The 72,089-nt window shown below is 43.8% G+C and overlaps 2 long non-coding RNA genes across 3 annotated transcripts; both read right to left on the minus strand.

The window, feature by feature from the left end:
* Positions 14,905-36,427, minus strand: LOC110404997. Of its 2 annotated transcripts, XR_002442633.1 has the most exons (5): positions 29,026-29,092; positions 26,327-26,444; positions 19,394-19,534; positions 18,136-18,283; positions 14,905-17,734 (listed from the first exon to the last, which is right to left on the minus strand). It is a non-coding gene; the product is annotated as an uncharacterized LOC110404997 (long non-coding RNA). The 2 variants fall into 2 exon arrangements; XR_002442634.1 differs by lacking the exons at positions 26,327-26,444; positions 29,026-29,092 and adding an exon at positions 36,349-36,427.
* Positions 65,729-69,331, minus strand: LOC110405046. Its single transcript, XR_002442651.1, has 3 exons — positions 69,115-69,331; positions 68,157-68,297; positions 65,729-67,814 (listed from the first exon to the last, which is right to left on the minus strand). It is a non-coding gene; the product is annotated as an uncharacterized LOC110405046 (long non-coding RNA).

A 72,089-nucleotide genomic window follows, 5' to 3' on the forward strand; every position in this document is an offset into this window, starting at 1 on the left:
GCATTTTTCAGTGACACAGCCTGCAAAGACCCTTTCTTGTAGCTTTCCATTAAATGAAAACTTTCATTACTATAACACTTCGATACCACCTATCAAAGAAGTCAAATGTGAATTTAGACCATGGCAAAAGTTTATTCAAGCGAATTTCTACCTGAGGCCACTCAAAGCCCAAAGTTACAACATTGTTGAAGGAAAGACAACAGAGGATGTTTATGTAGCCAGTGGCATTTTTTTGGCAGCGGATTCTAAAAAAGTTACTCAACTTTCATAGCAAAATGTCCAGGTGTATAGGTAGGAGAGGCTTGAGGTATTTCTGCACAAGTACTTTGACCTGGGAGAGATCTTTTGGGAAAAACACTATTGGAAATGAATTCTTTTGAAATTCATATCTATGCCTGTGTAAGCCCCAGTGATGGGAGAGAGAATGATGGCTCCTCTCTAGAGAACTCGAGAGCAGCACATCATGTTCAACATTATGTTCCTCAAAGAACTGTAGAAAATTGGTATTGTAATCTAATGAATTTTAGAGGATGTCTCCTGAAGGGGTAGATTATCATACAGAATGTGTTCTTATACTATAAAGCTGTAATTTTATTTTACTGTTCTACTAATGATGTACAGTGAACCATGACTGGGGGAGCCCCAAGAAACATAATGATGGTTGTTTATTACAACAATGTTAAATATATTGCATTATGCAGAAATGTTTTCAGTGAGGACAGTGGAAATTCTACTGTAGGGCAGGAGAAAAGGAGCCATATCTATGCCATGTGCTATGCTAAAAGAGACACCATTAATTTCTTCTTGCTTTTTCAAAACCAGCCTCAATTCAGATAGTTGGATATCTCCTCAACAGTCAAAAAAACCCAACAAGACTCTGTAATGTCCTCTCAGGGATTTGACTAGAATACAACTTACTAAAGCACAAGTGGAAGTGAGACATTCTTTTTGAAAGACTGCTGGCAAGGAGACTTTCAGTGAGGCTAGTGGTCCATTGGAGAGGTTTTGATGCTGGAGGACTAGGATATCTTTTAGAGTTTCCTGGTGGCAGTGACCCACAGTACTGTACAGTCCTTCCAATCTTACTAGATGAATTGCTCCCAGGAAAGCTCACTCTGTGCCATGATCTGCAGAAATGAGGACATTCTTGAATGATGGCTCTCTCCAGCATTCTTTAAATGGTTTGATAAAGCTCTGCTCAGACTGAAATTCCCAAGGCCAATCTCACTTGCTGGCAGTTGGGGGCGAGAAGTGAAATCTGTGATGAAAAAGCTGAAGAGAGGGCCAGCTTGGCCAGGTCATCAACACTGCGGGTCTGCTCTTCCTTCCATCACCTCCAGCTCAGCTCCAGCAGCTGTGCCATAGCGGATCTCCTGCTGTTACAGCTCTCCTGTGGATGAGGCACTGCCATTGTCAGCCCTTCCAGCCCTCTCCATCTGTCCACCTGCTCTTCCCCTTCCCTATGGACAGCAAAGAGTTTGGAATAAGAATTGCTGAACTGAAAGAGTATTCAGCTTGCAGGAAGGAGGATCTAGGTGGGCTGGTGGCAGCCTTTTGAAGGAATGGCAGGACTGTGGCAGAAGGGGTGGTGTTAGAAGAATAGCACTGGCACGTTGAAGGAGGTAGTGGTGCTGGAGCACAGTTAGTTAGCAAGCGCTGTTAATAATGACAGCCACCTGTTTCATTAGCCATGGTTTCAAACAGAAAGGATGTGGTATGCAAATTACCATGCAAAGCAGGCTGGCAAAGACCAGATAGGAGCAGGGATTTGCCAAAGGCTCTGATAGCAGCTGAAGCAACAGATGTGTTGCACCAAAGAGTGCCAGGAAGGGAACAGACAAGTGGCCATGGCTGCACGTTCCCCCAAGCAAAGATGAACTGAAATTTCTATTTGGCAATATTTTGGTCAGGTCTTTATATGGGTAGTTGACCTTGATCTGCAAGGCTGATTCATTAGGTGTCCTCCAACTGGCACTTACCTTGTTAGCCAACACTTAAATGCATGCCAGCATGAAAACCAGACACAAAAAATTATCTCAGACTAACTCATCAAAGGGGCAGGAACTTGTGGAGCACTACTAACATGTTACTTGCAAAAATCGCATCTCATTGCTTTTTATAGCTTACATACACACTGTGAATTATTTAAGAAGAGAGAGAAAGGGAACTAAAGAAGACTGAATAAATGCAGACAGAGAAGTTCCTTTTCCTTCTAGCAGTACCAGAAGAGCAATTGCTTCCCTTTGTCTAGAGGTGTGAGAAGTAAGGATGAGCAGTGGATGAATTTCAAAAATTTCAAAGCTTTGGCTCGATTCAGATATGGCACCCCTCAGCCGTATTGGCCAAGAAAGCACGCAGAAGCCAGCCTGGCTGAATATCGTATGCCCCTGGAGCTCAGCTCTTAGTGAATGTGAACTGAATGTTGAAGGAATTTAGGATGAGACTTGACTGAACCTCTGCCAAGATTTGTCAGAGGCTGAGGTTTGAAGAAAGATAGCCTTTTGAGATTAAGAATAGCTAGGTTGTGTTTCTGGCTCTGCCTCATACTCCTGGGGTGACCCTGGGCAAAGCATTTCATCATGCAAAAAGGAATACCAGCTTTATCCTTACTTTACAGGGCTGCAGGGGTGTTGAAAGGATAGATTAATTAAAGTTTAGGAGCAGAGACTTAAGCAGAACAATGACAAGCCTTACATAAATACCGTGTTGGTAGAGCTAATGGGAAGTGCAAGTTGCAACCCTGTGTGAAGTTCTGACATTAGAACATTTGTTTATAGGCAGGTTGGTGCAAAATAGAAAATTTTGGCAAAATGAAACCTTTAATCATTTCTAACATGAAGTATCAGCATGGTTCATTTTGGTTTATTTCAAGTACTGAGTGGCTTTTGAACTCAATTTCCCAAGATACTCTACCACTCCATATCTCTTGGGATGTATTTTGGCTCTGTAGTTAGAGAAAAAATGCTAGCACATCCTGACAGAGGTAATTTGGCCACATATCCCTGTGGCAATATGCAAAGCTCCAGAACATTACTTTATTCAAATCACCATAAAAGTTCAGGCAAAAATCTGCTGCTTGTGAGATTAATCTAAAATTTAGATTCAGTTCAGCAAATCATAATATTTGATTTGAGGTCCACCAGCCTATCTCCTCCAGATTGTTTCATTCCAAGTTTCCTTTCTCAGTAAAATCAATGTATTTTTAAGGATGGATTTTTTTGGAAACCATATGTTGCTGGTACAAGAACACATTGGTGTCATATTGGCAGCTGGCAATATGTGGTATACAGTGACTGCTTCCATTTTCCAATTCATAGTAAAGACCTTCATACTGATGTATCAGTATATTATAGTAGAAACCCGGTGAGTTCCTTATGAACCTAAGATTATTTATAATATCACATAAAAGGTGAAATAGGAGGCTTTTGCTGCTTTCACTATAAACAAGACTAAAATTGTTAATTCAGCCAAGTTTTCCACCAACGCTGTAAATAAATACAAATCCCTCAATATAAAATGAAACAGATAGGTTGTTAATCTATTAGAAATAAAATAATTGTCTTTTTTTTTTTTATCCCTGACAGAAGCCTGAGGTTTCATAGATGCAGACAGAAGCTGTTTTGCTAATATGCATATAAGTTTGTTCAGGAAGAGTGCAGTTTAAAAGGAGAAAAGTAAAAGAGATTTGTGGGAAGATCAAGAAAACAATTTTTTTTAAAAAAGAACATCAGGTGTTGCTCTTCATTTGACAGTGAGTTCCAAATTACTTCCAGCTTCACCATGATAAAATTACTCAATTTTCCCCCAAAATAAAAATTCAAATCCTTTTTGAATGTAATTTACTATGTTGTAAAAATAGAAAACAAAACAAAACCCTACTAACAAAACCAAATTGTTAAGACTTTCTTGGGAAAAAAATGATTTTTTTAATGTACTGTCATCAAAATGCATCATTTCAGGGGAAATGTGAAGAGGAGAATTAAAAGAACTGAATGTCTTGAGGGAAGTAAGAGAAAATGTATGAGAATTTTCTGAGATTTTCTCTGAATCCCCATGATCTACCCATTTGTTTCTCCATCCATCCTGAGCTTCTCATAATAAAGCATCAGGTTTGGGAATGGACTTGTGTATTAAGCTAATCTCCACCATGCAGGAACGATGCACTAAATTTTGTGTGAAACAACTGCATCACCACCACTTCTGCTCTTGAAAAGGGCCAGAAGTTCCCAGAGCAAGAGCAAATCTTTATTAGATTTCACATTGATTATTTTACTGTGCCCACATGCACATTAAAGGCAGACTCCAATGGTCACTTTTTCTTGATTCTTCTCTGAGATCCACTGCGATAATCACTGCCAGGCATGCCAAGGCAGATTTTGGTCTTCTTGAATCATTTTTTCCCTGGGGATGGACTGAAGCCTCTTTCTCCTGCTGTATAGGGATGCAAGGATCCCTTCCACAATGCTGGCAGGCAGAAACAAGGTGAGAGCTTGTCCTGCAGCAAGTGCCTGTGCAGGGTGATTTTACTGCTGCCAATTGCTCCCGCATTTGCATCTCCTGCAGCTGACGCCACAACATTTCCACTTCCACCTGGCTCCCCCCTTTCCCACTCAGGCTTGTCAGGAGAGAAGAGAAAAGGTGCTTGGAAATTCCCTTTGAAATCTTGCCTGTGAGGCACAGATTTATCAAAGCAATGACTGTGCGTGCGTGCACGCATTTGTACCAACCCTGCCATCACATCAAAGAGAAGAACGAGAAGGAGTTTCAAAGGGGTGCCCTTATTCACCCCTTCCTTATTTCTCTGTGCACACATGCGTGCATGCACATGCACACACGCATTTGCCTTTCCTTAGAAATTAATGGGCTTCTGTTGAGGCTGCTCGTTAGAAGCAATGCTGCTGGGAAGACATGCACGATCCCTCACTGCGCTCAGAGGTTAACCACAGAAAGTGCCACACCAATTTCTGCCATCAGCCTGGAGAATAATGAGACAGCCACACAGGGGCTCTGAAATGGCCCTGTAAAAGGCCAGGATTCCCTGCCACAGCATGGAGCTTCTTGGCCGAAGGATGAGAGGGTGTTGTCTTTAATACACATGACAGCTGATAAATCAGCCTTTCCCATGTGTTCAATAACAGCAACAGGCTCAGAGCCCCTTTCAACACCTTTATCCTGGCTGTCAGTTATGAAGCCTCCTGACACCGATAAGACATCAGTGAGGACAAATGTTGCCCTGTTTTTTTGAGGGGTGACATAGCAGTGTATGCAGTGAATTGACTCGAAACTGAAGTGACAAGACAAGCTCACCACACAACTCCAGTGGGTACTGGGAGAGGTAACCTGAGTTTCAGGCTGCAGGGAGGGATGGAGAGGCTCTGCCTTAATTTGGGAGCTTTAAGTTAATCTGTGACTGGGATGAGCTTCTCCTGATATCCAGCCTGTTCCTCCACAACCCTCCATGCCATTCCCTCAGGTTCTGTCTCTGTCACCAGAGTGCAGAGATCAGTGCCCACCCCTCCGCTCCGCCATGAGGTGACTGACTATAGGCCGCCACGAGGCCTCCCCTCAGCCTCCTCTTCTCAGGGCACAGCAAAGCAAAGGACCTCAGCTGCTCCTCACACCTCTTGCCCTACAGACCCTCCACCATCTTTATAAGCCCGCCTTTGGACACTCTCTAACAGTCTTATGTCCTTTTTGTGGTGCTCCCTGTGTGGAATTTTCACCACGGCTCTCTGGGAAAGCATTGATTCAAACTAACTGTACCCTGAGAGTGATGCTTGGCTCAGCCTGAGCAGGTTCAGAGACACTGAGGAGAAACTGCTGCATCGCTTTGTCCCAGAGGCCCCCCAGTGTGAGACGTAGAGGGGACAGCAGCTGCCTTCTAGCCAAAATATCTCCTGCTGAGGACACTGGGAGGAGTAAATGGGAACCACATGTCCCTGTGTTCTGACTCTGAAGACTTCTCCCTGTGCACAGCAAGTTTTAGCACTTTCCTGGGCCAATGCATAATGCCTAGAGTGAATCAGATGTTTGTATATCCCTTTTCCCAGCTTTATCTGATAACTGCTTTGCTGCAACTCTGAAAGACCAAACTAAAGAAGTTATAAGTCGAATTTCAGTGAGTGGCAAAATCTGGAGAGCCATAGAACAAGGCCTACCAGAATTGTAGCTGGTGATGGTTTTTTTCCTGGTAGGGTACCAAACTGTTTCTTGTCTGATGGCTGATGTGCCTGCAGGTGTCTAGACACAGCAAGGCTGAAAAGCAGCAGCCAGCGGGGCCTCTCACTACTGGGTGATAGCAGGAAAAGCTTCTTCAGCTCTGCCCTGGAGCCTGTGTTTGAGGTTGAATCTGCTTGCTGCATTCTCCAGCCTATTCCAAGTTTTTCACCCAGCTTATTAACTGGGCTTAGTGAAGGGGGTATAGAACTGTTTTAACAGAGAAAAGTAATGTATCTGCAAGAGGGTAAATCAGTAACAAGTATTTGAGGCAGCACTGGGCTTCAGTTTATAGACGTAGTTTTCTCTCAACTGTACCTTTCACAGAAGTTTATTGATAAGAGAATCCAAGCATCTCATAGGAATCAAAGGCTTCTTTTAGAAATGTACTTCATTTTTATTTTTACCTGTGTTCATGAATTTTCAGTTCATAAAAGTGAAAGGCCTTCTCTCCAAACCTCACACACACACTTGCTAGAGCACAAAACTAGTTTCATTCCCCTCTGAAGGCTCAAACTGCAGCCTTTTCCATTCTTCCTCATTCAACGTCATCTCTGAATTTTTGCTGATGAACATTGTTCCAGCTAATGTCTTTCTGGGACTGTCCCCACTGCTGTGCTTGGCTCTGACTCTGCTGTGAGTCAGGCAGATTGAGCTAGATATGTTCCCAAACTGGGTCCAGTTCAGAGCCATCCCTTTGTACACAGAAAAGATTTTTAACTAGGAATAAGTGAAAGATCTGGCTCAGCATGTGTAGGGACTGAGGAAGTCTTCCCAGACTGGGAATAAGTAGAGGGTCAGGATGAGAATTTTGGGTAGCAATTCAGCAACAATCTGCGGATGTTTCTCTTTAGGACCCAATGGTTTCAGACTCTCCAAGGTTCATCGTTGCATCTTACTCTCTTTCTGCCATGCTCATTATCTTCAAAAGACACATCTATATGAGAATGCTGCTCTTCTCCTCAATCCTCATTTGTCTTCCTGGGCGTGGGCATCTTCCCTTAAATTTCAGGTACCTCTCCACAGACTTCGGTTTCCTAACTAAGATTATTTATTGATAGCCTCTTTTTTTCTTTTCTTTTTTTCCCCTTTTGGCTCCATGGACCATCAATTAACTGGAGAGGGTATTGATCGGTAATTGTGTCAGGTTTCCCAAAGCTTTCTGGGAAATGCAGCTGCTGCTGCTGCTGCTGCTGCTGCTGCTTCAGATGATTGCATATGCTCTGTCTTTGATTCACAGAGCACAGCTAGGGAGTATTCTCACTCAATGTGACTTAAACGAGCAATGAGCTCACAATTTACCCTTAGGAGGGTATTATTTGCAGCTCTCACTGGATGGGTGTTTGACATTAACAAGAAAACAGAAGAAGCCAGAACCTAACAATTAATTCCCACTGAGCCAAATGGAAACTTTAAATTGGGGGTCTATGGCAGTCTGACATATGTTAGCTTACAGCAATAGGCTACCTGGCTGGAAGGATCTTTGTGTCTGGCAAACTAAACTTACAACAGTAACATGATTTGTACCACAGTCTGATTTCACCCTTCTCTTCCTAAAAGCTCGGTAAATCAAGCTCATGTTGGTGGCTCTCTGTGCTGAAAAAGTGCTGCTGTAAGCCCTACTGGGCCTCCCAGTGCTAGCACAGCTCCTAAATTTGGAGATGATTTGCTTAAATGGATCAGCTATTGATTAATAAGGGATTCTTTTCAGAATCTTCAGATGATTATCTAGCAAGCCATAATTCCAGTTCTGTAGGGTTAGGAAGATGATGTTGGCCTGTTATAAGTGTACATGTGCCAGATGCTCATCTCCTTTTCCATGCTGAATACCTATTGATTACAGTTAAGTATAAAACATTACATTGTCTTTGCTTTTAGGATGGCTTATGTGGCCTCACAACCTACAAGACACCTCTGACCTGAAAGACACAATATCCATCTCACTAAGAAATGCCAGTGTGTGCTTCAAGTCACTTAAGAGTGAATGGGAAACCGAGACAGCACCATTGACCTTTCAGCAAACACTAGTCTCTCCATGTTAGCCCGAGGAAGAGTTGCTTTAAATACCTGAACAAGGTAGATATTTTCTAGGTGGCTCACCTATATCATATGGTGATCATCTCCCTCTTGCTCGCTGTGTTAGGAAGTTCAGCTGCTGGACTGGATGCTACAGTAAACTCCTCAGCAGTGCTCCAGGAAGGGATGGGCTACCTGAACACTGATGGAAAGTCTAGGGCATCCAGTGATCACAATGATCAGTTGATAACAGACGTTTGTTCTCCCAGCTGGAATAGAGATTCTGCTTTCTTTGGCTGGTAGGTGATGAGATGCTTCAGAACTGGCTAAGAAGATGCAGTTTGTGAGGGTGCCAGAGAAGTGACAAAAGCTTTTCTCAGTGCATTCCTATCCAGCCTGCCTTTTTCCAGTTGTAGAGCTTCTTCAAGCGTCTCCTGACCCATATTTCCTTCTAAATGTAATCCCAGTTTCCCCAAAGTTGATCAGAAATTGGTGAGAGATTAATTGTTCCTACTGACTTAAAATGAGACTGCCATGTAGCTACTCAGACTTGGATCATTAGCACTTTACAAAAAACTTCAGAGATCTTTTTTTTTTTTTTTTTAAATAAGTGGCCATCACCACTTCTGTGAAGTTTCCACCCTGAAGGGTAAGAAAGAGGAAAGTAAAAGGAATGGAGGAGGGGTTTTCAACATTCACTGTGAAAACAGAGAGGTAGATATGGAACATAGATATTTTGCTTGCAGTATACCAAACCTGTTCTCCACTCCCATGTGTTTCTGATGTTGCCTTCTAAAGCTGTTGAAGAAAAGTTGATCTCTTTGCTCACGTCCAAGCTTTATTTCTTACTTCAATAGGAGAAATAAAAAGATTGTCAGATGAAGCTTGTTTTCATAACACCCCCTGCAAGCATTTGTCCAGCACACATGCAGACATGCACAAAAACACAAAGGCTTTCTCGTTATCCGTGGCTTTCTACTACCCAGCTTCCACAATTGTTATTTTTCTATTTGTACATTGAACTGTATTCAGTGCAGCACCCCTGAATGTGTTGTGTTTCTCACAGTAACCGTTGTACCCATGTACCCATGTGGATTAAGAATTCACCAGATCTTCACAATTCTCTTGTTGTGCTTGGCACAAGTTCAAATGAGTTGAATTGGAAAGTGATGGCTTTTTCTTCTCTCATCACTGCATGTAAATCTTCATCAGGTTGGTGACTTTCCAGCATATCACATCCACTGTTGTGTTTTGTGCTTTGTTTTGTTAATCTATTAGCTCAGCAGATGATAAATCATTCTTAGAAAGAATTAGCACTTTGAGATGCAACTCTGCCTCACAGAGTATGTTTATTTTATTAGGATTACTAGTATTTCTTCCCATGAAAAGAGTCAGAATGCAATTTCTAGCCACCAGCAGGGCATCTTCTGTACTACCACACACTGAGCATCTCCACCACATCAACAGTTTCTGCTTCTCTTGTGCTACGGACTTTCACACTGCTCTAGGAATGCTTCTCGTTCCAAAGCTGCCACCTGCTTCCTTGTGAACTGCTTCAAAATCAGCCCACCCGATAGGATGAGTGGTTGTTGTGGGAGATGAACCAACATGCAGAGTTAGAGAAGTTAAGGATGCCAACTGAATGTGGAGTCTCCTGAGGAGGTGGGTTTGCTTTGGGCTGCTCTAACTGTGAAGTTAACCCTTGGTTTTCACACCTGATACCAGATTCACCGTTATTTCCCAAAGGTCAGAGCTTCTGTCTGTGGGCTGAACAGTGGTTTGAAAAAAAGGCTAAGTTGCAATAAATTATTTTTAGAAGGTTCATAATGAGCCCACTTAAAAATGTGGACCCTAATTTTAAGACAGAAGCAGAATCACATTAGGAAGCTAATCTAAAGAAGTAGCTTTATTTCCTCCAAGCATCCTTGCATATATGCATTCCTTCCCCATCAAGCATAGTAAAGAGCATATTTGCTTGAAGTAGTTGTGAATGAAAGAGATGTGATGAAATCACCCTCAATGGTCAGGCTGGGAATTCATCAAGATATCTACTGATCCTCTTAAAAACGTATCATTGCCTGTTGAATTGTGGAGCTTAATGGAAGGAAAATTAGTCGACAAAATCAGTTTTATTTTCCCATAGCTATAGGCTTCATCGTATTTCCAATTCACTGCTAAACAAAACTGTGAGCCCACCTTTTGCTCAATTCAAAGCATTTAATGACTACATTAAAAAAAAAAAAAAAGGCTGTTGAAATTTATCTCCATAAGTTGCCATCTTTGCCTTATTTTCAGTTTTCCTGTGAAGTTATTAAAACATTATGTGATCATAATATATTTACGGGGAGGGAGAAATGAGGTGTGACTCTGACTGAGGCACAGTGATTTGTTAAAAAACTGTAAAGCATCAAGTGCCACTAAATTGGATGGGGGAAAATGTGTGATGCTGTATACTGTCATTTTGAATATATATATTTTGTACTTGTTGCATGGAGTTTCTGCTTTCCAACCTACATAAATATTAAAGAGAATCAAAGGTATCAAACTCTGCTCAACAAGTTGAACTTAGGCTCCCTTCTGCTTTTGAACTCCTTTGCCTTTTCCTTTTGGATACTGCACAACAGAGCAAACTTGATGGTAATGTTTGCTGCTAGCAATCACAGAGCCCCTTATTATTCCTTAGGCCACTGTTCATGAAGGGGGGGGTGGTTAGGGTGAGAGGGAAGAAGACTATTAACAGACATAAGTAGCTTTCCAAGTCTCTGTTCTGCTCCATCATCTGTTCGTTTATACAGCACCTTACTGTGGTATCTGAACTTCTGACCTGTTTTGTCAGCTGGATGCAAAGCCAAGCTTACCACTGTAAGTAGGATGCTGAGCACATAGCTCTGGATGTGAATTTTTGTTCTGCTCTGTATCTATACAGGGCTTTGTACAGGACTCCTTGTCTCAGTCTCCTGTGGATGTGTTAAAAGCCCCTCATATGCATTTTACAGACCAGACCCTAGGTTTTCTATCTATAGAAAGAAGTCATTGCAATACCTGAGCTGAACACTGACAGTAGCCAGATCTGAAAGATGTCTGCATTGAAGGAAAAAGGGACCTCTGATATTCTGACGAGAAATACAACCCTGTTTTCACACCAGTGCAATGCTACTTTGGATGTATTAATCATTTTAAGAAAAAGTCAACTCAGATAAAAATCAGAATAACCCATTGTCTTGAGCAGTGATGCTCCAGATTCCAGCGGTCGAGAAAGGGTCCAATCAAACCGATGGCATGTCAATATGAGTGATAGGAGGCGTATGTTTCTGTGTGCTAAAAGCAGCACAACACATTGCAAGGGATAAGGAACTGGAGCGGTTCTGACAGAGTCACATATGGCTTCACATATATAATGTGCAAATTCATCAGTCAAAAATATTGAAACACTTCATAAATGTAAGGCTCTGCTCCTTCTAGGGCTGTGATCCCATAGACTTAAGAGGAGCAGAGTGGAGTCAGTGCCAAGTGTTTGCAAAATCCTCCCACTAAAGTGTTCTCCAGGGTGGTCGTGTGAGCAACTTTCATCTTGGGAGACCAGAGTTCATATCTGGCTTCAGTCAGTCCTGATTGATTTAACCCACTTTCCTTTTTCCTATGCGTACTGTCTTCAGCCATCCTGGATGAGGAGAAGCTGTCCATGCTCATGCAGATGTGTGATAGCAAAGGAGGTTAGATGAGGAGTTCTTGTATCTGTCAGAAGATAAGGAACTGAAGCTTCATCAGAGCTCTATGACTTGGCGGGTATACCATCCTGCCAAGCAGGAGCAAGGACTTTTGACGGGGTGCTCCAGAGCTGGTGTAAAGGATGCCAAAGACTGCTGAAGGTGAGCACAGAGTACAGGCAGAGTTATGTCTTTGTGCCAGGAAAGGGCCATTTCAGGTCAGGAACAAAGAGCCTTGGCAGAACTGTGTGGGGAATCCTGCTAGGCATCTGCCCTCAGGATTCCCATCTCCAATCTGTGCTAATATTTGGCTCTTTCAGGGCTGCTACATCCACTCATTAAAAAAGAAGATGCAAAGAAAGCATGTACAGGAATTTTTCCCTGCTATATTCATCCCAGCACCATTAGGTTTTGGGTCTGCACATCCAAACAGCTCCCCAACAGAAAAAAAATCATGCCTGAACTCACCACAAGTGTATATTCCTCTTTCTGTGATCAGCTCATACCCTGTGCTTTGCAGGGTTTATTTCGATTGCTAATTTTGGTTTGACAAGATGCATGGGGCTTCAGAGTGCAGCTTACTGCACAGACTGCACTGAGCTGACAGGACAGACACATAGAGCCATTTGCTGGCACATGGAAGAAACAACGAAAAACATTAGCTACATTAGAACTATTTAAGATAACCCTGAGAGCTCTCCTTGCAGACAGCTCTGCTCCTGCTGGCTCTAACTGTATAATGTTAGAGCAGAAAGCCAGGCCCAGCATGGCTGGTGGAAGAGAGGTTTAATTATTTTCATTCTTGATTTTCATTTCAGCCTTCCCAGTAATTTGTGTTGCCTTTGTTACCAGAACAGGGGAGACAAAAGATTTGCCTTGTAGATTCCTTCAAAAAGCAGCTCTTGTGCTTAGTGACAGCAGCCTGCCTGACAAGCAGCTGAAAACAAATCCCACAAATCCACATAGGTCCAACGTGGACCACAAATCCTGTGTGACTCTTCTGTACCATGATCTTCTAAGGGCAGGAAAGGACAGCAGTCCTCTGCACTAGTCCTCGTGCTTTTGATGGGCTTGCTAACAGCAGGAGCTCATCTGGACCACTGACCTCTCTCCTCACTGAGATGGTTTTGGATGAAGTTAGCTTATGGAGGTGACCACACTGGTTTGGAGGCAGGAATTGCAAAATGAATATCTCCACTCAGTTACCAAGCCTCAGTGCTTGATAAAACTACATCTCTGGGTCACAAAAGAAAGCAAATCACCACAACTAAGGGAGGGGTGGGTTATTTCAAGACAATTCCAGACACCCAGGAGACCATCATATTTTTCTGTTGTAGTTAAACTGATGGGTGTTGTCCTAGATTACACACATGGGAATGCTTCTCATTTTCACTTCCAGCCCAGAAAGCTTGTTCCCACCATTTTCTTATACGGAAATCACACTGTTTTCTGTACCTGCTCATTATAAAATAAGAGCCTGATTGCACAGCATACTTTTAATTCCAAACTGCTTGTGAAGTTAGAGTAGCAACTGCACCATCACCTGCAAAATGCTATGGTATATCTACATCCACAACCAGATAGCCATACGTCCTTTCTGCTTGTCCTTTGAGCTGGCCATAAACAAGTAGGCTACTTTCCAGAAAATCCTATTAACAAGGAATTCTTCCTTCAAAGATAATGAGTCCTGCAGCCACCAGGCCTTTCTTTCCACCTCTATATGGGCAGGGAAATCAATGGGTCTTTGCCATTAGGTGCCAAGATAGGGACAGAAGGAGTGAGAGGACATATAAGAATCCATGTACATGTAGGCAAACTTACCAGTACCAGAAAATCAAACAAGAGGAGCTCCATCAGAAATATTTAAAGATAAATCTGTTTTGTTAGCAAATACTAGGGTTTTAATGCAGAGATTATAGCATGAGTCTGTTGCTGGAGACAAAATATGGCTGTATACATTAAATATATTGGATACGGCTGGCTACTGCAGGGATACACACAGCTGATGTAGTCAGTATACATTCATTATTCTGGAAATACAGGCAGATTTTGTGCTTTGCTGCAATTTGCGGATGTTCTGCTTTTCATTCCATGTGAACCTGTTTCCCTTCATGTTAAATATCTTTTGAGTAGAGTTGGCTCTGGTGTTTTTAATGCCCTTAGCAGAGTCTGGAGGTCATTGCAGCAGAGCAACTGGTGGAGACAGCAGAATTCCAGCAGCAATTGAACTGATTCCACGAACTGCTCTTCATTGTGTCCTCTGGACATCTGTTGTGCTTCCTTAATGGGGACTGTTGGCTTTGCTCTTCAAGAACTGAACAAAATATTCTCGAGTTCAAAAATACTCTGAAGCAGTGGTTAAGTCAGATCTAAACACAGCTAACAACAGAAGCAACAAAATTGTTTGTAATCATTTGCAGCTCTTAACATTAGCGTATACCTACAGCAGTGAAGAGGAAAGTCTACTGATCATCGACTGAAATTCCTTTGCACTTCTTAAACAGACTGAGGTTCACGTAACCTTAAATCTTGATACACGGGAAACGTAGAAAGAACACAGCGCAGTAATTTTGCCCAGCTTCTCCCGTACATACCCTGAGCCAGGCAGAAGGTGGTTTCTAGGGAAAGGACATTATTAGCAAGGCTTTCCAGAAGTTTCCAGCAGATCTCTGAGTGAGTGAATCAGTCTTTCACAAGAATTTTCTGCTTGAAAATGCTAGGGTTTTTTTCCTACCCGGTGCCGCAGGCTCCTGCATGTTATGTTGTCATACTTGGCAGGAGGATGAGGGGTAAGGAAGTGTTAAGTTATAATGTAAATTGAGTTTATTGCTGTCTGGCAGAATATTTTGGCAGTCTTTTGTGACGAAGCCTCTGCCACAAACACTTTCTTGTGTTTGGATCCAGGTCAAACCATTAATCTGGGTGTCTGCAGGGACATACACAATACTACAGCAGCTCCTACTGACAGAAGATGGATGCATCTCTGGCTTCCCACTGAATGTGCTCACTTCCGACAACGTTACAGTCAATAGATTATGCTAGCAAGAAAGGTTATAGTAGCAGGAGGAAATGAGCAATTCAAAAGTGTCCATATTAAACAGCTGTTCAAACCATGATGTTTCCAGTTTCTCAGGACAAGCACCACATCTTTCTTGAGGCTATCAGAACAGTAGCACAGTTAATCACAAGTTTGCCAAACTGATAACTTCAGAGTTAGGGAGGAAATCTATTCTGTCCTGGCCCTGAATAATACACATTCAGGATTCTTGCCCCATAAGTTGCTTCTGTGTCACAGAACATCACAGAAAGTCCTAATAATGTGATAACTGCAGGGCACAAGGGAAGGTTGGTCAGAAGGTCTGACAAGAGGAAGGACTCATCCCTTGTGTCCTTCTAGAAGGCCTCCCAATTCAGCGTGCCTTTGTAGCATCACCTGAAAATGTCCATTAGGTTATAATGAGCATTTCTGTCATGAACTATTCTGTCATTTCAGCTGAGGAAGGGAGATGTTAGTGAACTGCACTTCTTCTCTTTCCTTGGTCCCATGATAGCACCAGTTAAAATTAATAGGGCTATTTAGTGTGTGTAAGTGTAGGAAAGGATTTTTTTTTTTTTGACAGAATTGCAGATGGAAGGGTTAACTAGATGATTAAAATGGCTTCACAACTCAAATATTTTCTTGGAAAGCTTCGGAATGCAAAGCCTTTGTAGTTTTTTTTAATTAACATTGATCATTGGCTGTACCAATTAATTCAATTACTTGGTGCAAAATAAAGCATCCTATCTGATCTGTATCATACGCTAGACCTCTCAGAAAAACAATTCAGGCAGTGCAGGCTGAAGAAGTGGATTAGCCAAAGAAAATATTTTTGTTGAAAGAGATTATCATTTGTTGTGGTAGGATTTCTTGTGTTTTTTTTTTTAAAGAAGAAATGATACATTGCCTGCATGCAGAGCCATAACCCATTTCCTTTTCAATGGGAACTAAATATGTTTAATCACTAGGCCATCATATTAACTATCTTTGATTTTTATTTAAAAAACACAAGGGAAATAAATGCTAAGATCTAGGAAATTGTCTCAATACTGACATTCTCTCACAGGATACAAGGAGGACTTAAAGTTTCAGTGGTTTTGGATGATAGGGTTCCACTGTGCATTTATGTCTGATTTTTCCAGTTAAATTCAGTGATCAGAAAAGTTTACAGGCACTGAGTTAGTTTTCCAGTTCTGCATCCAAAGGATACATTGGAAAAAAGATGCAGTCTGAGCACAAGCTGCCTCTGATCTATAAGCTATATTAACATGGCAGTGGGTGGTGGAGATTTGTAAACTTGGATCCATTTTTTCCTCAAAAGCATTAATCTTTTACTTGGAAGTTACATATTAAAAGACTTGGATTTTCTGAACCAGATGATATGCTTTCGAGGCTAGTGGATACCTAAGCAGACCTGCTGGTGGGAATTTGTTACCAAACCTTAAACAAGAGTTTAGTTCTGGATTTGCCTCAGGCCAAACATTTTTTGCAGTTCCGATCTGCATCTAAATACCACCACTTTCTTCTTTGCCTCTCCATTTGTTCTACTATTTTATCCTCAAAAGAAGTTCAGAGAGATTTGCAATAGATATTACATCTCACTTATTTGTATCTCTACTTGCATGAGCATCAAAACCCAACATCTACCACATGTTCCTTCTTTGTGGATGATGAGGACCATCCCAGGAATGCGTTCCTTCCTATTCCATTCACCAATGCTTCTGTGAGAAGGACGAAGATTGGGATGAATCACCTAGACCTGTTTTATAGTTTCTTTACAATTGCTACTGAGTTGAAAAAATCATATTTTGCCATTGAACTTTACATTAGTAGTCCATATCCTGAGCTTTGGCACAACGCATAAAAAGGTCTGAGGAACGGTCCTTTTTCCAGGTCATTTCTCTTGGGAATGAGGCACAGAGGAGCTTGACTTCTTTCACACATGCATTTGCTTCCAACAGGAGAGACAGCAGAAGGAGCACAGAACAGAGGCGGTCTTTGTGCTCTGGGCCATTTGTAGGCAGATTAATGGTGTCAGACCCAGAGGACAGAAAATTAGGGCATGTGCATGGCAAAGTGACCGTAGCACAGCAAGCAAATGGCATTGGTTAAGCTGGAAATCTTTTGGACTATGGAGAGACTGTGATTCCTCCAGCAGCCACTAACTCCAGGGCTGGAAAACGTGGTCTTCAAAAAAGATTGACAGGAATTCAATGTGAATCAGACCCCTCTGGAGCTTCCCGTAGGCTACATGAGATCTGGATTAAACAGGTAGGAGCATCCCAGAGTGCCAACCAGGCTGTTGCTATGTTTGAGACTTGCTCTCCCATGGGCATAAGCTGCAGAAGTGCAGGTCAACAGGTGGGTATGAATGCCATGCTCAACAGCAGCATCACACCATAAGAGTTAAGAGGAGGTCTCAGCTCACAGTACTCTTTCTTCTCAGATGCATCAAGGTTCTCTTTCATGTGTTACCAAGGCAAGAGCAGCAATTCCTGAGCACACTGAGCATCTGTGGTCCATCTCCCACACTACAAGGTCTGAGTACTCCAAAGAGCCATGGGCTGCTGCTTAAACTGCATGCCACAGATATGCTTTCAGGTCTTAAGATGCCTCTTCATGCTTCCTAGCATGGCCAGTGCTGCTACACAGTGACCTGCAGCTCATAAGAAATTGTGTGCTGCCTTATTCCATGTCCTGGCTGCTCTTTTATCTCTCTGCCCTCATCAGATGCTTCCTGGCTCAAGCACATGCATTCCTATGGGAAAATGTACGTTTTTGTAGCTACAAAAGCAAAACCTGAGAAACCCTCTCAGTACATCAAGATTATCAGGGAGTTGAGAGAAAATAAATGTGTAGTCATCACCTAATATCAGAAGCTTCAAACAGATAGGAAGCTGAAAGCTCACTTTGCCATTTTTCTAGGAGAGGCAAAAAAGGCAGAAAATATTAGAATTGTCCATTGCTTGAGGAGATTAGCTCTTCCTCTCAGCCCTTCATATCTGCAGCTGGTGGCTGATAAAATCAGGAGCTTCCCCTCCATCTCTAGCTTGAAACCTCAGCAACTTGCTTTGAATGTCACCAGGGCCACTGCTCTTGATGGTTCCCAAATTTCTGGCATGAGATTTGGGAAATTTGATCATTACTTACATTTCTTACCTGTACATATACAGCCAAGGGCTGAAACAAGCAGACCACGCATGAGATGGAATAATGAATGCTACCCAGAAGAGGGGGAAAATTTCCCCATTCTCAACATGATGGAAGAATAGAACCAGTGTGAACCTCTTCCATTGAAACCGTCATTCTGCAACAAATAGTTAGCACATAAATCATTCTATTCACAGGAAATATATGCTTCTCATGAAAAATGTCAGTTTTCCACATAGAAAAATACATAAAAATGTCATATGTCAAAATACATCAAAGTTATTTTGGCTGAACTAAAGCTGACATGGGGCTGTTTGCAAAAATTTGAGCAGCAAGAAGTTAGATATCTCTGACTCCATTAAAGAATAATGCCTAGCTCTCCTGAAACAGGCTTCGTGCACGGTGTGTTTGCAGCTGCATCCTTTCCTTCTTATATACAGATAAAATAAGTGAGCTGAGTGCTGAAATCAAGGTAGAAACAAGGACCTGAGGATCCTGGATAAAGTCATTATCATTCTGATTCTGAGGAGCCTTGGCGCCCTGTGAGGCAACCTCAGAGATGGACATCAATGAGAAGGATGCAGGATTTCTCCAGGAAAGCTGCCAAATTGCACAAGAGATTTTTACAGATTGCATTCATCCTGATTGTGACGCACTCGCACAGCCGGAAGGATGGAGCTGCTATTTCAGGTAGGCCTTCCTGGAAATGTAAAGGGCATCTTGAAAATGCATTTCACATTCAGAAATCAAGGGCTCAGTTCTGGCTCATTTTCAGCCACAGTGGATCACCTCTTAAGTGGCTTCAACATGCCAGATACCAGCTGGAACTTTAGCCTGTGCCCATGGCTCCTGCCATTGCAGACACCATTCAACCACACTGTGGTTAACAGGACTGCTTCGCATACCTGGTTCATGACCCAATCCTCACCAGTACCAAAACTGCCCTAGATATTACTGTGCAAGGGATTCTCAGTTTGAGACAGGGTAAAAGATGACACAGCGGATTCAGAGCATAGAAATCCTCCATAATGCAAGTGAGAGTTGGACTAGATGACCTTTTGTGGCTCCTTCCAACTCAAACAATTCTGTGATTCGATCTTTCAAACACAAAGTAGGTGAACTGACACTAAAGCCCCAGTAGTTTGTCTAGAGTTCCCTTCTTACTATCTCTGCCATATAACACCTGGAAAGACCTTCCCAAGTGGCAGCCTACCCAAGAAGAGAGGAAACAGCAGCAAGGACACACCGACAGCTTCACAGATCATACCTGGATGCAGCTCTAAGGATTCGAGTAATGGCATCATTCGTAGTTGATGAGAATTTCCTTTTTTACAGGCAATAAATATTGGATTATTTATTTTGCATTATGAGTGCCATCTCCTTTCCTCTCCTCTCCTTTTTTCACTCTCTGTATGGTAAAGAAAGAACATATGATGAGTTGTGGTATATTATAACTGAATATTAATCTCCTCTATTCAGTCAGTGCATGCATTCATTTATACGCATGATTTGCTAGTTTTGTTTGAATACACAGACACATTTAACAGCGAGGTTTATTATGAAAAATTCCATCAAATTAACTCTTTTAAAAGATGCCAGTATTATTGGCAAAAATTGGATTTCATTTTTTCTTTGTATACATGCTGCTTCCTTAGACTTTCTTTTCTCAGGAAACCCAGTACTTTTCGAAATGCAAAGACACTGGTGATGAGCAACTGTCATTCCCACATTAAAAAGCAAAACCAAGCCTTGATCTTTCTACAGCAGATTAGGGAGTGAGATAAAAATGAGATGAAAGCCTCAAATGTCTGTTCCACTAGGTTCGAGGCATTCTTTTTGTTTTAGTTCCGCACTCTGCCTCTTTAATTCCCGCTGGCTCAAATGCCAATTTTCTGCTATGTTGGCATGACTGCCGAAGAATTGCTTCTGTTAATAAACTGCACAAAATAGCTGAGCAATTAGGCAATTAAACTGTTTTAAATTTAATTTAAAACCCTGGCATTTTGCTAGAAGTACTTTTTTTTCCCCTTTTTATCTCATCTTTTTCTTCTGGTGGGAGGTAAAGGGTAAGTCAGAAGGGTGGGAAGGCAGTGTGGTGAGGGGAAGGGTCTGCTGGGATCAGAACACATTCAGGTCCCACTGTAGATGTGCATGAAGGCTGTCTGCTTTGGGGAACCCATTGCAGTCCTTGCCCCTTATTAGAACAAGTAATTTTTTCCCAAACATTTAACACACAAACAAGCTTAATCTGATTTCTGTCCTGATCCCAGATGGGTATCGGGGCTTGTAAACAAATGAATTCAAGAGCTGCCTACCTGCTCTTGGTTGCTAATGCAAAATAAAAAGGAGTGAGGGAGAAAACACAGGAATTACTGTGCCTGGAGGTAAGCAATCTGTTCAGCTCATCACTGTGTGTTCCCACTGCATTCACAGGCACTCCCCCAAGTTACCTGGGCCATAGGAAGTCTGTCTGGTGAGCCTACTTGACCTGTACTTACAGAGATGTCATTTTTTGCTACAGACCATGTTTACCTTTTGATGAATGCTCCTTCTCTGATATGACACTGATGATGACACAGATTTACAGCTGCTGGAGATGGTCCCACAGGACATTCATCCCCAGCTCAGCCCACTGCCCCTGCACTACCATTCAGAATCTATGCATACATCTCTGGTCTGACCCACAGTCACCATCCATCCCACTCATAAGCCCAAAGGTCTCCCTATAAACATAAATCTTCAACTACCCAGAAACATCCCATCCGATCCCATCCTCGTGTGCTGCAAGTGCTCTTCTACCCCCCACTGCTTCATGCCACTTGTCTCAGCTGAGTTACAGCTTGGCCATGCCCATGTTTTTCAGAGCAATCTGTCCTCCTTGGTTCTTGATGCTTTAAATCTCTTTTCTTACTGTAATGGCTGGAAGAAACAAAATATTCTCTCCAATGCTCTGCTAAAACTTTCCCCTAATAAAAACTCTTCAAGATTCCTGAGCCTTTTTGAACTACCTACATTCACACGAATGATGCCACAGCTAAGCAAAATATAGCACAGCATTGCCTACCCTGCAGTGCTGACTGTCTTCTCAAGGAAAGCTCATATTTCCATGGTCACGTAACGGCTATTTTTAGTGAACCAGTCATTCCTGTTATTTTCCTAGTCTTTGAAATTAAGAATAATGGAAAAAGAATTAAAAGATTCTTCTAAAGGTTGTAGTAGTCACATATCCACAAAATTTGAACTGAAACTTCCTCCTCTGAGCTAATTTGGGGATAACACCATTAACAATATTCACGTCATCATTGCAATCAGGCTCACATTATCATTTCCACTTAATACACCTCTGGGACCAATCCCATGGTAGCTGAGGAAATGTACTCTAAGTTAATTCATTATTTCTGGTACAACTCTATGCTTAATCGAGATCTCCTGTTCTGCACAAGGAACTCAGCTGTTACCCCAGGAACAGAGGAGTCAGTCCCAGGAAGTTCCTCACAGCAGACCTGAATACCTTCATGCCTTGGAGCTGCAGAGGAGCACCATTTCAAGTTCTTTTTGTCTCTGTACTAGCATAGATTGCAGTATTACTTTTTGCCCTTTCTCCTGACATTGACTTTCCACCACTAGCCTTTGGCTGTCCAGTTCATTTTGATAGCAAGGTCTTCTAAAGAACCTCTCTCTCTCTCTGTTTATACAGTTCCTAACTCGAAGAAAAACTCATTTTTTTCTCTGGACCTTTAGCTGCTACTATAGTGCACATGATAACCATATTACATCCTTAAGCTATCTGTCCTTTTCAGTGCATCTGACAACCATCTTAGGGAAAAAAAAGGTACATATTATGCATATGTGAACAAGCTCTACCAAAGTGGACTGCATCTAATTCCAAATCATCCTCTGAGTATCACCAAAAAACTGGACTGTCACAGCACTAACTATAGAAGGATAATTAAGATAATGGGTTAGTCAGTGTTTGTCCATTGCTTAGCAGCCATTGACAGGATTACTGCCCCAGATCATTCCTCAAGCCTCCCTCCTAGCAAAATGCAGTCAAGACTTCAGAATGAGAGCCTGGATTTGACCTTTGCACACACCCCAAAGTTTTCAGTCACTTTAGTTCTTTAGAAGAGAATCATCCTCTTCCTTTATCCCACAAGCTGCATCCCAAATCTTTGTGCGGCCAACACCACAGACAGAGCCATGCTCTGGAAGTGGCTCACAGGTATGAGGTGACAACATCCCCCAGGGATACCAGCGCCTGGCTGTAAGTTGGGCACCCTGGGCATGTGGATGATGCCATCCTCATTGTGTGTACAAGTTTATTTCTACTAATGTTCAGAATTATCAAGCAGAGACTCTTGTCAGGGAACTACACTCAAGTGGTTCAAGGGCCATATGTTGGACACAAACCACACTTCAGCCATGAACCACACCTTGGCCACCCCTATTTATTATTGTGCAGCAACTCAAGGAGGCCCCAGGAATTTGATAACTTATTGTAGTTCCTACCAATTCCAGCAGAGGATGTATTGAAATGTGAGATAAACACATATGCAAATAATACATTGACTCCGATCCAGTCATGACGACTTGCCAATAAATATACGATCTCTTTTTAATACATTACATTTGTATATTTTAAATAATCTAATTGATAGGAGCATGAAAGCATTAAATTGCCATATAGCAAGACAACTACACTACACTAGACATCTATTAACATACTACATGTCAATCAGTGTTTTACCAATTAATGGCTATCTAATTATCTTGCTATAATGAGCTTGTTAAATGCCAATTAAATGGCAAGATGTTTGAATGCATTAATAAGAATGTAATTACACAGTTATTGGTGACATAATTTTTACATCATTAACTAGTAACTTATCCCTATCGAGTTTAATAAATATATTCTTTTAACTTCCCATTGATCCTGAATTAGGATACAATCACTGGACTGTTAATACTGAATGAGATGCTATAATTATCAGAATCATTATTGGAAAAGTTTCATATCTCAGATATTATAAGGAATTACTGAAGAATGTACTGCAGTAACAGCCAACTGAAAGTGTAACCACACTCTGTGTTCACTAAATAACATGGAGCAGAACATCTCCTTCCCAACAAAGCATTTTCTATAGATAGGAGTCTAATTGCCTAACCTGGAAACCACAGCTTGATCAGACAGCATCTCAGACCTCCCTTATCAAACTTTGCTACCTGTGTGCTCCAAGAAGACACCATACCCAGAGCTAACAGAGCTCTCTGGTCCCAGTCATCCTCTAATCTTGCTGCTCAGATTACTAACAGAAGAGGAAGTCTGAGGGAGGGCACCCAACTGAGGACAACCTGAAACACTCCAGAAGCTGGCAGGCTGGGATGGTGCTCATCCCTCCTCATCCTCAAGCCTAATCCACCTAGCCTCCATTTTCTGAGAACTCTGAGGCTAAAGAACACCAGTGCTACAGAGGGACCCCAATTCTGAAGGGGTTGCACAAGCACTGGTACTGACAGCAGCACCCTGCAGAGTGGACATTAAAGCAAGTCAAAGCTGTCCCCAGGAAAACGCGTGGAGACCTTTGCTTCCACCATTAGGGTGTAATAGCTTGTAGAGAAGAAAATAGTCCTACTTCCATCCCAAATCTTTTATTATGAAAAGGAAATAAATCACCCACTGCATTTCCACACCAGGAAAATCTATTTAACTAAGCGAGCATGCGTGAGCCATGGCAAATGCACAGATAGCTCTGAGTTAATCTCTTCCTTTTCCCTCTCATCCCATTTTTCTAAGAGATTGGACTTATACCATATCTACTGTATTTAGAGCGAAGCAAGAGATTGACTGGCAGTTACTGAACCAGGCAGCATGCTGAGATGCATGTACAACCAGCTCAGCCCCAGCTGCAGTGCTGAACCCTGAACCCTAATCCCTCCCTCATTAACCCTTATGAGTGCTGCAAGTCAGTGCAGCCTGGGATGTATCCTGCACCCCCAGCTGCATACATGCTGTGTTGCTCTGGTGGATCTCTGCCAGAATTTCACAGACATCAGGAGATATGAAGATGGTCTGTGGCCCATCATGGTTTGGCAGAGCACTGCAGCCGGCCATGCTGTTTTTCTGAACCAGAATCAGTAGGACTACCTTATTTCTCCCAAGGACGTAACCTGGCCGTCCTCTAACATTTCTTCTTTTTCCATCCATCTTCCTAACTTACTCAGCATTTTATTGAGACACCCAGTGAGGTCTGCTGAATTCCTCTGTCTCCTCAGATGAGTTTAACAGGAATGTGTTGTTCCTGTCTCGGACAAGTAAAAAGGGGCAAAAGCATACACAGACATCACAGTAACATCATCTTCTATTGATCTCCACTGAATCTAGGTACACTGCAGATGTGCTTTGTTGGTTTAAAGTTATTTTCAGTGCATACTTGTCAGGTGCCTTCTCTCTCATTTTCATCTCCTTATAAGAGAGACAGCTCTGTGTGAAAACACAGACACACTCTCCCCTTTTCCTCAGAAAAAAACTCCAAACAAATAAAACAAAGAAAGAAATTGTCCAACCACTGTGCAGCATTTTGGGGGTTTTCCACTGAAAGCAATATGAAATTACTTTGAGCAGGTACAGAGCTAATCAACTATGGCTGGAGTAATGTTCCTCCCGCACCGAAGCTCCCAACAGCAAAACCATGACCTACACCCCACACATATCAAAGTCATTAAATACCCACCATGCACTCAGGATTGACTTTCATCAGAGACAGGAACGGAGATCTTTTAAGTCTCCACACTTTTCCCTTTGGTATAAAGGGATGGCATCAGCAGTGTCACATTGGTCCTCTGCCATCAGGCACCATGTTGCATCTCGCTATATTTGTGTTGAGGGATGTGTGGGAGTCAAAGCTGGGGATGGGGCAAGCTCACCTGAAGGAGCAGAACTTGGCAGGGCTTAAGAAGCACTAACACAGGAAGCACAGACAAGCATGATTCTCAAACTCCGCAAAACCAAATGGTCTAAGGCTCCTCTCAGCAACAACCCATGCATTGCCATCCACACCCAAGTGTTCCCTTTGCCTTTCAGATAAAGACCTTCTAAAAAGATGGAGTGGTTCCAGCTGGTTTGTCAGGGCTGAGCAAATCAAGACAGTACTGCTATAATTGCATACATAAGCTAACAGGGTAACAGCAAAGGTTCCAGTTACTAAATTCAAATCTAAAGGCCTTGGTATCTACACTGACCATATTTGCCTGGAGCCCTGTTTCAGACCCATGTGTGACAGGATTTACACTTCTGCCTTATAACTGTTTCCCTATTAACACCTTTTTCCTTATCTTACTTTTTTCCTCATCTGGGCTGCTATTTGTTTTTATCATACGTCTTTCAAACTGAAAGTGGTAGCTAACAATTAAGAATAATTATTTTATTGGCATGCTGTCTCTACAGTGGCACTCACCAGAAGAAAATAATGAGTCAGCAGTGGTAATGCTAAACGATTTATAGGTTACCTTGTTCAGAGAGACACCTGAGCCCTTCTTCACACTGAAACATCCAGCACTGATCACTATTATAGCCAGAGCACTTGCTTGGGTGAACCATTAGTCTATTGTAGCATAGAAATTCGTATAGTGGCTATAAAAAATATTTATATATCTATAAAACCAGGATGCTTCAATCTAGTGAGAGCACTTAGATCCTTTGATGAAGAACATATAGAAGTTGAATGTATGGTGAAAAGAAAGACAACATCCTTGCATTTTGAGATCAGTAGTTATTTTCAGCTGTCCGCGAGGAAAGCCAGTCGGTCCGATGATTATCTGAACGTATGTGGAACAATCGTAAAAAGCTGAGAGAATTCCATTATGTATAAGCTGCTTAGAAAAAGTGGCTCACTTAAGGTTATTACATTGCTGCTTTGGGTTATTTTTGTTTAATTCAAACTCTGCAGTGGGTGAGACTCAATTTCAGTTTAAACAATCACTTCAGTGCCTTATCTTTCTCATCATCTTCTGTACCTACAAAATTTGCAGTGTGGGATTCAGATAAATAAATACATGATTACACACACACTCCCTCATCATTTTCTCCATGACATTCTGTTTTCTGTGAATAAAGAAAATGTCTTTTAGGGTATCTTTTTTCTTCTTTTAAGTGAATGTTTTCCAATAGGCCTGTCTGTCCAGAACAGATTAACTATCTCACCTTAGAATAAGGTGAAAGCACAATTTTTAGTGTCAGAGGTCCAATATTGAATCCATAGAAGTTCTGGTTTAGAAGTCTAAGAAAACACTTCTAAAGAGGCTTCTTCAACTTGCTCCATCTGAAGAAAGAATTAAAATAATTGTCCATTGTCCCAGGAAGATGCTTCAGAGAAAAAGTCCTACTTGATGAAATAAGATAATATGAACTGCAATTTTGCCCCATAAAACATTCGTATTTCATAGAATCATTAAGGTTGGAAAAGACATCTAAGATCATTTAGTCCAACCATCAACCCATCACCAACACACCCACTGACCATGTCCCTCAGTGCCACATCTCCACAGTCCTTGAACACCTCCAGGGACAGTGAATCCACCACTCTCTGTGCAGCCTGTGCCAGCACCTCACCATCCTTTCTGAGATGGTTTCCTAGTACCCAACCTGAACCTTCCCTGGCACAACTTGAGGCCATCACCTCTCATCCTATTGCTGTTACCTGGTAGCAGAGGCCAGTCCCCACCTCACCACAGCTTCCTTTCAGAGAGCTGTAGAGAGCTATGAGGTCTCCCCTGAGCCACCCCCTCTCCAGACTTAAGACCGATCCTTCCTCTGAAAGAGCTGACCAAACACTTTTACCTCCCAACCATATAACACCAAAGTAATTGCAATCAAACAGATACACTAATCAAAAAGGGTTCAGAATGAATACTCCTGTAAAAGTAGTGAAAATAGAGTATTAAAAACATGGGGAAAAAACAGTTTTCTGCTTAGGAAAACTCTTCATGGAAGAACTTACTTCCAGTAACACATTTTTTTATCATTCTATTTTCATATTCATATTCTTAAGAAATCTTAAGTCCATGTAAGAATAAAGTTCCATTTGCTATAGATCTCCTTCAAATAGCAGCTGTCCTATCCATCCTGCGAGCTCTGCCTTTACACTTTAATGAAACAGCAACCAGAATTCAGCCCAAGCCACCCAGACTCAGGTCTCCTCCAACACCACAGCACAAGTTCCCAGTCCCAGCAGCACATCTCTCTGCTCTCATCACAAGGTACCTTTCCATTTGAGGGTAGCAAAGGGCTGGGGTCTGTGAAAACAACACAAATGTTCTTTCAGGCATGCTCTTCACTTCCCCAGATTAAAGAGAAGGTGCAAAAGTTTAATTGTGCTTCCCTCTGAGCCCCTCCTTGCAGAGCAGTGGATTGGGGTAAATTGTGAATGCACTTTAATTCTGCCTCTTATAAGCTTATCACAAGTCTAGTAGCTCATTACGCCCTCTGTTTTTTCTCCTGAGACTCCATAGAAATACAACAGTGTAACTAACACTTTTCCTCATTTAGAACCGCAGGTGGTGGGAGTACGTGTGATTTCATTGTCTTTACTTGGTAATTACAGGTCTGTGTCTATTCCCACTATCTCAGCAGGGTGCCCATGTGGTACACATAGTTAAGTCTTTTCAGGTGCTTGCAAGGTGGATTAACAGGGAGCACTGTATCACTGCACTGCAGTACTGCTCTGGTGCGCCTGTGACCACTGCATGTTGAGGGATGCTGGCACACAGACTGCTTGTATTGACACAGCAGTGCTTTAAGGAAAGGTGAGGATAGCTAGGATTTGTGGAGATTCTCTCTGCAAGATGGACCACTCATTTATTAATACTGCACTTTTGCAAAGGGAGCAAAATGCACTGAGCTTCAGCTATTGCCACCCCCTGAGTGCACACAGCAATCCATTACACCAACCTTCCCACTTTCCTTCTCACTTTTTCCAAGCTATCTGAGAATGCCCCGTAGCTCATCACATCTCACAACAGCAATGGGATAGATGCAGCCTGCAATTTCATGCATGTGGCAGGCCCATTTAAAAATGTAAATACTTAATTCTTTGATTTCAGCTTCTGATTCCTCCAGACGTTTGTGGTTGATAAGCCAGGCTCCTTTCAGGTTCTGCCACCTTTCATCAGTGCACATTATGTTTATTAGACATAAATCAGTGTGTAGTAGAGAGGGACATTGCATATACATCCAACAAGCTCGTCAGTATGTTAACTGTATGTTAATACACCACATTCATGTGGAGCTTTGAAAAATATGGTAGCTTGAGCCAATGCTGCTGACAGAGCAGATCCTTTCTGAACTTCTCTTTGAATCCCCTTTTTCTATTTGAAGAAGAGTATTTGCATGAAGGCCAGAAGCTCTATCTTTCTCCTACTAAAGCACTGGTGATTTTTGCCTTTCCACCATAGGAATGGGTCTGTGAGTTCAAAGACTGAATTCAGCAGAGTACATAAGCATATGCTTAAACTGATAGGATTAAACCTTGGGTAAGGCAGTTAAGCTTGGAGCACGTGTTTATCCTTAAGCACAGGCTTAGATGCTGTGCTGAGCAAGGAGTGTAAGATGTTTGAAGCAACCCAAAGCCCTCCTTCCCCAGAGGCCTCTGACTCCATAGCCATCCTCTGGTTAATCAAAGACAGCATTGGCCTGTGCAGCACATAGAGGTGCATCAGGCTGCTGAGATCATAGAATCATTACAGCTGGAAAAGACCACTAAGATAATCAAGTCCAGCCACTAGCCCATCACCACCATGCACACTAAACCATGTGAAAGGAAAGGCAATAGCAATAACCAATTCTAAATTACCCAAAAAGGGGTGATGATTGCAATCCAGTCAGAGAAAGAAAGACCTGCTTACCCGCCCTGAGGACCACGGCTCACCACACACTCCAGCAGACAGGATCTCCAGATAGAGAACCTTCCCCTGTCATAGCCAGCCCTTAAATGAGGCTTATGGAGCCTGGTTCCACCCCTTTGAGTCACGTGGGTGAATTGTTTTCACCTGTGCTGGCAGGGCTGGCTATGTCCCTTCACCAGGTGCTCAATCATTGATTCAGGCTGTGATTTAGCTATTCCCGCACACCAGGTCACTCAACATGGTTTAATAAATGCCCTGATGTCTTCAGAGAAATCCTGTAGGTGCCCAAAGCTCTTCTGAAGTATCAGGAAATGGTGAGGACTTCATCTCCAGTGTACAGAAAGAGAATAAACCCAGCTATATAAGATAAATGAGATCCCAAAAGGATACATTTCCAAGATACTCACAGGAAAGGCTGAGTATGCAGTATTAAGGGGTTGTCATCTTTGTATTAGCACACTACATATGGCAGATGGTCAAAAGTCAGTATCCAAGGTGCAGACACCTCATTTCTTTGGAAGCACATGAAGTTTGAAACCCATAACATGATTTTGACACCACCCATGGACAATTTAATGTTCAGGAGCCACATAGGAAAGAAACAATAGCTGATTTTTTTACCTGCCATTCCCTGCAATCAAAAATAGAGGTGATTTATAGCTAACACAAAAGTGTCACCTCAACCATGGAGTTTGTCTCTTGTTTCTAGGAATAACTGGCTCTTCTTTCTCTATAAATCCAAGTGCCTTAACAAAAATCTTCGGCATTAGTTTGTATTTGCTCAGTAGTGGTGGCAATGGGGAACTGAAAAATACACTGTTTCCAACCAGTGGCTTAAAATCCAGTGACAATACTCCTGCCTTTTTCCATATCAGAAGATAGCCAACCAGAAAGATGGCTGATAGTATACAGCAATTGTCTGAGTTGGAGCTGTGACTGTGGTGTCCTAGCACCTGCAGTACATGTTGCTGACAAGGATAGAGCCAGTCATGTTACCACTGTAACAAAGAATTCATGTTGAAAAAGCATTGAAAAAATGTCTGTAACCATCCATAAGAGTGGAAAAAACTCTCCTCTTCGTCTTTGAAAAGGAGCTAATCTGTGAGGATCTCTGTGAGGCACTGGCACAGGCTGCCCAGAGAGGTGGTGGATGTCTCATCCTTGGAGACAGCCAAGGTCAGGCTGGACGGGCTCTGAGCACCTGATGGAGCTGTGGGTGTCCCTGTGCATTGCAGGGGGGTTGGGCCTGATGGCCTTTAAAGGTCCTGTCCAATTCAACAATTCTATGATTCTATGATTTTGTACTTGTAATTGCCTTTGCGGACAATCTCATCACAACACATCGCCAAAGATTGCAGTGCACCATGATGTTGAGCTCTCCTTCTGTTAGATTTTTTGGCCTATGGCAGGGCAGAAGTACGTGCATGATCCTTGTAAGAGCTGCCATCATCCAAATGCTTCCATTTGCAGCGCTCACCAGTTCCTGCTCCCACTGAAGGCAGGGGAATATCTGAGAATCCATTTTGGCCCTCCACTTGCCTGTATTTGTAGTACAAGAGAAAAATGAATAGACCTATCTTTCTCCAAAGGAACACAGGAAATGCTGTACAAAATAGAAACCATGTGCTGTAGACCTCTCTCTAAATAAATAAGTCCCATGTGTCCCAGCCCATCTCATAGTCCCCTCCTTCCCATTTTGCTGCTTCTTTTTCTCTGTTTCCTATATTTCTGCTTGTAAATGTTACTATTTAAAATGCAAGCACCTGAATGATATTCACCTGATGTCTGAAATGATATTTTTTATGTTATGAGTATTGGAGAAGGATGCACAAGACATCAGCAGAATGTTGCAACACGGGTTATAGATTGCAGCTCAGCGGTTGGTGGGTTGCCTGTTTATCTTAATTGCTGATAGTGAACTTTCAGACAGTGCTGATCTTATGACAAATTTTTTTACCTTCTTTTCTGCAATTAAGCAATTTAACTGACTTTTTAATGTAAAATACTCAATTGTACAGCAATGCATGGGCCTTTATATGTATCAGTATGCATACAGACATGCACAAAGACATGAGTATATCTTACAAGAGTTCTGAAAAGGAAGATTTGCTTCCACATAAATGTAAAGCTTTCCTTGTGCTACCTGAATACGCTAGAATTTTGCTTTCAAAATGAGTTTTGGTTTGTGAAGATTTATTTTCCAATAATTTCTTCTAGTTGAAATGCCCAAATATCCATGTGAAAGCAGATTCAGTGGCAATTTTTACGTGTGCATGTATGTGCATATGCACTGTATTCACTGTCAGTGCGTATGTCCCAATTTCTTCTGAACTCTGAATAAGCTGGGCTCACCTCCAGCAGTTCCAGCTTTAAGGATTATAAGTAATTGCACCATTACCCTTCTCATTTGTTTAATTTTTTTCCTTTAGCCTCTTCTGTTGGTTTATCATACATGCGGTCTAATTAAAGTTTCCTACAGGACAGTTCATCCAGAATAAGTAATGACATTGCTCAGAAGGGCTATAGTTGCATTTTTTTTTCCTTCCAACTGTGCTGAAAGGGTGGTTGCTGTCTAAAAAACTGCGTCTGGGTGGAAGAGACAGCTCTGTAATTGCATTTCCAGTCTTCTTTGTATTCTTTTGTGTTATATGCTTGTACAAGGAGAGACTGGACAGGCCTGTTGGATATCAGCCAGGCAGAATTGTCAGAGAGAGAGGCTGGGCTGAAAATGAAATAGGAAGGGGGGAGAGAAATAAAAAATATCAAGAGGGTCTCTCAGAACAATGACTTTAGAAAGTGAAAGTGGAGGAGAAAATAGCAATTTCTCTTTGTGTCAGCTTCTGAGGTTTTGAAAATTGTCTTTTGCTTTCTGTTCATTGTTGGGTTTTTTGGTTTGTTTTATTTTTCTCCAGTTGTGACAGAGTGAAGTCAAAGTATGGGGGATGTGTGTTTCAGAAATGGAACTGGGACAAAATGTTTGTTTTCTGACTAAAGTCCAAGTGCTGAGAAACCAGGCTGAATGCGAAGGGGATGGCCAGGGCTTGTGAGCTGAGGATGTGGCAGACTCGAGGTCATCTTGAGACTTGGGGTGGGACTGGGGCACCCTCCAGAGGTCCCATCTGCCTTAAACATTTCTGTGATTCTGTTAAAGGCTATCACAAAAACATCCATCTATGAGCACTAGCTATCTGTACTCTCCGTTCCAGCAAGCCTACAAGTCACGGCCAAGCAGCCTTCACAACTGGTAAACAAAGAAGTGGAAGAATAAAAGGGAGGCAAAAAAACCCTTCCAGCCTTGGGATGCGGTTATTTGTACAGGGGCAGACTGAGAACAACAGAAATGAAAGAAGAAAAGCAGATGCGAGTCCAGAAGTAGCTGAATGGAGAGCACGTCCCTTCCACACTCCCCTTGAAGGCACAGTGTGTAGATGTACTTTATTCATAATGACAATATGATGTGATTCATAACAATTGCTTCTCCCAGTAAATTATTCTAAGATGTGTTGTTGTGCCACGTTGCAATGGCACAAATGAATGATGTTAAAATACTGAGCAGACAAAATGATAACACCTGTTACAAAGCCACTTATAAACTAGAGTGCACAGAGGCATTTGTACCTGTCTCTATCACACATTGTGAGTTACACATCTTAGGATGGTTTATGAAGGAGAAGGCAATTTCTGTTATTCTGTATTAAAACATTTCTCAGTGTTCCCTTAATTTACAGACATCCTCTCTCTGTTTACTTGACAACAGCTCCTGCTCCCTGGCGGATTGTGTGGGAGAAAATTCAAAACTGGTTCAGTGCTCCAGTTCCCTGCTTGGGTCAGTTCTGGGAGGATCAGCATAACAGTATCTCCAGATGTACACTGGTTCTGTTAATCCTGCCCCGACCTACTGTAGCACATAATCACTCAGACTGGAGAGGTTCAGGGAACCACATCCCTTTCCACTATGGGTGGCAACAAGTGGCGATGGCACTAACTCGTAAAGGTAATGAGGTCCTTAATTTCTACCGATTTTCACTGGTGCTCAGCACCTGCATGGGAGTCCAACAGGTCAATGCCATTGAAGGCCTGCTTCCAATGACCTAAGTGAATGTTTCCAATGCCAGTGGAGCTGTACAGGATGTTTCCAATGCCAGTACAGGAGCTGTACTGGCTAGGACATTCCCTGGGCAGGGCACTGATCATTCCTCAGGCTCTCACCAACACAGTCACAAAGAACTGATGCTATTCAGCACTGAGCAATGAAAACTCAGCCTGTGATGGCACATGGCTTTGCTTCAGGGATGACACTGGTTCCTAGCAAGAGCAGGGCTGTTGGGAGGTCCCCTCCTGCCACACTCTCCAGACAGCAGTGAGTGTTGCCACCATAGAGCAACAGAGAGTTAACCCCTCACACTGCTATGTGAATAGCTGTCCTCAAAGCAAAGCCAGGAGAACAGTTACACAGGTGGAAGGTGGAACAGCTTTTCTCTGATTTCTAGAAACAGGCTTCATCATCCAGCCAGACACCTGTCCTGTCAGCTATCTCTGGTAGAAATTGAGCCCCTGCCCAACTCGTTGCACTGGTGTTTCTTGGCCAGAGTCTAGCCTTACAAGTGAGATACTATGCTTAATTTCTTCTTTTCAGTTTTCCTTTCTTGCCTTTTCTATCTCTTTCCATTTTTTTTCCTTGGTGCAGTGTGTGGGCTTTATTAAGATGCTACCTACAGGATTGTCTCCTAATGCTCACAAGTGCCTCTTCCTTACAGAGGCAGCTGGAGAAATTGCTCCTCTAAGCACCAGACACTTAATTAACAATGAGACAAACTCTCTGGTTTGCTTTCTTTCTCAGTCATTCGTCCTCTCTCACACTGCCTAGTGCAGCGAGAAAGCATGTAGCAAGGTCTTGACCAAACACTTTGAACTGCAATCATCTTGGGATACCCGAGGAAGCTAATTACCAGCTTTGTTTCTCTCTCCCTTACCCTTCTTCCCTCTGATGACAAGCAGGTGAAGTGGGTACTCAGCTCATCTGCCTGGAGACACAAAGGCCTGCATTTCCCTTTCTCTTTCCCTGCTAAGGGGTCCCCTGTGAGATACGCTCCGTGCCCACCGATGACAGCACTGACGGCTCTCCTCTTAACTGCTCCAGTCCCTTCTGGAAGCACTAGGGGATTAATTTGGCTCCCACTAAACTTTGAAGTTCAGGTTCTTCCAGGAGAGTTTGTCAGCATGGAGGCAGACAGCAGGGCCCCTGGGTCAGATATCTACCTTAGCTACAGAGGAAGACCGGGCATGAAGTTTTAAAAGCCAGGCTGAGGCCTGACAGAATCACAGATCACCCTGCAGGCAAGAGAGTGCACCTAGAAGACCATGTATTGCCTCTTTAATTATGATGATTTTCCGAGTTATCACTGTTTATCATCAAACCTGACCCACTTACCCAAGTACTAGCAGGCAGATGGGGTTTCTGACGCTTTCTTAGGGCTCTTTCTACAAGTATTTCTAAATACATCAGCTGCAATTGCCCTGGGCCCTGTGGCCTCCAGAAAGCTTTGGCTGTTGTGACCCAAAGAATGAAATACTGAAGAAGCATTTCAAGATCATAGACTTTCCCTACAAAGCTAGTAAGAGTACAGGTCCAGCTCTGTGACACAGGAAGCTAAGATCTTGTTTGCCAGTCTAATTTCCTTCCCTTTCCCTTCCCTTCCCTTTCCTTCCCTTTCCTTTTTTACCTGCATATCATCGTGCAGCAGCACTGAAAAGCCTAGTTAAACCAAGACCTCAGCATGCTTAAAGCTCTGTGCAAATATTAGCTAATCAATTCTCAAAATCCCATCCCTGTACTGAGCAAGTAAATGTTGCAGGGCCTGATTCAGCCTTATGGTGCAACACAACCTCACTGGTCCCATGTGGGAGCAGGTCAAATAGGAGCAAGAAAGCACACAACTACACCAGCTCAGAGGAGACATCCATCTCAGCACTGCCACTGCCTAAAACATCTGTTGACCACAATGTTTCCTTAGACTCTTGTGCCTAAGACTATTTTGCCCCTAGCACTGTAATTTCCCTGTAAACCAGAATCCAATCTCTGTCTCCTCCAGTGTGCTCAAGACCTGATCTTTTCTCTTAACTTCACTGCAGCCATCACCTTTCACATTGATTTCCTGTGCTCCCATCTCTCTTAATTCTCTGCCTTTAGGCTGCGCATTCACCTTGCCCTTTGGATTGAATCATAGACTCGTAGAATCATTAAGGTTGGAAAGACCACTAAGATCATCTAGTCCAGCCATCAGCCCATGCCTGTGACTGCTGTAGAGCATGTCCCTCAGTGCCACATCCACTTGAACACCTCCAGAGATGATGATTCTACCACCTTCCTGGATAGTCTGTTCCAGTGCCTCACCATTCTTTCTGGGAATAAATTTTTCCTAATATCCAGCCTGAACTGGCACATCCCTGACTTTCCATGCTTCCTACCCAAGGGATTTGTTTCCTGTCTTAGTTTCCCTTACTCCACTCCATGGGTCTACAACATACTGCAGCCTAGTCTATTTCCCAGTAGGGTTCCTTGGCATCTCAGCTATACAGCAACACTTTGAGCAGGGTCCTGGGACTCAAGCATTCCCTGGAGCTGAACGACTGCAGTGTTGCAGTTCAGCTGGAGAAGAATGTACTTCTAGTCCTCTCCCTCATGTACTGCCTTCAATGCCCTGAAAATGTTTGAGTCTCATTTTCTGAGAAAACTCACACCCTTTTTTCTTTTGTATGTACTGAAGACTCACATACATTTATGTTAGCACTCTGGACCTGCTCCTGCCTCCCTGCCCAGGATAGGTCTACCTTTATTTTACAATTCTGATGTTACCATCATCTTCCTTTACATGGCTGTTACCGGCCATGTGGCTGTAATCCCAAAGCATTATCCCTGCTAGAAGGAAATTTGTGTTTTATCAAGTGTGCATTTGCAGCCTCTTCAGTCCTGATGGGCTGGGCTGTTTGTACAGGAGAGAGAGCTTAGGGAGATTTCACTACCAAGCTTACATAAACAGCACAGCCCTTGACTTACATGATTTCTCAACAGCAGTGAGCTTTATGCATGGATCTCTTTTGGACTCTATGTTACAAATGCTTTATTGATGCCAGATGTATCAACATCTGGGTGCCTCGTGTGCAATTGATTTGTATAGCCTGGCATCCTTAGGGTTGCCTTCATGGGCCAGAGATCGTTAGCAGCAAGAATCCTTCAAAAGTTGACTGGGCTAATTTGTCTGTCAATGAGGTCTGTCCTGCAATTTAATACAAAGCTGAGAATGTTAAAATTGAGAGACTTACATAATTCCATAGGGATGGCCTTGTTGCATCTTCTGCAAGGAAGACTTGCTTTTCAGAACAGCTGTAAGTCACCACTCACCAAGGTCAGGATGGAAATGAGATTGTGTCTTATCCTCTCCTGAGAGGCTACGTCTGTTGAAAGTTTATAAAATCACTAGTTGATTGGCTGTTCCCTTGTTATGCGTAGGCTGAGCTGTAGGAAATTATCAGGCTATGAAGCAAACACATGGTTTCCTAGTATCTGAGCACTAGGTACTCCCTTCTCTGCAGAAAATGAAGGTGGCCATGAGCACTGGCCAAGAAAAATTTGCATCAGTGGGTGTTGCAGCTTTGGTTCAGCATTTTATCTCATTTACTCAGCCTCCAGCAGAGCTAGGCAGATACTGAAAAAAGAAGAGGAAAACAAATCTCCCCTCCAGCATCTGCTCATATGCAGAAGTAAATTCATTTTATGCTTCTCTGTTGTTGAAAGCTCAGAGTGAAAGAACAGTGGTGCTGCTGGCTTGGCCATCTGTCTGGGGCTGGGATCTGAGGGTGCTCCCCCGTCTTGCTGCAGGTTTCTTGCTTTACCTCAGATTAGACACATAAACTGTTTGTGTCTCAGTTTTTAAGCTGTAAAATGTCCCCAGACATCACTTGGGAGCTGGTGACTGTGGCCATCTGGGACCCTGAGGAAAAATACTGCTAGAGGTACCCAGCCGTTTCAGAAAGAAAAGAAATACCCATGGTGGAGAACACCTACCCCGGGGTTTATTCAGTTATACCCCGTATGGCTCTGTCATTTACCAAGCTGCTTCTACACGTGGTCCATGGACTTGTGGAAAGTAAGGCAATGATGATGTCCAGCAAAACCTGAACAGTTCAGTTTGCATCCTGACTGCTTGCATGTTAAAACAATAGGACTCCTGTCTTGGTGTTTGTTTTAAGGCTTCCTGAACCAAACCTAGCTTTTCTGTTCTTTTTTTCTCTTTTTCTTCCCCCGATATTGTGTGTGTTTATTATCAAAATAAATAACCGCATGAAATGCAGAAAAGAAGTAATGGGAAAGGGTTTGGTGTGGGGGGGTGTTCCCCCATGAAGTCTCCGTCTCCTCCTACAGAGCCTACATAAAAGTCTCTTGAGGAGGATAATAAAATGACAAGCCAGGCTAGCAAAGTGAGGAACAATCAGGAGTCACATAAGATAGAAAGAGGAAAAAACAGTAATAATAAAAACAAGAATGAAAATGATATTTCAACAGTACTGGTGCTGAACAGATCACAGTTTTTAAACCAAAACTGTAGTTTGCAGATGGTAATAAAAATAATTAACTTTGTGACCCTTCCTTATTCTTCCACTCCTTGCTCCCACCTACAGAATCTCACAGGATCTTTTGGAACAAAAGCAAATTTTATCATGCAGTTTAGCACAGCAATTCTAAGGCCTGGACTGTGGTGTTTATGGCTTGGCTGAGGGCTTCTGGCTGAGGACTAACCTCTACAGAGATTCCCCTTTCTTTCCATGCTCTTTACCAAAGATGGTGGAAAAATCTCTATTTTGAAACACTGCCTTCAGCTAATGGAACACACTGGTGTGTTTCCCACTCCTCTACCTCTTGTTCTCTGATACCTGTGGATAGGATGGCTTTGGACTAGCTTTTCTCCGGACCAGAGGAAGTGAAGTGATTTTTCACAAGAATTGCTCATTTCAAACAGATCATACTTTCTTGTCTTCCCCTTTGTGTCTGCCCCGAGCCCTGTACACCAGAGCCAGATCAGGAAATGTGTTTCACATCTTCCTGGGGACAGCAGTTCTTTGCCACAGCTGTTTTCAGCATCCCGCTCATGAGGTCCTGGGGCTCTTGCTCCAAGCCAGGCTGGGTCACACCAGGATGGGTCCCACAGGGCCAGAAGAATCAAAGCTCCCAGATACGCTGGGATCTTGAGGGAAATGCTTTGAAAAAGGGCTTTCTGAAGTGACATAGTCCTCTGATTTTCTGCAGCTGGAGCACATGTCTAAAGCAGGAAGGTCAGTGTCTAAATTTTTATACGCATTATTGTCAGGGTTTTAGATCTGTGCATCCAGGGTAACAGCAACTGTTGGCATGGCTGGGTTTTGGGGATTATTGCCATGGTTTGGCCTGAGAAGTTAGCCAATTATCTGTCTCTTGGAATCTCTTTCCTTTGGAGATTTTGACGATGGAGCCAGGTTTTTCTTCGACAAGTGATTTTATTTCTTTGCAAAACATGTTTGAAATCCCAGTTCCAGAAACGTGGTTAGCATTGAGCAGCTTCCTTGCTTACTACTCCAAGCTTAACTTTTCCAGTAAGTCCATTGCCCCAGAGAGCATCTTCACCAGCTATCTCAAAACCCACATGGGATCCACTCAACTTTTGGTTCTCTCAACTGCCAAATCTCTTCCCCAAGGCTTTGCCAACTCAGTTGGCCTCCCAAGAATCATAGAATCATAGAATAACTTAGATTGGAAAGGACCTTAAAGACCATACAGTTCAACCCTCTGCCATGGGCAGGGTTGCCCCCCACCAGATCAGGCTACCCACAGTCCCATCCAGCCCAGCCTTGAACACCTCCAGGGATAGGGCACCCACCTCTTGTCTGGGAAATGACCGAGTCCACCTCTGTCACCTGTAAAAGCTCATGCCTTATGCAGTGCCTCCCACTGCTTCAGGTCTCTTGCTTCTCCTGATTGCTTATGACTATGGGACATGTCTGCCAGCCACCTTTGAATGTAGCATATAATGACTCAGCTGAGTGCAGAAACACAGAACCAATGGCTTTATGTGAACAAACAAATTATGAGTAGCTTGGTGCTCTTAACACTGCGTTAGCCATGATCCTTAACACATCACTGCTTTGGCAAACGCCAGCACTTGCTAATGTGTGAGTGTCTGTGCCTTGCACATAGTCTTTGGGGTCTGGGGCAATTTCTTCTCTGTCTGGGAAGAAAATGCCTCATTACAAAGACCAAGCTCTGAGCAGACCAGAGAGGGAACGGAGAGGTGAGTGGAAGGGGAATTATCCGCTCCCATCCTCCTGGCTTAGCTCAGCAGAGCATGTCCAGGGAGTAGGGCTAGGATTTCACAGCTCAATGGCAAACGCTGTGTAAATCTGGCAGCTTCTCTGCTTCTGCTGCACTCAGGTGGAGCTCACAACACATGCTGCAGACTGGGATTGCAGCTTTTTAAATTCTCAAGCACTCCCCCAGGCTCCCTCTTCCAGAATTGAGGTTGGTTCTGCGGGACCCCAGCCCCATGAACTGGGGCAGTTTGTCAGAAGTGGGCAGAGCAGAGAGATCATCCTTTTGGCTGCCTTGGTGGCCTGAATGTGATGAAACATGAAGGGATAGAGAGGAGATCTGAGCTGCTAACATGACCCAGGCATGGGGCTACATAGCTGGGGAGCTTTCAGAGCTCCATTCTACTGGAAAAACTGAAAAAAGAATGGAAACATTTTAAAACGCATTGATTTTCTTGTTCGACTGAGCTCCCAATCAGCACAGGCTTGCCAGATCCCAACTATAGAAAATATGCATCTGGCTTGGCTGTGTTTAAAATCATCACCAGTAATTTGGTACAGCTAGAAGGTAGCTGTGTCACTCCCAAAACAAAATTTTTTGCATGACCCTTAAATGCTTTTGCCTGCTATTTTGCCTTTAAAACAGAGAGAGGATTAAAACAAATGTACTTTTCCCAGGGGTGCTATCAGATGCTAATAAAATCTTTAATTAATTCAGATTCGGATGGGATCACATTTCTCTTGCTAGCTCACAACTTCAATCAAGTTTTTTCTTTCTGTGACGCTGCTTTCACGCCACTTTTCATTGCATTTCTGATTTATCTGGAATTGTGCTATATGGGCATATTGGCAAGAAAGGCTGGGATAAAAGGAGACTAGGATGAGAGAAATCATTAGCACAGGATGTATTTTCTGGGTTTTTTCCTTTTTCAGAAGAAAACCCAAAAGGTCCTATTGCTATTATGAATCCCCCAGGAACTCTTTAAATTACAGACAATTTGCTTGATTGGACTGCACTGGTCTTAAGCATTAAAGAGAGACAAATCACTCCTAACAAACGTTAAATCAAATAAGATAGACAGAAATCTTGATAATGTGAAATGAATTCAGCAAAATTAAGACATCTGCCGAATGCTCGCTCCATAATAAAGCAATAATCTCCCTGAAATGAGGACTGTCTCATTATCAGTTTGAAGACTGGCATGAATGATCTTATCTCCTACTGGTTAACTGAAGTGGAGTAAGTGGTATACGTTGTTTTCTGGCCCTGGTAAGAAGGAAGACATCTGCATATGGCAGTCTTTCCTTCAAGGGTCAGTATTACCATTTACTTGCCATCTTTTTGGGTCAAATCTATATCATATTGGGTACACAAATATTTCCAGGATTGTCAGAAGGCCTCAAGTTGTGCCAGGGAAGGTTCAGGTTGGATATTAGGAGAAATTTCTTCTTCAAAAGGGTGGTAATGCATTGGAACAGGCTGCCCAGGGAGGTGGTGGAGTCACCATCCCGGAGGTGTGGAGGACAGGTGGTGGGTGGTGGTAGGTTGACTGCTGGACTGGATGATCTTAGAGGCCTTTTTCAACCTTAATAATTCTATGATTCTGTGATTTCAGATGCCTTCATCCAAATGCAGCCAAATGAGTTTTCTCTGGATCTTCAGAGCTGCCAGTCTAGAGATGGAGGAGGGAGGAGATTCCTTCCAGCCTGAGAAGAGGCTGCACAACCAAAGACTTTCCCAGTACTTCCAACCAAATTCTACTCACCAGGAGCACTTTGTGCACCGGCCAGGATGGGAGATGAATGCAAGGTCAAGGACAGCACTTAGGAAGGGCTGATTTCTTTTGTAGACTTCCATTTCCTTCCCACTTCATCTCCTTGCCAGACTGATCTTAGAAGACAACCTGATCTGGAGTCTCTTCTCCCACTCTCTGTTCTTAAATGGTCAATCAACAAGCTCAGGAAGGAGGACCCTTTTTATCCCCTCCCCTTGGCAAAACTTCCTTGTGGAAGAGAGGGATTTAACTGGAAGACAGATGCAATTCTCCCCTGATGCTTTAGGGACCATGCCTCTGAATACCTGTCCACCTGATCTGCTGCAAATTACCACCAGGAGATTTAGCCTGCATGTGTCTTGCAACCTTGCTGCAGATCACAGAGCACTGCCTACTGCATAAACAAAGTGCCATGGCCTAGGGCAATATTATAATTGAATAGATATAACAGATTATTATCTGTTTGATGTGCAGTACTGAGCTGCAACACTCCCTATCACATTACAGCACACCAAAGTCAGGGACTCTTTCCAAGGCATCCATACAACTGGGGAATGTAAGCAAAAGGCTCTCAAAATAGCAATAATAACACAACATATCTCTAGGGCTGACAAGTGTGTTGAGTACTGCAGTTTCACCCGTAATCTGTCATAAAGTTAGACAGTTCTATCAATGGGAAAATAAACAGCCGGCATAATAAAAGGTGAGTGCTGAATAGCAACCCTTCAGCTCCCTCCAAGCTTTATTAGGATAATTGATTTTGGAACATTAATAAGGATATTGATTACCTTCAAGGAATTGAAACGTGGGGTGAGGGAGGAGTGAGCCGTTGCTCCTGGCTACAGAATCGTGGTGGGAGCAGGAGCCCTCTTGTGAAGAGTCGATCAGCTGTGCCAAGGGATTAACTTTTATCTTCAGTACGAATTAGGGAAGTGCTTTCTGCGAGTGTGCTATCCACATGATGAGGACCCGTGAAATTATGGAGCAAGAGGGCTTCAGATGCCATGAGGTTTGTCTTATCATGTGTCACCTCCCGGTTCCCACTCTGATTTGGTGTTTCCGACAGGCAGGGCATTGAATTGGCCCCAGCTGGCTGGAGGGGGGAAAGTCAAACAGGAGGACTGTGTGGGGGAGGTTTCCATGCTGCAAAGAACTGATTAGATCAGGAGTGTAATCACAAAGTGAGGTTTCACTGATCAGTGAATTTCCAGGCGAAGAGAGAACTCTCATAAATACAGAATTTTTCACTTTCTTTCTTTTCAAGATCAAGAAGTTCACATAATTTCTTTTTTCCTTGAAAATTTAAAGCGCTGACTTTCTGATGCATTTTAAAAGAAGACAATTACTTCCAGCCATCGAGTGAACAAAGTCATTGGCATCATGTTCACTCTTCCAGTAAAATAATAGCTTTGAGTAATCCTGTATTGTCTGGCTAAATAAGAGTGAACTTGCATTTTAGGTACTGCTGTGATTTAACAGAAGTGCCAAGTGGTTTTTCAAGGTCTTATATGATTGATTTAGAGATGAATCTTGACTGGAATGTGGTCACTGGACATGTTTTCCATATCAAATTTTGAATTTGCAAATTATTGCACTCCTTGCTCTACATAAACACAGGTACACATTTCAAGGAGTTTCACATAACTGGAGGGGATGGGGAGTGAAACACATGTAGATGTTTCCTTCCCAGGACCAGCTTTATGTCTCCAAGTCAGACTAAATCCTTGTGCGTGCTACAATTTGAAAATCATCTTTTCTGTATTAGGGTATTATAGTTCCATCATTTATCCAGATATCACTGGGTCACTTGAGATGATCACCCAAACACTTCCTGTGCAAGATGGGCAGAGCAGGGATAGGTCTTAATGGGAATTACATCCTAACTTCAGTGTTCTGGAGAGTAATTCTAGGATGATCAGCATTGCCTTCTAGTACTCCATCAACAAATAGCCCACATGAGTGGGGAAGATGCTATGACCACTGACAAGGAGTGAGAACTAAGAGCTTTTCCTGCTCTGCCATTCCTTCTATGTTTCTGCAACAGAGAGATGCTTTAAGTCACCTTGCTGCATGTGGACACGGGCACATCCCTGTGAGGGCAGCAGGGTTTGTGACACATGGCTCAGCTCTCAGACAGCGGTCACGTCCCTGCAGCCGTGTTCACACGCACAAAGAGCTGCTGATGTCCACATTTCCCTCTGCTTGTCTTATATCTCAGCCCCCAATAGTAGATAGTGAGTGGATTATTTAGAAGAGTGGGGCAGTGGATAGAGATTGTAATAGACAGGTAATTATAATAAAGAAAGAATTATTAGATAACTGGTTAGATAGCTGGATGGATAGATGTGGATAGAGATCTGATAGTTTTTTTCTCTTTTGCAAAAGCCCTAAAATAAAGGAACTCTTACACACACATAAATCATCTAGCTCCGGGATAGGAGCAAAGACAAGTTCCCATAGCAACAAGATCTATGCTGTAAAGCTGTGCTGCCCTTTGTTATGTATCTTTGTGATATTTCTCTCAGACATGTCATTGGCAATTACCCACAGAAGAAGAGCTCAAATTGTTCGGGAGCCCAGCAGATCCACCTTACATTATTTTCTGTAATTAATGAGATTATTGAATTTCCACGCTAATAAAGCGTGGCAAGGAGTCTGAAAACAACTCCTCTCTGAACCAATTTAGGGTGATTCCTCGGTGCTGCACCCCCGCCCCTCCGCACGCACACCTCTGCACAGACCTTGGTGCGGGAGAAAGAAATAGCGTGAGCCCTCTGCAAAGCTCTCCTGCTCTGCTATGAGTCAGCTCGGCGGAGCAGCATTGACGTTTCTGTGTTGCCAGGAGGTGAAACCCTGAGTAAATGTTCCTAAAAGCAGTTTTCAAGCTATTCATCTTTGATAACATTGTTTCTTTATGAATGCTTGAGCTTCACTTAGCTGCCTATGCATCACTTTCTGACAGGTCTCCATCTATTCTGCTGCTGCCTGCATGCACAAAGCTCTCTCCTGTACAAAGAAGGGGCGCTTGCTGGAGTTTGAATTTTTTTTCAATGAAGTTTTCTTTCCCTAGCCTGCATGGATCCTCCTGCAGCAGGGCAGGGAAGGAGCGGGATGTGGCAGTGCTGGAGGTGAGTGCTGCACTGGTAGAGCCAGCCCAGCTCCACCGCAAACCAGGATGCCATTTGTGCATTGAGCAGCCATGATTTTCTATGTGCTGGTCAGGACTTGAGGGACACACAGAGACAGGGCATTCCCTTCCGCCATCCCCACCCCAGTTTTTCTCTGGTCTTATTTTCTATCTTAAATTATTATCCCAAGAGAAATAAATACATGGGTATACAGCAAGTACACAGGAGGGGATTCAGTACAGGACAGACATGGACCTGTTGTGATGGGACCAGGGGAAATAGTTTGAAATTAAAGAAGGGGAGATTTAGATTGGACATATGGAAGAGGTTTTTTACAATAAGGCAGTGAGGCACTGGCACAGGCTGCCCAGAGAGGTGGTGGTGGCCCATCCCTGCAGACAGCCAAGGTCAGGCTGGACGGGCTCTGAGCACCTGATGGAGCTGTGGGTGTCCCTGTTCATTGCAGGGGGGTTGGACCAGATGGTTTTTAAGGCTCCCTTCCAACTCAAACAATTCTATGATTCTATGATTCTAAGATGGAAAAAAATCACAGTGGAGTTGGTTCTTGTGTTGCTGAGTGCATGGAGATGTTGACCTTAGCATCGTTGTACCACTCGCAGAAGGAGGGGGTCAGCATCTCCACCACATCCGCCTGCAAACACTTGAAGATCTTTTAATGCAATGCTGATGGATAGGGAGAGGAAACACAGAGGACTTGTGCCAGCTTCTTGGAGTACTGAAGAGTCATTACCTCATTTTGCAGCTGGTTTTTCTGCAGTAATGCCGTTGTGGGTCTTTTAGAGATGCTTCCTGCTATTCATCTCCTTCAAAGGTTTCTAACATGCATCTGCCTCCTCGGCTCCTGGAAGCAGCTTGAAATTCTCCCCCAACACGTGCTTTCTAGAGGCAGAATGTCACTAACATCACCACAAACCCCTTCCTCTGCCTGTTCCCTTCCTTGCGATAGCCATAATTTATCAGGAAGGTGTTTGCCGGGCCCTCAACACCATGTGGGAGGTGCAGGGAGACGAGGCCCCAAGGAGCTGACATTCTCCGCAGACAGCAGCAGTTCAGGTGGAAAGTGCAATGGACGGCTGGGGGGAGATCCGTCTTCCAGCACAGCACCTTGTCTTCCCACAGCTCTCCCTCCAGATGAGTTACTGCGCTGGGCTTCCTGAGAGCACTTTCATAAAGAAATACTTTGCCTGCTTTGCTGTGGAGCCTTCTTGTCTTCTCAGTGTGCCCCGATGCTGCTGTGTGAAGCACAGTGGGGCTGAGCAGTGTACCAGGACCTCTCCATCCTGCTCCTGATGTGAGCACTGGCCTTTTGGGTGCCCGTTTTTTCTCCTCCTACCATAGCAGTTCTCCTTGTAGAGAAAACCCTTATGTCTTTCTTTTTATTTATTTTTTAAGTGCTTTGAGTTTTATCAGAGGAAAGCCCCACAATGGCATTTACACCCACCATATGTTTAACTATTCTAATTTCTCTCTTGCTTCTGTTCAGATTTCTGTTCCTTTCTCTCTCTCTTTACCTACCTACCTACCCACCTATCTACTACCACAGCTGTCTAATCTCTCCAGGGTAATTCTCTGCATGTTTCCAAGACAAAAGCCGTTATATTCTCATGCTCAAATACGTTCTCTGTTCAAACCCAATTGTAAACTTCTTATTTCTCACAGGTTTTTCCAGCTACCTGCGCTCCCGATAATGATCAGATAAATATCTGTGCTCGGTGTTTTACCATTCTTGCTGCGGTTTGCAGACTAATTGAAAAGCACCCTGTTTCTATGTGAATACACACTGAAGAGCTCAGCTAGCAACCGAGCCAGCAGCAAACTGCTGTATCCACACTTTGGTTAAGGCTGCTTTTTCTGAATTATTGGCAAGTATCAGGATCAGAGGAACCAATGCTGCTTTTTTTAAAGCAGAGCAGAAATGTCAAATTCTGGTGCTTAAGAGCTGCACAGTGTTGAATTTCTGCTGATCTGACACAATATCTGGGAAATCGTATCCCAAAGTGTAAAATGTCTGAGAAAAAAAAAAGCACACAGCTTCCAAAATGAGCACCCATTCACAGGGAGCACCATCATGTTGAATTAGCATGTCACATTCTTTAGTTCGCCAACTGTTGATAGGATGAGAGGGAATGGCCCCAAGTGGTGCGAGGGAAGGTTCAGGCTGGATATTAGGAAGAGTTTCTTCTCAGAAAGAGTAGTGAGGCACTGGCACAGGCTGCCCAGGGAGTGCTGGAGTCACCGTCCCTGGAGGTCTTCAAGAACTGTGGAGATGTGGCACCGAGAGACATGGGCAGTGGGCAATATTGGTGGTAGGTGGATGATTGGACTAGATGAGCTTATAGGTCTTTTCCAAACTTAATGATTCTATGAACAGCAGATCTCTGCAAACACCTTGAGACTTCTTTCTGATTTCTAAGGTTAACTAAAGGCAGTTCTTGTCATCCTGTCACACTTGCATGCCTTTGTCAAGCATGAGGTGCAAACACGTTCTCGCAGACCCCGAGGCAGTGCTCTCCTGGATGAGGAAAATATTTTCCTGACCATCTCACCACAATTCTGGGCTTAATACACCTGTGTTAGGAGGAAATTGTTCACAGCAAGAAGCGTTTGGTGTCTGACTATGGATTTAAGGCAGGTGATGTGTCGATCATATCCCAAAGGAGAAAATGAGAGATGGATTCTCCAGCCCATTGCAGATACCAGCACCATGCCCAGACTGACCAAACTGCTCCTCCTCAGCACTGAGGTCCTCAGAGCCCAGCAGAGCTTCACCATTAGCTGTTGCCTTTCTACTTGATCTCAGTTTTTAAATAACATGCAAAACATTAAAACAAGAAAGGATCCCAGAAAGGTTAACTGCCATTGAGTTTATATGGTGGGAAAAATCATCCTAGCCAGGAACCATTTATTACCTCATTTCACTGCAAAATCTCCTTATGTTGGCCACTGCTGGGACAACACAGTGGGTTAGTTAGACCTCTGGTCTCACCAGTACGACAGACATTACATTAAACAAAAGACAAATCAAAACTAACCAAGCCCTCTAACATGAGAGTGGCTTGCTCTTGAGAGCAAACTGGAGAGGAGCTCAGACCTAGCAGCTGCCTCCTCCCATCTTTCTCTACACAGAGACCATCATGGAAGAAATGATGGATATTGTGCTTTGCCCAGAACTGGTTTTCTTCATATTTCTCTTTAAATTTTTCTTCCAGTCTGGCTTAGAACAAAGTGAGGAAAACCAAATCATTCTTTGCAAGAGAAAACATACCCCAGGGATTCATTTAGGATTGATTTAAACTTTCTAGATCAGTGGTGTTTGTTTTGATATTCATTGTTATTTTATGGACAACCTATTAAGTCATTTCAATTATAAAAATTGATCTAAATGAAAATTAATTTGCAGAAGAAAAATAAAACTGTGCTATTCCAAATGGTATTTTCAAGGTTAGCATTCAACCCCTCTTGTTTCCTTTCCTCCCAAACAAAATCTAGGCACAGCTTGGCATAATTTAGTAACACATTTCTGTTTTGACAAAACTACGTCCCCTGATTTTAAGTGGTGCTGTCAAAGTTCTTCCAAACAGTTCCACCTTCAATTTACCTCTGGCCTTTACTGGTTTACCCCCTCCCTTGGCTCCTGTAAACTATTACTTCAAAAAGAAAACACATACAGATGACAATTTTCTATGAACCTTTCTGTTCAGACCTTCTATTAACCTTTCCCTTTGTACATAAAAACAACAATAAAATAGAATCTCCCCCTGGAATCCTGCAGAGATTTGTTCCTTTTTTGACCTAATACAGAGGTTTTCGCCTGCTCGTGTTTCACTTACTGTTTACTTTTGTTTTCTCTTTTCTTTTCATCAAGCTGGTAGAAAAATCTTGAAAATCCTTCCAAATTATAAACATTTTTAGCATGTTTTGCCAATTCTCCATTAGCCTTTATAGGTTATTGTGTAAGAGAAGGAAGAAGAGATTGCGCAAGGAAGACCACGGTGAAATATTAGCCTGATAAGTGATAATGTGCCCTCCAGGTACTGTGAGTGTAGAGACAGTCTTACACACAATGCTTCCTGCATCTTGCTAATAAACTTAGTTTCCTGCTGAGCCTTGCTGAATGTCTCTAATACAGCACTCTTGCAGTGATGGTGCAGATTTCATGGGTAATCAGCTGGGCTGACCTGTGTCCTCCTAAGGCAGGTGGGTTTGGGAGAAGGACAGAGGAAGGGGCTGTGGTAGGGAGCTGGCAGGGATGGACAAGGTTGTGAAGAGTCCCACTGACCCACATGCATTAGCTTCAGCAAGAGGCACAGTTTTCCAATGGGACGCACTGGGTAAACCATCCTATCTTCAGAAATCAGAATCCATGAAAAAATGAGAAAGAAAGAGAAACAAAACATAAAAAAACCAACTGTTCCCCTTGCAGATGCTCTCAGGTGCTCTCTTCCTAAAGAGTCAGCCCATCACACCCTTGGCCAGGGTTCAGCTCACTGTAAAGAGACTTTATTCCATCATCTGCAACATACGCTAAGGGCAGTGAGGCACTGGCACAGCTTGCCCAGAGAGGTGGTGGTGCCCCATTCCTGCAGACAGCCAAGGTCAGGCTGGATGGGCTCTGAGCACCTGACGGAGCTGTGGGTGTCCCTGTTCATTGCAGGGCAGTTGGACCAGGTGGCATTTGAGGGTCCCTTCCAACTCAAACGACTCTCTGATTCCACAAACATGACAGAGTTTACACGGTTTATAACTATCTCAGGAAAAAGTCTTTCTGGATGTGACATCCACACACACCCACAACCCTGCCGGAATAATGAGCATGTTGAATGGTTGAAAGCTGAGAAACACTAACAATTACAGGTTTTTACTGCTTGACACAACACTGAACAATGAAGGGAGCAAACTTTTACTGATAAGCGAAGCAGGCAAGGGGTTTCTTTAATCTCTGATTTTGTTATTTTTGCCATCTAGTCGAGATGCAGTTCAAACACTGCTACAGTGAGCTGCCGTTCTTTTGTGTTAATGACGAAACTCAAGGTGTGCCATCGAGTGTGGCAGTACTCATCATCGCTGTTGTCTCAGTCCTCCTCTTTCTCTTTATGATGACAAGAGAATAATACTTTTTTTTTTAACTTTGCATGGTTTTTGGGGGTTTTTTTTGTTTGGTTTTTTTTGCAACCCATGGAATAGAAGAGTGAGACTCTCTGGTTTTGGATGTACATTGGATATTATTCATTGAATTGCAAAAATCTTCCAGCAAGGAACCCACAAACTGCTTGTTTCTTGATTATTCTTCTGTTTATAATTCATTTTTTGCAGCTGGCTATCTATGGACTAACGTTTCTTCTCTCTGATGGCTTGGCTAAATAAAGGTGTACTGGAAGAGCAGCTAGCTCAGTACTGTACCATATCTAACCTAAACACAGTTGTAAGATGAATTGGGCTAGAATACATGAAGCTAATACCCAAGTATTTGCAAATGGCAAATAACCTGATCCTGAGAACTGAAATAAGCCGAAGTCAGCCTTTTCCTTTACAAACACAATCACGCATCACGGCACAAGTGCGGGAGTCTGTTTATTTGATGATGGATTTTTTCTAACCCAAATGGCTACAATCATTTGAATCCCACAGGTTTTGGGTCTTTTTTTTTTTTTGCCTTTTTTTCCTTCTCTTTCCTGATCCAGCATGGGTCAGAGAAGCTTTCTAAAATGTAAAATGTTTTTTAGCTGTAATTCTTTCCTTACAATTTCATACTTTAGAGATTAAGCCAGCATGTCCAATATGATTTCATCCCAAAGTCTGATTGCCACATTTCTATTCCCAGCGTGCTGAGAGGCAAACCTCATGGTAACTATGAGCTTTTCATTCAGGACACCTCATCTTTGATCTTCATAGCACAAAGCAAAGAGTGCTGCTCAGATAAGTTCACGGGAAAACTGCTGAGCAGGACAGGGCGTATAGGGGAAAAGTGAGCTGTGATGCTGAGAGCCCTGCTGTGCAGCCATCTGGCCAGGCATTGCTCTTACTTAGCTTGAGGGTTTGGGTGGTGGTGAGGGGGCGGATTTTGAGGCTGCTGCTTCCAACAGGAGAGGACACGGTGAGCATCACCTTTTTAGTGCCTCCACAGTCTCTAACTCATGCAAGTCTTCATGCACTTCTTTCAGGATGTGTCTGACCTTGATGGAAGAAACTTTTCTCTAGACAAACCATGTCTGGAAGATAACAGAAAGGTCTATACACTTGCATGAGCTTGAATCTGAGTATACAAAGCACTTCAGTTTACATCCCTTGCTCTGCTTAGCCACAGTCGAGTACCTTTTAGTGGTGAGGTTGGTATCCTTTCCTGTATTTGGTATCATCTTAAACTCTCTCCCTCCTCCCCTTGTGCTACGTCTTTGTCAATACTCAGTTCTAGGATAAGACAGCATGACTGTAAACACATCTATTACACCCTTAATTCTACACTTTCCTTCCTCATATCTCCTTTTACTGCATGGCACCTGAGTTTTGTTTTCATTTCCTCAGAACAAGCATGAGAGTCTTAATTTTTCTTTAAAAAAGAGAGGGAGGAGAGCTTGTGCTGCTGAGCTCTGAGTTTGCTGGGAGCAGCCATGGAGGGAATGGGATGGGGATGGAGGGGTTCACAGCCCTCTGCTGGAAAGCAGCCAGGATCCCCAAAGTAAAAACAGCTGAAAATCACTGTCTTGTCAAATCATACATTATGGGCTTGACAATGCTTTTGTCATGTGAATACCCACAATAAAGTGTCTGAATTTTTTAAAAAAGAGTAATTCATTAATAACTTCAGGCACAGTGGACTTCTGTTTTCTGTTGTATTTCTGTCTTGCTTAGCAAATAAAAATAGCATTTCAGTGCAATTTGACATCTCCTTTGAAGAGAGTCCTAAAGATTTTGAGGTATTAAAGAAAGGCCAGCAAGAAAAACATAGCCACATGTCCATAAATAGCAGCTATGATGCACCTTTGCAGACAAGGGAAGGAGTGGGCTCTGAAACCATCACTGTTTCCATATTAAGAGCAGAGGCATCCTCATCTTAACACAGTCTTTGCCATGGAGATGCATTATCTGGATGTAAGTGGTTAACAGTTCTACTTGTCTATATTTTTAGTCTCCTCTAGCCATACATCTGGTAACCTATAAAAAAACAACTTTTAGCCAAAAAGTTAGTGCTTCCACAAAGATTTCCTCTCCCCAAAACCCTTGCCCAGCATTTTCCTAGGGAAGGTTTCCATGGAAATGGAAAAGTTACGAAGAAAAATAAAGAAAAATACGTTTGTTCTCTTTGCAGGAAAGCAGAGCTGCGTAGAGGATGAGAAGAGGACTGTTATGAAGCAGCTGACACACGGTGGTGTCAGAGGCTGCATCCCCACCACCAGAGCATCTCCCTCCCCAAAGGCTGTGCCAGGCTCATGAGTGCATGGTCCATTGTGTACTTGTCCTCCAGGCTGCCCCTCAGGGCTGCTCATCCCATTGGAGAAGTTCCCCTATCTGCTCTGTTTCTTCCGACGTCCTCTTGAAGGCACACCAAAGCTCTCATCTCCATGTTCTCATGCATGTCTGGTGCCTCAGGAGACCACATGCCTCCTGACAATTGGGATTATGTTGGGGATTTATTTGGCCTAAGAAGATTTTCTCTAATAAGATTAAGGTGTATATGTATCCTTTGAGAAGGGCCCAGAGATGCTTAAAGGGTGAGGGTGTTCACCTCTAAGGGGCGAGCATGGTCATCCCTGAAGGGTGATAATGGTCAGCCTGAGCAGGGAGAGCTGCCACCCTGTTCAGAATGGCTTCCCAGGCTCCAGGTAGGGGCCGCATTCAACACAGCGTGAGACCAGGGGGCTATTAATTGCAAAACCTCACAAGAGATTCCTCCCACCCTGCTGCAAACTCACACCTTGATCAGCTCTGACTTTTAATGAGCCAGGCCAGCAATCCACATAACTTGTGCCATCCTAAACACTTCTCTAAAGCCTTTGAAATGGCGACATTTGCATTGGACTCCTGGGCTCCAAACACACAAACACAGGCTGCTTAATTAACTGCATGCCCTGACGACATCTGCAGGACTCATGCGATGGCATCAGGGTATGTTGCAGTATTTTTAAAGGCTGCGGGCTATCGTCTAGGGCAAGTGACACTGATTGCCAGCAATAGACTCTAGCACACTCAAACAGCTTTACTGTAGCTTTTCCAGTTTCCTAGCAACCAGGCCAGCAAGAAGACCTAAAAGTCTTTCTTAACAAGCTCTGTTTGTCCAGAATAAGCACTTATTGCTGCATTGCAAACACTGAATGATCTCCCAGGACAGCTGATTATTAACAGAGGGGAATGCGATGGAGAAGTGTATTTCAGGAGGGACCACACCTGCAAATTTGTTAGGCAGTCACATGGAGGTATGGATTGGAGGGTCCCCTATGTCCTAATCTTAAAGCTTTTATTTCTCTACGGCACTTGGCTTTCACATGCTCCAGGGTTGGTTCTGTGGGGTTTCCTGGGACAGAGTATGGGTAGAGAGATGCTGTTCCACCAGGCCGATCCCATTGGGTCTGGGGTAGTGGGAGAACAGCAAGTGAGGTACAGCCCCAGGGCTCAGCACAGGCTGAGGGGAAAAGAGGAGGGGAAAAAAAGACCTCTGAGAGCTGGCAGACAGCAGGCTGGGCTGGTCAGCTCTCCGTCAGCACAAATCAGAAGCCCTGTGAGCACTGGACTTGTGCATTATTAAATACAGACATGAAAGAGCATGGAAGCTGCCTCAGGATTTGAAGCTCATCTGAGCTTTAACTCCTTTATTTCTGTATTTTTTCTCTCAGAGCTGCCTTGCACAACTAATTAGCTTCTTTCCTTCCTCCTTTTTCAGCAGCCCCACTGCCATATTTCTCCTCCTGGCAAATGGATGTGTTGAAAGACATCCCTCCTCCACACAAAGTTTTTTCACTTCATCCACCAAACCATGGTGCACTCTGGAAAGAGACGTATAGCTCTGCCTCTCTGAGCAATCATTTCCTTTTATGGCTCTGAAGGGACACAACCAGGTGACACACTGAGAGTTAAAAGCTGAAAGTTTCCAAGACATGATGGAGAAAATGTGCCAACAAGCAGAGACATGTAGAAAGAGAAAACAGGAGAGTGGCTTGTGACCATCTGCCAATATTGGAAAAGAATAAATGCAAAGGAGAGATAACAGGAACTTTTTGGGATGCTATAAGAAGGCACAGGTGGCAGCAGCACAGGGAAAGGAAGAGGCACATGAAGGCTGAGGCATGCAGAGGTTGAGGTACATATAGGCTGAGGAGTGGGACTTCTGCCTGTCTGCCCAAATCCTGAATCCCTGGGCAAGACTGCTGAAGTGTGCAGCTCTGCAAGTCAGAAGGGATTAAAGCCATGAGGATTTGCCCACATATGAATATATAGCTTTTGGACAGCAGACAGAGACATATTAGAGAGAGCTGGCTTGTACTGCTTCTGCAATACTTAGCACTGAAATAACTCCTTTCACTTTAATGCACTTATTCCCACTGATTTATTCGGGTATAGAGGAGTTTATCCTGCAGAGCACAAATAGATCTTTCAGACCATACCGTTCTGCCAAGAAAAGTGCTAGAATCCCTCACACATATCAGAATATCAATGCATGCTTTTGATGCGCATTTATTTTTTTCAATTAAGCGTACTGATATACTTCTTAGGTGCTCTCTTAGAGAGGGACAGCACTTTGAGGTGCTCTCTACTGACTAAGAGTGCATTTGTGCGAAGATGTGGTGCAAGTGACTGACTCCAAGATGAACCACGTGAAGCAAGGCGAAGTCCTCCACTAGTTACACACTCAAGTTTTGTTTCCTAGAAGACTTACATGAAAATAGGCAGCAGGTAACAGCAGGGCTGCTCTGGCAAGGGAAGGCGACACGGTGCAGAGCCCTTTGCTAGTGACTGAAGCAAGCAAAAGGCTTTTCCTTCACTGTTAGAAAGAGAAGGACGTTCTGATGAAGTTTACATCTCAGAACTAAAGTCTGGGCAGCCCTTGAACAGCAAGAGATGGCAGAGTCAGGATCCAACGGCAGCTGCATTTTGAGCTTGTCTCAGTACTTTGGAAACATCTGCATTCTTTATCAGCATCCCTAACCAGTAAATAGATGAAGCAGTATTTCTGCAGCTGTGGTAGATTGATGTAACTCACATCCATTTAATTGCATTTCAAGTTTTGGATACCTCCCATGCAGGGTAGTAGGGAACGTTACAGATGGTTAACATGCAACAGATACTTGGGGACTGCAGAGTGATGAGAACCATGTGCTTTTCATGCCGTACAAGCTTAGAAGCAGTGAAGAAAGAGGCTGAGAAAAAGCACGGTTATCCTTTTGCAGTGGGACCTTAACCCTGGGGTTCCTTAATAAAGGCTAAGGAGCAGGGCTGTTGTTGAAAGCATGTAAAAGAAGAGTTCTTGAACATTTACTCTAAATAAAATGAGAACTAACTCAAATATTGTGCCTAAACTTGAACTATGAAAGATGACTGTGATCAGAAAATATGTGATTGAGCATTAGAGTCTGCTTTACTTTCACGCAGTCGGGTTTTGGCTGTGTATGCTGAAATACTAATAAGAGGGTCCGATCCCATGCTATTTCTTGCCTTGAGGTCTGGGAGATAGCCATACCACATGCTAAGCTCTTCTAAGCCATCAACCTTTTGAAGTTTACCCATGCTGATTTATCACTCAGTCTCAAGAAAGCAAGAAATGCCGTAGTATGTGGCATTCCACCGATCCCCTTGATAAAGATGATCACTTTACATTTCACGAATGCATCTATTTAGCTGTCTGCTAACACAAAGGTGGGGCGACCATCTCTATGTCAAAGATTGCTTTGATGAGACTTGAAAGGACTTCTCCAAGCTCTCCACAGACCAGCCGTAACAAATGTTAGTCCAATTCACAAAAGCTAGAAAAGTCAACAGTGGCAAGTTTCTCAGACAGAAAGAAGGATGCTTTTATTTGCAGGTAGGCAGCAGTGCTGCTCTGCTGTTGAGCACGAGATGGCTTAAGATATTATGGTCGCATCCTGCGAGAGGGAGAAGCCTTGCATTGGGAGAAGCTTCCACAGGTCCAAACACAAGCACAGCTCCCATGCCTAAGTGAGTGAGGCTGATCAATGGCTGTGCAGACTGCTAATGAGCCCCTTCATTAGCTGCATGCAGGAACGTTTACCTGGGAGGCAGGCGGCGTGCTGGTGGCTGTATGCCGAAGCACAGTGGTCCCTTGCTGAGCTCTGAGCCCTCCTGACACCTCCCAGTTGTAAATGTGCCCCTTTCACACTGGGGTGTTAACAGAGCTCTCTGCAGCCCCTCGCTCCTACCTGGTCCTGGGAACACAGTGCTGCTCGGAGTATATATATGTATGTGTGCTTATTTTCACCGCTCTGGATGGCGAATCAGGTCTGAAGGAGACTCCAGCACACTGCAAATCCTGATAGGACTTGGCACAGTAATACAGAAGCACCCGTGCTTCCCATTGATTGAATTGCAGCCTGACCTCTCTGCCTCTTCTCTGGCAAGACTTTTGTTCATCTTTCTCTATTCAGTATTACCCTCCTCTGATAGCCCCCGTTCCAGTCTGCCAGCAGTATTTATTACCTTTTCCACAGTATGGCTGTTTTCAGTTTTCTTACATTTCCAATTATACTGCACAGTTGCCATTGATCTGTTTTCTGTTAGCATGAAAATCAGAGCTGTGATCTATATAATTTAAGACCCTACCTTCATTAACCTTCCTTTTGTTTTTAAGGCAGACTATTTAAATTGATCTTTATTAAATAAAATTACAAGAGCCATCAATCCTCATGCTTCACAGTGTAAGTTGATCAGTGACTAACTCAGGAAGTAATTGCCAGAGGACCTCTTTGTTATGATGCTGTACAATTAGATGCATTTCAGAAGTTTAATTCCTCCCGAGGAGTACGTGGCCAGTACCAGGAACATTGCTGGATCATTGGTTAATTCTGATGAATGAGAGAGCAACCGGACTGCATGGGCTCTTGCTACGGCAGCTCGTCTCAGTTTCTGAGGCCAGCACTTCAGTGCTGATGTATTTCTTCTTTAAAAGAGTGGTAAGGCACTGGCACAGGCTGCCCAGTGAGTAGTGGAGTCACCGTCTTTGGAGGTGTTCCAGAGCTGTGGAGATGTGGCACTGAACGATGTGGTCGGTGGGAGTGGGTTAGTGGTTGGGCTCGGTGATCTTCGTGGTCTTTTGCAACAAAAGTGATTCTATGATTCTGTTCCATAACCATGAGCCTATTTACGAAATGTCCATTCTCAGCTCGTTTCCCTTTTCGCAGACTGCTGCTAAGTGACTGTCACAGTGTTACTTTGGTTTTGCACCAAATCAGACGCCTGTACCACCCCAGGAAACAAGACAGCTCAAGCTGCAGGATGTCTGCATTCTCTAAGATATCCCCTCCCATGCTGTGGATGCATGTATCCTAGCTTCTTAAATTGACTTTTCACATTGTCTAAACATATTTATACACAAAATTTCACAATCACAGGAAAGTTGCTTTCAACATCCTCCTACTCCCATTCAGATCCATTCTCTTTTGCTCTCATGTTCTTATCATATTTAAGAATTCTGCGTAAATGAGCATTAATGAACCAATTTAAAATTATTTTTTCTATGAGCAATTTCAGCTGCAAGTCGCTTGATTATGTGAATCCAAATGATGGGGGTGGGGGAGGGAGAGCATAAAACGTGTCTGTGCTGCAGTAACCCGTGACCAATTTAAGCGCTGGAGCAAAGGTACATGCAGAAGGGTTGAGCTGCCACCTGAGCTCTGACTGCACAGCACTGGGTGGAGTGAGATGGTGGAAAGACAGAGAAACACACACGGCCCTGTAGAGACAGGAGGGGAAAAAACCTCAGGCACAGGGCGGATGGGTGGATTTGTGTCACCATGCACAGGGTGCACAAATCCATGGCTGGAAGAGATTTAGTAGCCGTGCCTGCAAGGCACAGCAGCACACAGGGACTGACAAGACAGTATCTTAAACCCTTGTGTGCAGCAGCTGCGCACACTAATATATTGTTTTCCAATGCTGGGTACATTCTGTATTTTAGCTCCATAAATTTCTAAGTTAATCCAGAAACTAGTTATTCAGCATTGCAATAAAATGTGACTGCCTCCTGACAGCTTTGTTCTGCTCTTTATTCCTGAGGCACGAGCAGAGAAGAAGGGCTGGTGTTCTGCAGAAACCAATAACCACAAGTTAAACCACAAGAGTGCTATTGACTTCCACGAGAGGTGGACCAAGGGTTCAGTCATGGAAGTCAATAGGAGTTTTCTGCTACACAAGAAACAAGTGGGATCCAACCCAAAGCAGCTGGATGGCTTCGAGGGGAAGAATGAGGCCGACTCACAGCCTTTGAGGGGGAAGACCTTGGTCTCTTCACAGGTCTGGAGCCATTTCCATTTTGGGATGATGTTTAGAGTGGCCGTTACCTACCTTGGGGTTGGATCTCTCAGCAAAGGGAGGGCTGTCTGGTGGCTGCATGAAAGGCACTGGCTTCAAAACTCCTGCTTCTTTTCCCCAGCTCCGCTATCGACTTTCTCTCTGACCTTGGGCACATCAATTCTTCCACTGAAGTAAGTGGGAACTCAATTGCACTTTATGTTTCTTTATGAGTCAGATTCCCTTTCTGCAAAATGAGGATCATAACACTTAACTACCATTCAGAAGCGCTCTGAGGCCTAACAACAAATTAATGTTTAAGATCCTTGGATTTTAAAAAAAAAGAAAAAAACACCTTTACAGATACACGAATTTCAATGAAAAATGTCAATTTGTGGAAACTGAAAAGTTCTGTGGTGTTTTCAATGCATTTCTTGGCTTGGGAAAAAAAAAAAAAGAGATTGAAAGCATCATTTTGAAATGGTTGAAAAGCCCCGTTTCAACAATTTGGAAGAGAAACATTTTTAGTTTTCATTTTGAAATGACTTTCCATTTATTTTTTTCATTATATTATGTGCTATAAATACGACACAAAATCAAGTCAAATTGAGGCATGACATCTCTGTTTGTTAAAAGTGAACTGTTTTGAATTACCTGAAAGGACATTACATTTTTTTTTTAATTTCCTCTGCAGAGAACTCTGACATCTCCGGGATTTGCTCTGCCTGAGCACCTGGCCTCTTTCAACACCCACCGGGAAATGGCATTTTTATCCTCCTCGGAGCCTGTGAGGGCACGAAGGTTCTGCAACACGGCCCTGAGTGCCACGTTGCGCTGCCTATTGTGGGAAACTCTTTTGCTAAAGAGAAAATTTCACATCACAGAGGCACAAGGGCTTAAGAAGAAGGTGAAAGGTGTGATCTGAAGGTGCTCAGTTAAATGTGGTTGTGTCCACTTGGCAATGATTTATGTGAAACCACAGATACTCAAGCATCAGAGCAGGCTACCTTCAGGGGCTGCAGAACCTCTGTCCTATGAATCTTTAAAATGATGTGAGACATTTGCAGGAGAGGCACAAGGAAAGCTATGACCCTTCATTGTGTAGGTTGAGGGATGATGAACACCTTGGATCTGCTTCAGCCCTGCAGGTCGGTGCTGTGGTCTGTGGGGCACGGTGCTGATACAAGGAGCTTCCCTGGGAAGGCATGGACAATAGTGAGGAGAAAGGCAGGAAAAGAGAGAGAAAACTGAGCTTAAAGGGCACATGAGCAAAAGGGAATTGGGACAGGACAAGAGGTGATGGCCTTAAGTTGCTCCAGGGGAGGTTCCAGTTGGGTATTGGGAAAAATTTCCTCTCCGAAAGAGTGGTTGGGCACTGGCACAGGCTGCCCAGGGAGTGGTGGAGTCACCGTTCCTGGAGATGCTCAAGGAAAGGGTAAATGTGGCACTGTGGAAAATGGTCTGGAGCAGTCACAGGCAGGGGCTGTTAGTTGGATGAGATGATCTTAGAGGTCTTTTCCAACCCTGAAGATGTAATGATTCTATGAATGAAAGAGAGGCAAGAGGAGAGATGGCTGGAATCACAAGGTTCATCAGCCAAGAGTGGAAGCAGGAGAACTACAGAAGGTTCCAAAAGCAAATTCCTAAAATCAGAATTAAACTCATCTGAACCATTTGTCCATATGGTCCCTATGTGTTCAACAAAAAGTAATTTTAACAAGCGATCAACTACTACACAATTTGTTTCTCATCATGAAAGATTCTTCTCACATCCTTTGCAGTTCACTCAGGCCACAACATCCCAGTTCTTGCTTCATTCCCTCATTCACATCCCAAGTGTAGTTTTAATTTGGGCCCCCCCTTCTGCATTCCTTTGGTTTCTCTCCCGTTCCAGCAGCACAACTCACCCAGCTGCTCACCAGGCAGGATCAAACCGGGGCTGCGGCTGCGTCCCTCAGATGAGAGCCCCCTGGGAAGAACATGGGGATGCTTAGCACAGCAAGTGGCCGATCCAGCAGAGTTCAGAGGATCTGGACAAGGACAAAGCTGCGAATCACGCCTCATCTTCTGTGATGCCATCTGCCAAATATCTCAATAGCAAGCAGCCCATTTGATCCTCTGTTGTAAGAGGTGCAGAGCATTGCAGAGATACGGAGTTTTCTTATCATAGAGTCATAGAATCATTGAGTTGGAAGGGACGCTTGAAGTCCATCTGTTCCAATCCCTGCAATGAACAGGGACACCCACAGCTCCATCAGGTGCTCAGAGCCCATCCAGCCTGACCTTGGCAGTCTCCAGGGATGGGGCACCACCACCTCTCTGGGCACCTTGTGCCAGTGCCTCACTGCCCTTATAATAAAAATCTGTTTCCTTATATCCAGTCTAATTCCAACACAGAGACAGCAGGCCAACAAGCCAGCATTGACACAGCCCTCTCAACTTGGTGATAGGTCACCGTGGAGTCCTGCCAGCTCCACGACCTCTCTTAGTAGGACTCTTCTGGAGATCACATTAAGGGAGCAGTGAGATCTAAGCTCTATCCTTGCTGCCACCCTAGATTCTCACTATTTATCAGATTCTCTTTAAAAGGATTTCAGGTTGCATTTCTATATCTAGCATATGGAGAATTTCATTTTTTTTGACAGGCTGACTCTTTTATCAGATGTTTATAAGGATTTACAATATTAATGCACTCTGCATGCAGCACTGGATTTCATGCAGGAAACCCGCTGCAAAAGGGGCAAGCTGTCCTCAGAGCACAGCTTCCCGTTCTCTTTCCCATCCCAGCTTTCCTACGCTTTACAGAGGCAGGTCAGCAGGACAAAGACTGCTGTGACACTGAAGTCCCTTCTGAAAATTTTCTGCTGGGATGAGCGATGATGGATGCAGTGTGCATGAGGCTCTTCTCCCCTTGTGGCCATGCTCAGAGGGACGGGGACACAGGCAGCGTGGAGCCCCTGACAGAGGGGTGAGCAGTGACAGGCAAAAGAGGAGAAGGCACTGGACCTTGCAGGAGATCAGCAGAGAGGAGACAGACACAGGCTTTGCTTTATACTGAGAGCAGCAAAATAAAATCCTCCAGGACTGAGCCTGCAGGGCAGGGATTTCTCCTTCTTTTGACAGCGTACAGTGAATGAAGCACAAAATAGCCTGCCGTCTCTGCAGACAGCAAGGATATTTAGAGATGTCAAACTGCAGTACAGAGGATGCACAAGAGGAATAGAGACACAGCTAACTACCTCTGAGACTTCTGGTTTTTTATTCCAATCGGGAGATCTTGAAGTCATGCAAGTCTTTCCCTGTGCTTCTGCTGAAATCAAAAACGCAGCTTTTCTACTTTTGGAGAGCAGATGGAAATAAAGCTTATTTGCTCTTCATTATCTGCCCTTGTTTCAGATTTAAAGTTGCTTGGATTCAAAGCCTGCCTGTTTTCAGTTCTAGCAAAGGGCAAGGGAATAGCAGCAGACACAACTCGGCACTAAGTGAAGTTTCCCATTTCCACACTGCATATATAACCACTTCCTCTGAATCTTCTGGGATTTTGTAAGGACAGGTTATTTGTGCTGTGCAGTTGATGATTTGCTTAATATAGCAATGCAGCTCCAGCCTCACACTGAAATTTGCTTGCTGATTTGACTTTGATTTGACAGCTGCATTTGGTAGTTTACAATGATCAATAACAGGTTAGCTTTGGTAACATAGTTCTTTGATTTTTGAGTTGGTTAAATTAATTGATAGAACCTGCAAAGCATCCATAGGCCCGTTAAGCTCAGTTAGGACCCCAGGAGCAGCTCTTCAAGAAGCCAAACCCAATCCTTGCCCTGCTCCCCATGTAACCAGCCACCTGGGGAGAAGAGTGTGCAGGGTGCCCAGCACTAGGCCTGCCCTTCCCATGTTCATGATCTTACTTGAATTTCTGCAGACACCCAATGAACTGATGGAGGGAAGAAAATCACAGAACGGTTTGGGTTGGAAGGAACCTCAGAGATCACCCATTTCCAGCTCTCTGCTATGGGCAGGGTTGCCAATCACTAGATCAGGCTGCCCAGGTTCCCATCCAGCCTGGCCTTGAGTGTCTCCAGGGATGGGGCACCCACAGCCTCTCAGGGCAGCTATGCCAGCACTTCATCACTCTCAATGAAAAATTTCCTCCTGACACCTAATTTAAGTCTCCCCTTTTAGTCTAAAACTATCCTCCCTTATCAGTGCATTAGGTGCGGTGGTTCCAGGGGCAGAAGAGCAACAAAGTTACAAGGATTTAGAGAAACAGCTGTAGGATTGCATCATCAAAGAAGTTCCTTAAAGATAACCGTGATCTGAATATGAAGTGGTATGATGAACCTGCACGAGCCATTTACGTGGATCTTCTTGTTAAATATTAAGAGGGTCATCAGCTGGTTTACCATCACAGGAGACTACCACTTGAGCAGTGATTGACCACACCAACTCATTGCTTAATGAAGTTTAATCAATTAATAGCCAAACCTTACTTCCCCGCTATTAATTTGCCTGTAGATGAGCATGATACTCCTCATCTCTTATTTACATTTAAGGAAGTAGAAGGCGCTTTGGACTACTACAGGAGAGTCTCAGCAAGGTAGGGTTGGGGTAATGGGACAAGAGGTAATGGCCTGAAGTTGCACAGGGGGAGGTTCAGGTTGGATATTAGGGTAAATTTATTCTCAGAGCAGTGAGGCATTGGAATGGGATTCTTAGGGAGGTGATGGAGTTACCGTCCCTAGAGGGGTTCAAGAGATAGGTAGATATGGCACAGGGTGATATGGTTTAGAATGATCACAGGCATGGGTTGATGGTTGGACTAGACAATTTTGTTGGTCTTTCTAACCATACTGATTCTATGATGCAGAGAAATGGTTGAGCACTTGGCTGCAGCACGCTCCAGAGCCAGCACTATCTCAGCAGAGTAAATGTTAGACAGGTTGTAGAGTAGGGTCTTGGCTCTCTTCTGTACAGAGAAGAGCAAGGCAGAGGGCATTTCCGATGCTGCCAGTACAGAGCCCCATCAAGCCCTGCAGAATGAGCATCCTTTTGTTCTTGCACTGGAACCCTCTTAGCCTCCTGCCCTGCCTGCCCATTTCAAAGTAGATGGGAAAAGAAAAGGGGAAGCAGAGGAAAGCTTCAGCTTGTTTAAGAAGGAGCAGCACTGAAAAGGCCTTTCAGAGTTTGTTTTAAACCCACTAACATCTAGAAGCTCACAGCTGAGCGCCAGGCATCCAGCTTGCCAGTGCAGTGAGATAATGCTAGGAGTGATGGCTAGCTGCGAACAGATCCCAGGTGCCTGTCATTTTGCTGCGAATTTCCATCCTTTTTGGAGAGTTTAAACCAGAACTTTAATGGGCTTTTGATGTTGTTTTAGTCTGGTGAATAGTTTCCCGTTGTATCTGCTTATTCAGTGAAATAGCGAGGAAGCGCTGTTACAGTGGAGATGACGAGACTATAGAAGCTGCATTTGCACAGCAGAAGCCTTTAAAAATCACTGCGCTATGAACGAAGCATTTCCATATTTCACGGCTATTTTTGCTGGGTGCCTAAAGTTGATGATACAGCAAAAGTAAAATGTGAATGAAAGGAGAGGGGAGGAAGTGTCCTTCTGCTGTGCCTTGCTTCTTGACAATTTACATCTCAGCCATGTTGCTTGGCAAACCCAACAAAGCGAAGTATGTAGCGGCTGTAAAGTGATAAGCACATGATCTACGCTAAGGACATTCCCTCCCTGCTATATGGGGAGGGAAATGAGGGTTCACTTTAAAGTGGAACATTAACTTCTTTCTTCCTTTGCTGCTTCTCTCTACCCAAAGTGTATCAAGCCAGCTGTGACTTTCGGGAGATGTTTGGAAGGACCTGGGGACATTGGTTATCAGTGTGTGCTCCCACTTAAGCATGTAGCTATGAAGCAAATAATCCTCTGCATGCTTGATAGTCATAAGGAAAAAGGTTTTTATGCTAAGGGCAGTGAGGCACCGGCACAGGCTGCCCAGAGGGGTGGTGGTGCCCAATCCCTGGAGACAGCCAAGGTCAGGCTGGACGGGGTCTGAGCACCTGATGGAGCTGTAGGTGTCCCTGCTCATTGCAGAGGGGTTGGACCAGGATGGCCTTTAAAGGTTCCTTCCAACTCAAACGATTCTGTGATCATCTTCTCTAATTCCCTTACTCTGGTAGGCCTGTAGAGACCTACCAGCTCTGTAGCTCGTGGCAGTAAGAAAGCACGCCCAATAATGGAGAAGTACAATCCTGCAAAGGGCTGCATGGTGAGTCTATGGGATACGGCGTTAGGCTCAAGAAGCTAAAAAAAAAGAGCAAAGGAAAATAGAACTTGAAACTCAAGGGAAGTTTTCTGCTATATTTTTCTGTTGTGTTTTCTGAGAGATTGCTCAGGTCTTTCTGTGATGCTGTGCACAAAATCACCGGTTGCTTTTCAAAGCCCGTAGAGTCTGTTTTCTCTGCTTTTGTATCATTTATGCTAATTGTCATCTGTGACAATTTCTTAAACACCTTCTGTGTGTTTGGCAGCCTTTGTCCCAGTGTGAAAGGCACAGCTCATACAAAGTGCTCAAAGAAAGGTGTGCGTCTGCAATTAACTCTGCTCTTACGGCACTGCTGGAGACAAGTTTGGGGTGAGGTGAGACTGGAAAAGATTTATTGGACTGGGACTAGAAAACAATCGTGTGGGTGATGGAAATAGATCCCAGCCCTAATGGAGGCTCCCAGTGGTGAGTGCGCAGCCTGTCCTGTGTCTGTCTGATCACTTAGCACGGACCTCAGGGGCCTTGCTTTGTGCCCCACAGAGCGCACATTGCTACAGAAGCTCTTTCTAACCCAGACACAGCAAAACATCTTGTCCTTGACCTACCTTCCACAGCCATGAAGGGGACGAGGTTTTTCCCTTAGATCAGCAGATGGAATAAAAGCAGAGACCTGCAGTTATCCTTCACTAAAGGATTAAGGCTTCTCTGGTTGGCATTATTACAGTGACCGCAGGCAGCCCCAGAGTGGCTGAGGGGCTGCCAGGGGGGACAGAGGTTTAAACTGCAGGTTGAAGCATCAAATTAAGGAAAGTTGTTTCATACAAAACTTTGGACTCGGGGCTCAGGCGTATCTCACTCACCCCAGGGAGGCATTGAGCTGAGGCCACAGCACAGGGCTGGCAGTCAGAAAACAGAGCAGCTCCTCCCAAGTTGCTGAGCATCTCTAATGCTCACTCTGCCTATGAAGAAAGATGATAACGCACATCTCAGATGGGTGTGTGAGGAGCCGTGGCTGTAATGAACCTGGCTGTAATACGCCAGGCTGACACTCACCCCTGTTACTAGGGAGCAATTCTTTGCATACAACCGAAACAAACTGAAGGAGGCTTTGGAGGGTGGCTCCATGCTGTGCGAGTGACGGCAGCGTTGCCTCGGGATAAGCAAACAGTTTGCATAAGTCAGTCCTCCACTGAAAGCTGAAACAGAGGGGATGAATATTATGTGATTGTTTTTTAATAGTGGGAGGACCGTACAGTGTTTTTCTTCATGTGCTTTCAGTTCTGGGAGCAGTGAAAGAGCATTAGAAGTACCAGAAATACTGGGAAAGCAAAGAGCAGCACATGTTAATCTGACCCTCGACGGAACGATGCGAGCGAAGGCCGCTTTCATCAGATTTCTGCTATGTTCATGGGAGAACTGGGAGCAATTCTGCAAACAAAATCCAAAATGTGGGATTTGTTGTAGATTGCATCTGCTGAAATAACTGCAGAAGTTAGCAGCAATTCCAGCAGATGGAGGTGGGATCTGTGGAAACAACTAAAACTTTCCAGTGACCAAAACTTTCCTGGCTTTGACTCCATTTGGGCCAAAATTTGGGGGATTACTGGAGTCTCCCTGGGCTAAGAGCAGAAGTCAAGGATTGTAAACCCACATGGAACATGACTGCAAATTGCCCTTTGTGGGATTGTACCCTAACACAGACGTGCCTAACACAAGAGAGAATCCAAACCTGAAGCCCCTGAACCTTTCCCTTCCCAATTCCTATTTGGTTCAGAGCTCTCCCTAGGCTAAAAGAGGAAAACCTTAAAATTAGGTCAGAGCTCTGAGCTCCCATTAGAGACACTGAGGTCACTGTGGCTGTTACCAGAATAAAATCTTGGGCTGCAATCAGGACATGCTGCACACTCATTCCCCAGTGCTACAGTAAGGATTCACTGGCCCCAGGATGGCTGTGGTATAAGGTTTAATCAGGTTAGCTAGGTTTTCTCTCTTGATTTCACAGCCTCTATTCAGCACGCCAGATTATAAACTTTCAACATGTAATTGAACCTGACTCAAGGAGCCAACTGTAATACAGCGAGCTTTAAAAGGGGGAATGGCAAGGGCTAAAGTTTTCATTCAACGAATGCAATTTCTATGCACAGAAATCAATTCAATTGACATCAGTTGAGCTTTAATGCTGAATTAAAGAGCTGCCAGGTTTCCCCCATGGGGCATTTACAGTCCGGGTTTTATGAATTCATTAAAATGCACACACAAACTTTTAGGGAAATAGCATTACACTGTAATAAGAGCTACAAATCGACCATATTCCTCAGAGAGATAAGTCTAATTTGAGTTGCCTAGTTGGCAAAATTGTTTTCCATCGTTTTGCATTTATAAGCGGAGGGTGTCATATTTTCCCTTGTTTCCATTTTGCTTTCTTGCTGTTTGCTCAGCAAGGGACAGCATCGTGTTCAGAAATACCAAGGGGAGATGCAGTTTTTGGAAAGCAGGTGCCCTCTTGAGAAAATGTTGCATCACAGGGCTCTCCAAGGCAAGCTGGAATGCTTGGGCTGGAAGTCTGAAAGGCTCAGCAGATGCTTCTGGAACGTCAGAACTGATGGTCTCTGCCAACTGAAGCTGGAATCATCATTGGATGAAAGAGAAGAGTAGGATATCCTAAATGACGCCTGTGCTAAAAGAAGATCCTGGCTTCATGGAAAGGATTGAAGATAGCTGAGTGGTGGGAGAGCCAAACATTTTGGGAAGCATCTGGAGTTTCAATGCCCTTTCACTCCATTAATCTCCAAAAAACTCAGTGAAAAGAAGTTGCTTTCCAGCAGCCCACAACTTGTATCTTCTCAGTAATAAAAGCAAGGAAAACTAGTCTCCCAAATGCTGGTTGCTTCTGAGGTACTGGCAATGGCTGGAAAGCTGCAGGAGAAACCCCAGAAACCATGCCCACAGTAAGGGTGTTTGAACAGGTCAGCGCCATCTGGTTGCCTCTGTCTTGTACCATTGTACACATAGCAGCGATCTGTCTGATAACGGATGTTCACAGGCTTTTATTAAGTATGCTCTATAATTGCTTTGATGACCCCAGTGACTGGAGGTCTTGACCTATCCACAAAACAAGAAGGACTCAAAGCCCAATTCCCTCATGCTGCTGTTTTCCTAGCATGGCTTGGCTCTGGCTTCTTATGGGTAAGGGAGTCTCTAGGGCCTCTGCAGAGAAAGCACAGTGGATGTCATTTGGGAAGCTGATTTTTGCAATGGGGACATGCATGCCTGTGCAGGGAGGCTCTACAGACAAATCTGACAGGCAGCCAACCCTCTGTTGAGTGGTAATACATAACAGCTGCTGCCAGCTCCCATTTCCAGGCTAACTTAGTGATGTGGAATGACTCCATATGCTCTTAACAGACCTGATCTCCCACTCCGATGGGTCAGGAGGACCTAAAGAAGCAGTGGAAAGGGGCACAAAGGGACCCACCCAGAGCCCTTTGCTCTCAAGGATGAAGAGCTTCCAATGTTTCCTCCTCTGTCATGTATACATGCAGGCCTCCCTCAGTGCAAACATGGCACCTCTGGTCCTAGTGACAGCACACAACTTGCAGAGTAGCTTAAGGTAGCATAGATTTATACAAAAGGCATGTGCATTTGATGGCTTTCCTCATTTGGTTCTACTGAGGCCAAAGCAGCCAACATGTCTCAGCATTACAGCCATGGGAAGGGCAGTGTAGTAAGGACTTGTTTGTGCCATTTCCTTGGGGTTTTGCAGAGACTAAGTTTCCTGTAGCTTCTCAGAGAAGGTTGTGAAAAGGAACCTGGAAGATAAGTTCAACAATTACATCAATGCATTTTGCTGAGAAGCTATTACTATTAGATAATATATTTTCCTTTTTTTTTTTTTTTCAAATACATTTTCTTTTTCCCCAACGGAGGCTTACATACCACCAGGAAAAAAAGAAAAAGAAATAATACAGATCTGCTGATGAGTCAGCTAAGATATTAGAAGGAGGGGGGGCTCCTCTCCTCCTCCTTTTCCTTTTCAGTGGATCATGCTGAGGCTTTCTAGATGAAAAGAAGACAAGCTATCATCTCTTCACGCTTAAAGAGCTTCCAGAAGCAAAGGGAGAACAAGAGATAAGTAGACTAAGCACTCTTACATTGAATCTTGGTGGACTGCAAGCCAAGAAGGAAGCATATCCTTTACATGTATCCCAAACACTGTGAACATCGAAGCAGAAAGTTACACCCAAGCTGTCTGGAGACCCATCAGCAGCAGGACTGGGATCCTTCTTTTTAACCTGTAAATTGACACAAATGGGCAAATTACAGCCCCAGCAGGAGAGATTATGCCTGAGGCAGGCAAGATGCAACTCAGGCAGAAAAAGGAGAGAGAAGGGGAAGGCTCAGTGCCTCTGTTCCTTGCCCAATCCCTCTTTCCCAGGTCAAGAGTCAAAACCCATTTGAAGTCGTATTTGCCTCAGCAGGGCACAAGCCCTGCATCCAGCCAAGTCCTGCGGGTGATGGCAGGAGCTACATGCTGAATCAGTTTTCCTGAGGCCACCTGGCTCACATGCCAGGAGCTGCCAGCTCCAAATGTAGGGTTTTCAAGCTAGAAAATCTTAGATGCTTAATGGCATGCTTGTGTATACAGAAAATGCCAGTTTCTGGGGAGACCTGATAGTGGCCTTTCAGTATCTAAAGGGGGGCTATGAGGAAGAAGGGGACAGCCTCTTTAGCAGGGTCTGTGGTGATAGGACAGGGGGAAATGGTTTCAAACTAAAAGAGGGGAGATTTAGACTGGACATAAGGAAGAAGATGACAGACTGCTAGAGAGACCTTAATAAGAATTGTTCTTGAAACCAAATATTCCAAGGACCTAGTCCAAAAGAGAGAAATAACATGGATCTAAGAAGAAAAGAAAGAAACCAACCATCTCCTCTTGTTGATATTAACTCCTTCCCATTAAAGGACATTTGAAATCAAAGGCTGGAAGATGTTAGGAATGTGCAAATGTTAGTAATGCAGATCATTGCAAACCTCCGTCTCTCTGATCCTCCTCTCTTTCCTACTCCCACACGCACTCAACACCCCCCTCGCCCCCCCCCCCACTCAAACCTGCTTGTGGCTGCACTGGACCGTGGTAATTCCTCTCCTGGGAGACTTTCTCATGGATGGGGAAGGAAAGAACAGGTGGAAAAACTTGGCAGCATCCTAGCTATCAAAAGCGCCGTGAAAAAGGGGTTTGCGATTCCTGGCCCGGCACCGTGTTCTTGTTCCGGAGCGCACCGCCGCTCTGCCCTCCCCGCCCGGCAGAGCTGGAGCCCGGCGGTGGGACACGGGTGACACCGTGTGGCCGCTGTCCCCGGACCGGCGGCTGCAGCCACCCCCGAGGCTTTGGAGGTGGGACCGGGGTCTCTCTGCCCCGTGCCGCTAGTTCCTTTCGCCCCCCGGTCGGTGTTTGACCTGGCCCTGGCCAGCTCGGCGCGGACAGGCTGTGCTTTCAGGAGCTCCGGGCTGGCTAACGCAGCGAAGAAAATATTTCTATTCGAGGATATCTTTGCTGGTGAGGCTGCCAGCTGTGCTCAGACAGCTGTGCAGGGCTGAATGGTTTGGGCGAACTCTGGGGAGTCACCTTGAACTTTCCTGAGCCAACGCAAAGTGCGGGAGAGCCAGTTAGCTTCTAATCCAAACCCAGACTTTGGGAGCTGTCTTATTGTAGCTCATCACGTGCAGTGAAACCAGTGTGATAGAGATCCAAGATCACTAATGCAAAGCGCTCGAAGGCTTGCCAGCAGCCAGGCCTGCCTGCCTTAGTTTGGATGGAGGTCTCCCTTATCCCAGACCCAAACCCCAACTGCAAGTGTTTCTATGACTGCATACCTGGATTTATTGCTTTGTTATAATCTTTTCTTCACAATGTTGTGATGTAACGATGTCTTATTCCCTACACAGAGGCCACCAATGCTTAATTCCAAGGGTGCAGAGCATTTTGGTTTGCTGTTCGGAGTAGGAATATCTCATCTTATACAGGAGGAAGAGAAACCCCACACTGTGATCACATAGTTGCTGCTCTGCTTGCCTGGATCGAGTATTGTTTTGTTCAAAATGTCAAATTCTGGGTGTCTGTGTTTCAGCAATCCAGAGAGGAGTTCACTTGAAAATCATCCTTCTGTCACTGAATTTCCAAATTACGAGGGAAAAAAAAGCAAATGAAAGGAGCTCTGCCATTAGGTTTGCAAGTTCCTTCCGTTTCAGCAGCAGATCTCTAGTTTCACTGCCTCCAGCCCAATTAAGTGACTAGGATTTTAGGTTTTCCTGCAGTAGGAGAGAGAAAGTGGTGAATCTTTCTGTTAGGGATGGGTGAGAGGAGAGATTGCAGTGTGTGTCCCTTCAGCTGAATCCCCAGGCTTTGAGGTCCCTGCACCTCCTGCCGCCCTCACAGTTTTGCTCTCAATTGGTAATTTTAGATCTTTGCATGCCTGCTAATATCCTCAGCAAAAGAAGGTGGGGGGAAATTTAGATTGCAAATTTGCATGAATTTGCATACGTTTACATATATCTCAGTACATTCCCTTAGACCTACATGCCCTCGTGTTAGGAACTGATAGTCCCCCAAAATGAAAATGCTACCACCTTCCTGTATTCACCAATGAATGAACCAGTCCATCTCCACAGCCCAGCATCTCAGTAGTGGAGCAGGTTAGCTTGAAAGACAGCTTCTGAATTAATGTCATATCCCTCTGCTCTTATCTATCCTAAAATACCAAAAGCAAAGGTCTGCTGTAGGTAGTCCCAAATGAGGACTCAGCCTTCTTCTCCCAGACTGGTGTCTGCAGATCCATCTGAGCTGTATTGGGATTCCCCGAACTCCCACAACTCCACTCCTCATTACATTGACACTCCTCGTCGACAGTAAGTGTGAAAACACGAACACACAAACCACCAGTTGGAAGCTCCAGTAACCACACATAAACCCAACCACCCAAAAAATGTGGCTCTGCCGGTGCAATATCCCAGTTCAATCATTCTCTAGCTTGAGAGAGATGATGAAGACAAATGGCACTTCTAGGGTCCAATCCTAAATTCAGAGCTGGTCCTGGAGCGTGGTGGATCAGGTTCGCATTTTCTATGGAGTCAGAAAGCTTGTCCTTCACAACAGAAAATAAACCAACACACCACCTTTCTAACTCTTCAAGATGTGAAAATTGTCTTTGGAATGTAAATAGCGTCAGTAATTAAGACTGTTGAACATACAGTGCTAGGGAATGTGCGGTTCATGATTTTTTCACTGAGGACATATTAAATTATGCTTTTTGATATCTCTTTCCGTAATGTAGGATTATCAAATTTTCATGTGCTGGCTGTGTGTGCTGACTCTGTCCATACATAGCAAATGCACTTAAAATAGTAACATTTCTTCATAATAGCTCAATTGATGAGATTTTGCTTTAAAAAGGGGGGAGGAGAGGGAAATCAGATAAAATAAGTTGGTTTGGGGATTTTTGAGAGGAATATTTGCGAGCTTCTATTCACTCAGCTTCCAAATGATCCAGAAAATGATTGAGCGCTTTCTGAGCAATCAAGAAATAAAACTTGTTGGTGTGGGGATGCCTTTCACCTGTTGTAAAGTGCCATAGTTGCAACAACTTGAGTGAAGCCGCTGCTTTACAGCAGGTGAGATTTCAGCCCTGAAATGCAGGGATAGAGGGAGCAGAGGTCCCTGTAATTCCTCTATGCTCAGCTTCGGATCCATCATCCTTCAGCTATGAACAGCCAGAGGGAGGCAGGCAGATCTGTGCTTTGGAACAGGGGCAGGAAGATGAGCCAAGCCATCCCAAATGTAAACCAGCACCGCCACGTCTTTCCCTGCAGCCACGTGCTGTCTCCCACATGATTTTAGGCAGCATTTTCCAATCAACTGTCTGAAATATTGCCATCCAGTAGCACTTAGGACACTACCCCAATAATAACCCACACAAAACCCCTCTTCCTGCAATTAAGTGTTTCCTTCCACCAAGAGAGCTACCAGGTTGTGGGCACATCTGTTGGCTTGTTTATACTTTAATGTCATCCAAGTAATAAGAGCATCA

The sequence above is a fragment of the Numida meleagris genome, chromosome 11 (assembly GCF_002078875.1).
Source record: "Numida meleagris isolate 19003 breed g44 Domestic line chromosome 11, NumMel1.0, whole genome shotgun sequence".
Classification (NCBI taxonomy): domain Eukaryota; kingdom Metazoa; phylum Chordata; class Aves; order Galliformes; family Numididae; genus Numida; species Numida meleagris.